The 60,948-nt window shown below is 46.9% G+C and overlaps 3 protein-coding genes and 1 pseudogene across 5 annotated transcripts in view; 1 reads left to right on the forward strand and 3 right to left on the reverse strand.

Annotated features, from left to right (window-relative positions):
• Window positions 1–3,813, forward strand: part of LOC117038883 (olfactory receptor 6N1-like) — a 4,511-nt gene extending 698 nt beyond the window's left edge. The window contains exons 1-2 of the mRNA XM_033135848.1: window positions 1–213; window positions 3,795–3,813. The exon at window positions 1–213 is cut by the window's left edge and continues 698 nt beyond it. Coding sequence (XP_032991739.1) covers window positions 1–213; window positions 3,795–3,813 — 232 coding nt within the window. The remainder of the gene's footprint in view (window positions 214–3,794) is intronic.
• Window positions 3,814–16,250: 12,437 nt separating this feature from the next.
• Window positions 16,251–33,116, reverse strand: LOC117061649 (annotated as a pseudogene).
• Window positions 33,117–34,013: 897 nt separating this feature from the next.
• LOC117061650 (phospholipase A and acyltransferase 3-like) lies at window positions 34,014–41,306 on the reverse strand. Its single transcript, XM_033174581.1, has 4 exons — window positions 41,193–41,306; window positions 39,126–39,228; window positions 36,678–36,946; window positions 34,014–35,063 (listed from the first exon to the last, which is right to left on the reverse strand). The coding sequence occupies exons 1-4, from the start codon at window positions 41,202–41,204 to the stop codon at window positions 34,950–34,952; spliced, it is 498 nt and encodes a 165-aa protein (XP_033030472.1). The 5' UTR covers window positions 41,205–41,306; the 3' UTR covers window positions 34,014–34,949.
• A 2,781-nt stretch (window positions 41,307–44,087) lies between these two features.
• LOC117061648 (phospholipase A and acyltransferase 3-like) lies at window positions 44,088–59,032 on the reverse strand. Of its 3 annotated transcripts, none has more exons than XM_033174579.1 (5): window positions 58,921–59,032; window positions 52,047–52,132; window positions 46,493–46,595; window positions 45,223–45,491; window positions 44,088–44,222 (listed from the first exon to the last, which is right to left on the reverse strand). In XM_033174579.1, the coding sequence occupies exons 2-5, from the start codon at window positions 52,101–52,103 to the stop codon at window positions 44,118–44,120; spliced, it is 534 nt and encodes a 177-aa protein (XP_033030470.1). In that variant the 5' UTR covers window positions 52,104–52,132; window positions 58,921–59,032; the 3' UTR covers window positions 44,088–44,117. The 3 variants fall into 3 exon arrangements, with proteins under 3 accessions (XP_033030470.1, XP_033030469.1, XP_033030471.1); XM_033174578.1 differs by lacking the exon at window positions 58,921–59,032 and adding an exon at window positions 54,241–54,973; XM_033174580.1 differs by lacking the exons at window positions 52,047–52,132; window positions 58,921–59,032 and adding an exon at window positions 51,228–51,501.
• Between the last annotated feature and the right edge of the window lie 1,916 nt (window positions 59,033–60,948).

Raw genomic sequence — 60,948 nt, forward strand, 5'->3', positions numbered from 1 at the left:
CCGGAAGAAAGCCTTTTCCACATGTGCCGCGCACCTCACTGTGGTCATGATCTTTTTCGGGAGCATCTTGTTCATGTATGTCCGACTGACGAAAAGTTACTCCTTGGATTATGACAGGGCACTGGCTGTTGTATACGCTGTCCTGACCCCTTTCCTTAATCCGATTATCTACAGCCTGCGGAACAAAGAAATCAAGGCGGCCTTAAAGAGAACGTTCCACTGCGAGAAAATGACTAGAGAAATGGAGCAGCCTTGAGGGAGTAAGGCTGAAATAAGTAAGGAGAGCACCAGGGCTTTGCTCACAGACACATCCTAGGGCTGTGTGCCTTTAACAGTTCCATGATTGCCCCACTGAAAATCTAGAATCAACTAGTCGGCGTAGGCTAGTCAGGAGAGCCAAGTGGGACAGAATTCTGCCCATATATCTTTCTGCGCCCCAAAAGCCAAAGCTCTGGCCCAGCAGTCCTGTGCAACATCCGCAGTTTCCTATTATCCAAGGATTCCCTGGATTTTCTGCAGGCCAATCACAGCTGTGCACAGCACAGCCAATCACAAGCCTCACTTATGGCCAGCAGGTCCCACCTTTCACCCGTGTCTGTGGAAGTGGAGGAACAGATGGAATTCTAGGGTGAGTCAAGGCCCTAGGTGGCTCCCCTCTCAGTGGGAGGGATATGGGGGGCTTTGAGGGAGGTGTGGGGTGAAAGAAAGACAAGAAAGAGCAACTGCTGTGAGGAAAGGTCAACAGGGAAAGCTGGTGAGAAGCTTCAACCCAGGGGGGGAGGAATTGAAGTATCGGGGGTGTTTGAGGGGGCAGAAATCTTCCAATGGTGGATTTGAGGGAGCAGGGTTTCCAATAAGGCAAGGAACCTTTGCGAAGGTAAGGTTGTGGGGGCCTTACTGTGGGGTACTTACCTGAGGAAATAAAACATACAAATCATGGGGTCCATGATTATAAGCTAGTCCCTGACTATCCTTGGAAGGGATGGTGGGGTTGGGGCATGTTGTTGTTGTTCAGTCGTTCAGTCGTGTCCGACTCTTCGTGACCCCATGGACCAGAGCACGCCAGGCACGCCTATCCTTCACTACCTCTCGCAGTTTGGCCAAACTCATGTTAGTAGCTTCGAGAACACTGTCCAACCATCTCATCCTCTGTCGTCCCCTTCTCCTTGTGCCCTCCATCTTTCCCAACATCGGGGTCTTTTCTAGGGAGTCTTCTCTTCTCATGAGGTGGCCAAAGTACTGGAGCCTCAACTTCAGGATCTGTCCTTCTAGTGAGCACCCAGGGCTGATTTCTTTGAGAATGGATAGGTTTGATCTTCTTGCAGTCCATGGGACTCTCAAGAGTCTCCTCCAGCACCATAATTCAAAAGCATCAATTCTTCGGCGATCAGCCTTCTTAATGGTCCAGCTCTCACTTCCGTACATTACTACTGGGAAGACCATAGCTTTAACTATACAGACCTTTGTCGGCAAGGTGATGTCTTTGCTTTTTAAGATGCTGTCTAGGTTTTTCATTGCTTTTCTCCTAAGAAGCAGGCGTCTTCTAATTTCGTGACTGCTGTCACCATCTGCAGTGATCATGGAACCCAAGAAAGTGAAATCTCTCACTGCCTCCATTTCTTCCCCTTCTATTTGCCAGGAGGTGATGGGACCAGTGGCCATGATCTTAGTTTTTTTGATGTTGAGCTTCAGACCATATCTTGCGCTTTCCTCTTTCACCCTCATTAAAAGCATTTGACTGTTGGGGCATGACTGGCAAGTAAATAATAATAATAATAATAATAATAATAATAATAATAATAATATGAGCACAAAATCCAAATAATAATATTTACATTCTTATCTATGCATTCACAAGTTAGTTCGGTTCACTTAAAAATGTGGACCAAACCAGATTATCCTCCATCTTTACTAGCTCCCCCTACACACACACACACACACACACACACACACAGAGGCTCCCCAGAGCTCTGTCCATGGTCCTGATGCCACTCCTAACTTGAACTGCCTGCCCATTTCTGCTTCCTCTCTAAAATTACTTAAGTCAACCATTTTCAAAAACTGAAGCTCTTCTCCACCTCTGGTCAATGGCTTTTCTGGTGGTCTCAGCCTGGAGCAGAACACATTCACAAACGAATGAGCAGTTTGGTTTAAAATACTGTATATATATATATATATATATATATATATATATATATATATATATATAATAAAATGTTAGCTTGAAACAGTATTATTGAACATTTTAGAGAAAAGCACATTTACTTGTACTTCAGTTCCCATACTTGGAGCATCCAAATATCACTGGGGAGCAGTTTATATCAACTGGAGCATTTCAAAGATGGCAGAGCAAATGCAAATGGATTTGGGTGTGGCGAACAGAGCCTAGGTTTCCACAGTCTAGCAGTCAGTAACGCAGGGTTGTGTTGGAAGGATCTAAGACACAGCTTCCCAGAAAAAGGATCGGCTGAGTACGACGCCTGGAACCAGGCCTCCACAACCACACAAAAATCCTCACTTCTCTTCAAGAAGCCTTGTGCCACTAAGGAAACAGAATCATCAGGAAATGGCCAGAGGACAGTCCTCTATGTCCACATAACAGGTCAAATTGAATACTGCAAGCAGATGTTGATAATGAAACCACTAAGGGTGAGAGTTGCTCATAGGCCAGCCCTTTACATCCAAATCAACAGCAATGATGATTGCTATGAAGACCCTATAATGACAGCAAAACTTTCTGAGCAGAGCTCTCTGTGATCACAAGAACAGGCAATAAATAAACTCCCTGGAGAAGGAGGACAAGTCAGAGCTCAGCTCCAATGATTGCTAAACAGGCAGCAGTGAAATTGGTGAGGGTTTTTAATAAGACTGACCCACTGCAGATGAGATTCACAGGATGTTGGCCAAGCTATCCCAGTCATTAGGCAGGGTGAGGCCACTTCCTCAGGTGGCGGAACCCCCCCCCCAAGCTGGCATGCCCACAGGTGACCTGGCTGCCCGCTTGACTCCACCAGTGGCAGAGAACCAGAATCACTGCGGGCTTTGCTTTTGAGCAAGGTGGTGTCCATTTGGGGGGTGAGATCTCACCCCAAATCAGCGCCATCTTGCTTGGAATCTGCACCAACGGCGGTAGTGCTTCTCCGCCAGGGGCAGATACAGCGAGGCACACATTGGCAACAGAGCAGGCGGCAGCAGAAGGAGCAAGTAGGGCATGGCGGGAGCAGTGGCAGGGCAGGGGGGGGCATTTCCCATTTTGCCTCAAGTGGGAAAACCAGACACACCAGCCCTGGGTATTGGCCAAAGCTCCCAAGACCACATAAGTGATGTGAAATAAGCTGCAAGGTGGCTTCCTCTGAGTGTCACCATATAAGGCCTCTATAACTACCGCATGGAAGATGGAATGAACTTATTGGCCTTCCACAGTGATGAATAGGTGTTTGTCTGCAGGAAGAAATGAGTGCCACAAACAGGCAGGTAAAAACAAAAGGGCAATAGCTCCGTGGTTGATGTTGTTGTTATCGTCATCATCATTTTATTTATATGCTGCTCATCTGACTGGGTTGCCACCAGCCAACAAAATATTAAAAACACAATAACACATCAACCATTAAAAACTTCCCTAAACAGGTCTACCTTCAGATGTCTTTGAAAAATAAGATAGCTCCTTATTTCCTTGACATCTGATGGGAGGGCGTCCCACAGGGCGGGTGCCACTACTGACATGACCCTCTGCCTGATTCCCTGTAGCTTCACATCTTGCAGTGAGGAAAACGCCAGAAGGCCCTCACCCCCAGCATCTTCAGGCAGGGTTGAGAGAGACTCCTGCCCGAAATCTCAGACAGCTGCTGCCAGTCAGTGTGGACAATACCGAGCTGGATAGACCAACGGTCTGATGCAGCTTCCTATATTCCTAAGGGGCTGGAGATGTTTCCACATCATTGTAATGGGTGGCCGTTCATGCAAGAAAAGCCATTGCAATGGGAATCCCACCGATGGGAGGCAGAAAGGAAATCTCCTTGACAAGGGCCAAGCTGAAAGCACTAAAATCCCACCCACTCCAGTATCTCAGAGCTGCTTGCTGAGTTTGCGCACTTGTCTCTCGCGGGCCTCGAAAGCTATCTTGGCATCCATCAGCTCGGCCAGAGCCTTGCGTATTGCCTCCATCTCCTGCTCAGCCTGCTCGTAGTTCTGGGCCAGCTCCCGGTTCTCCTGCTGCAGCTCCTCGAGGATCAACGTGACATCCTGGTTCTGCCGCCTGCAGCGGTTCTTGAGCTGCTCTGCTTCAGCAAGCAAGGTCTCCACCGTCTTGACCATGGACTCGATCTGCTCCCTGGACATGGCTGCAAAAGGGGGACATGAATATTTCACTTAATTCTTTTAGAATGAGGAGCTCTTGGGTCAGATCAAGGAGCCACCTCGTCGGTTTGGGCTGGTCCATTAGAGTAAATGAGGCACTGCCCTACCAAAGCTCAGCCAGCCAGCCAGCCAAACCCCATATTCCTGCCTTTGTACTAACAACCAGTCACCACAGATGGTGCTGGCTGTTAGCTCCTTCCTCCTTAGAATACATTCACACACCATACATTGAAAGCACAATGATTCCACTTTAAAGAGGCATGGCTTCCCCCAAAGAATTATGGGAGCTGTAGTATGTTAAGAAGGCTGAGAGCTGTTAAGAGGCCTCTATCCCCCCCCCCAAAAAAAACTACGATTCCCAGAGTTCCCTGGGAAGAAGGGTTGGTTGGTAAACAACTCTCAGCAAGAGCCAATGACAGGCAGAACCACTAATTATAGTTTTGTCCGTATCCTGCTCCTCTCTGCCAAGTTCTACAAGGGGCAACACTGAGACTAAGGAGGAGGAAGAATCTGGCAGGCAGGGCCATCGCTTGGTTTGGTTATAAGAAAGAAGGCAAGCAGTTGGGGTTTACTGAGGACAGGCTGGTATTGGTGGGGCAGTGCCCCACTTGTCCTAATAGACCAGACTCCACTGCAGATCAGTGCAAGCAATCCACTAGTCCAGAACTGGCAGCGGATCTCCAAGATCTTAGACAGAGAGAAGCTTCCTGCTGCTTGATCCTTTTAAAAGGAGATGCCAGCAGGGATTGAAGCTGGGACCTTCTGTAATCAAAGCAGATTGAGCTATGGACCCTGTCCTGGAACGGATACCACAACAGTACAGGTTCAGTATTGTCTACTCTAACCAGCAACCACGCCCCAGCATCTCAGGCAGAAAGAGAGTCTCTCCCATCATCCTGCTACCTGACCTTTTAAACTAGAAATTCTGGAGACTTTCTACATACAAAGTATGCTCCCTTCCACTGTGCTTTGGTCTCTTCCCAACTAAGAAGCTCTCCGGGATCTGATGGGGGTCGTTCCCATAATTTGGTCTCAGGTCTTTGTAGCTTGAGATGCCAGGGGTTGAACCCAGAACCTTTTGCAGATGTCCTGCCACTGAGCTAACCAGCCCTTCCTTCAGGCCCGAGGCAGTTTCGGTTTTTATAAGACAGTGTCAGTTCTTTGACTTGAAAGAACCAAAAGACATGGAAGGCTCTTTAAGAGTGGTCCAGTAAACTACTAAGATGCCATATTCTGCAACTGTTGAATTTCCCAATTGATGCTGAAAGGCAGTCCCACATAGAGCAGATTTAATTAGAGTGACATTATTATTATTATTATTATTATTATTATTATTATTATTATTAAGCATATTAGTTCCCTTTTTTTACAAAAATAACTCAAAGAGACTCACACCCATAATTAAAAAATAATGAACCTGTCAATTATGATACTCCCGGTTTCTCAGGAAAACATCTGTTCATGTTTCTGCAGTGATGTGTGATTCTTTCTTTGAATAAAAGCAACGTGGTGGAAATTTGTCAGTATTTTAGTGAGGATTTCTCCTCATGGGCACTTTTATCTATGTGGCTTGGGCTGATACGTTTGCACAATAATTCTCTCTAACTAAATGTGTTTCTGTATGCTATTTCCACTAATGTACCGTTATGTATGTATGTATGACCTGTAGAAAGACAGGCAGACATAGTTGGTTAGAGAAATGCACTGTAAAATTCAGAAAATTTTACAAGGTAGCTTTGTTTGGGTTCACATATTGATCTGAGAAGTGCAAATCAGGTTGTTTCTCATTCAAATGCAAACAAAATTATAATTCTCCTCCATCCCTACATTGACATCTACCAAGGAGAGGGGAAGTTTATGGCTGTAAATCAGAAGGCCTCACATTATGGGCTATTCCTTCCCGTCTGCCCGTCCGCCCCCCAACACACCTCAGGTCTTGCCCCTCAGGAAAAGCTGCTCACTCACCAGCTGGGCTGCAGGAAGGCCTGAAGTAAGAATTGAAAAAGAAAAATCCGTCCAGCTTTCCTGCTGAAGACGCTCAACCTAAGCAACTGGGTCTGTGTAAAGAAGGGGCCTTGACTCTTTCCGTGCTGTCAGGCCACAGGAGGGATGCTTGATCGATCAGCTCATCAACATGAGGGTCCCTGAGTTTTCCCAGACAGCGACACGGAAGCAGATGCAAAGGATTGAGGAAAGGGATTAAGGCAAGCTAAATCCAGCTGAACATTCGGAGGCTTTACTGCCTGCCTGCTCTCCCGACAATCCGCGGCCTGAGCCTCGACTCCAGTTAGGGAGGAATGAAAGCAAAGAACCATCAACTCTTTCCCCTTGGAGAACGCTCAGATCCTCTGGCTCCCCAGAATGCTCTGGGATCTGGGGAGATTTCAAGCAAATCAAGAGCAGACCATCCTTCCGTATGGTAAACCAAGGATTCCTTCTCCCTCTGTGCAAAATTAGAAAAGTGGTCTCCTTAGGGCAGTGGGGCCTGGACAAATTTTTTGAGGACTTGGACATTTGCAGGAAAACCAAAATCCTTGTTTGCTATTGTACTACCAACCTTACTGTGTGCTTGTGAAACATGGACCACTCATCTCCAACTCCTCGAAAGATTCCATCAACGGTGTCTCCAAAATTTTTTACACATCACTTGGGAAGACAGGTGAACTAATGCCAGTGTACTGGAAGAAGCAAAGATCACCGGTGTTGAAGCAATGATTCTTCAACATCAACTTCGTTGGACTGGTCATGTTGTGCGGATGCCTGATGATTGTCTTCCAAAGCAACTACTCTATTCCAAACTTGAAAATGGAAAGCGTAATGCTGGTGGTCAACAGAGGTTCAAAGACTCTCTCAAGGCAAATCTTTAAAAATGTAGCATAAACAATGACAACTGGGAAACACTGGTCTGCAAGCGCGCCAATTGGAGAACAGACTTTACCAAAAGTGTCATGGGTTTTGAAGATGCTCAAACTCAGGACAAAAGAGAGAAACGTTCTAAGAGGAAGACACATTTGGCAAACCCTCACCGTGGTCAACTTCCGCCCGGAAACCTCAGTCCCCACTGTGGAAGGATGTGTGGATCCAGAATTGCCCTCCACAGTCTCTTACGGACTCACTGTTAAAACCGTGTTTATGGAAGACAATCTTGCTCGGCTATGAGTGAACGCAGAAGAAGAAGAAGAAGAAGAAGAAGAAGAAGAAGAAGAAGAAGAAGAAGAAGAAGAAGAAGAAGAAGAAGCCACTTTGCCCCACCCACCCACCCAAGCAGCCCTTTCAATCCAAGGGCCGCATTCCTTAGTCAGCAACCTTCTAAAGGCCACATGCTGGATGGGGCAAAGGATTCAACTCTTATCTTTGTCCAGCCACACTCACAAGTCAGATGGTTTCACGGACAGGTTGGGCACAGAGGAATGGTGGGAGGAACCAGTTGGGGAACCCCCCCCCAAGGGCAGAAGGCTCAGAGCCAGGGGAGTGGTGGTGGGACAACAATGAGTGGTCAAAGGCAGAATAGGGAGAAGACTGGGAAGAGGAGGTGTCAGAAGCTGAAGGAGTAACAGGGCTTAGTGAGCAGGGGGAGTCTGTGGCAGAGAGAAGTCCAGAATCAGAGGTGTTATGTATTGAAGTTCTCACCTTGGCCACCAGGGGTGTGTGTATATAGTTTATTCTGCTGCGGTTTTCACTCAGGTCAGCTTATGCAAATGAAGGATTAGAAACTGACACTCAGGGATTGGTTAGCTGCAGAATGTTGTTACTGTTACATTGTAGCTGAGCTCTATATAAGCTGGTGGCTGAGGCCTCCAGCTCAGTTCTGTTCCAGCCTGCAAATAAATAAGAGCTGTTTTGGAAATCGCTGTGTTGTCTGTTGTGTCCACCCACAACTTAACACTGGCGACGAGGATGGGATCATGGACATCAGAACACAGACAGCACACAGCCAGTCAGCGCAAGGGCAAATCACTGAGCTGAATCACTGAGCTGAATCACTGAGCTGAAACGCTGAGCGAAATCACTGAACAGAACCAACTCAGAGCTGCCCGTTCTGGCTAGAGCACTGTGTTCCATCCATCGCCCACCACGTCGGCATCGGAGTCATGGCTACACTAGTGCCTCTACCGCCGTTTGCCCCGGCCTCTGAATCATGGGACTCATATCTCGCTCGGTTCGAATGCTACCTTCAAGCAAACGAGCTAACAGAGGTATCAGAGGAGCGGAAGCGAGGCCTTTTCCTCAGCCTCTGCGGGCCCGAAGTGTTTGAGACGGCCAGAGTTTTAGTCGCTCCACTCGCAGTTCACAGAGCACCGTGGGACGCGCTACAAGAAAAGCTACGCGGCCACTACGCGCCCAAGCCGTCCAAAATTGCGGCCCGCCACGCCTTTTACCACCGGAACCAGGCAGAGGGGGAGTCGATCAACGACTACGTCGCCGCTCTCCGAAAGGCCGCATTAACCTGCGAGTTCCGAGACTTAGACGATGCCATGATGGATCGGATCGTCTGCGGGGTCTGGGACAACCGTCTGCAACGGCGCCTCCTTGCCAAGCCAGACCTCACGCTGCAGAAGGCCATCGAGGAGGCTGCGGCCTCAGAAGCGGCTGAACTCTCCGCCCAGGAGATCCGCAAGGCCAGCAGCCCACGACCTACAAAAAAGCCAATCGCCGTACACCATGAAGAGGCTAGCAGCGACGAGGCATCAACCAGCGAAGACGATGACGTGCACCAGACGAAGCGGGAACGCGGGAAGTTCAAACAGAAGTCCAAGGGCCAATCAGAATGCGCCGGCTGTGGAGGCGACCACCCCCGCGTCAAATGCCGATTCAGAGACGCCATCTGCCGGCAGTGCTCCAGAAAGGGTCACATCGCCAAGGTCTGCCGATCTACGCCATCAAACACAGCCTCTTCACCATCTCGCAAGTCCAAGTCGTCAACCCGGTCCGCAAACAGTAACTGTTTCGCTCTCACCAACTGTTGCTGCTCATCCGGAACCACGATTGGACAAACCGACTCGCCTACGCGACGCAAACTACACATCACGGTGCTCATCGAAGGAGCTCCGTGTGACATGGAGATCGACACCGGGTCTGCCCTGTCCGTTGTGTCCTGGAGCACTATCAAAAGACTTGTGCCCAAGCTGTCTAAGAGGCAGCTTGACCGACATCGTGTACACCTGAGGGACTACCAGGGGAACGACATTCCCGTGACGGGCGTCGGCCAGTTCCAGGTCAAGTTCAAAAACTTCTCGGGCCCACTCCGACTCGTGGTAGTTGAAGACCCGCGGCCCAGCCTCCTAGGGCTAGAGTGGTTTGGCGCCCTTGGTCTGGAAGTCACCGGCATCAACTGCATCTCCAACGCGGAAGTGGAAAAGTTAACTAAAGAATTTGCCGAGGTTTTCGATGGCACCTTGGGCCAATATACAGGCACACCCATCTCCTTTAGCCTTGATCCACAAGTAGCTCCAATCAAGCTAAAGCCACGCCGGGTTCCGTTCGCCCTCAAGGCTAAGGTGGACGAACAACTGGACAAATTAATCGCGCAAGGGGTTTTGGAGCCGGTCGACCATGCCAAGTGGGAAACGCCTATCGTCACACCTGTCAAGCCGGATGGGTCGGTGAGGATATGCGCAGACTACAAGTGCACGATCAACAAGGCGCTTCAGCAGCACGCGTATCCAGTTCCCGTCGTCCAACACCTGCTGCATTCTTTGGGCGAAGGCAAGGTCTTTGCTAAGCTGGACCTTGCCCAAGCCTATCAACAACTGCCTGTTGACGACGCCACCGCTGAAGCTCAGACGATCGTCACCCACCGAGGAGCGTTCCGATGCCGCCGACTACAGTTCGGGGTGAGCGTGGCTCCCGGCATCTTTCAAAGCCTCATGGAGCGCCTTCTGCAGGGACTGCCAGGCGTGGTACCATATTTCGATGATGTACTGGTATCCGCAGACTCAAATCAGCAGCTGTTCGAGCGCCTCCGCGCTGTGCTGACCAGGTTCCAGGAGGCCGGACTCAAGGTGAAGAAGGAAAAGTGTCTGATTGCCGTTCCACAGGTGGAGTTCCTGGGCTACCTCATCAACGCCTCTGGCCTTCACCCAACGGCATCCAAAATCCGGGCCATTCAGGAGGCCCCGATTCCAAAGAACAAGACTGAATTGCAGGCGTTCCTGGGGCTGCTGAACTTCTACAATATGTTCCTGCCCCACAAGGCAACGCTAGCTGAGCCTCTCCACCGCCTGCTCAGCACAAAGGCGCCATGGTCCTGGGGTCATCGGGAGACAGCGGCCTTCAACGCAGTCAAGTCCCTCCTCTCCTCAGACAGTGTGCTGGTACAGTACAGTGAAGCCAGACCACTGGTCCTCGCCTGTGACGCCTCGCCCTTTGGCATCGGTGCAGTCCTCAGTCACCGGTTCCCGGATGGGAGGGAAGCACCACTTGCTTACTTCTCTCGAACGCTGTCTCCGGCGGAACGGAATTACAGCCAGCTCGACAAGGAGGCACTGGCGCTTGTGGCTGGAGTGAAGAGGTTCCACGAATATCTCTACGGGAGAACCTTTGACCTCATCACTGACCACAAGCCGCTCCTGGGCCTCCTTGCAGGAGACAGACCTACTCCGCCGATCCTCTCGCCACGCATGCTGCGATGGACTGTTTTTCTGGCAGCATACAGCTATCGGCTCATTCATCGCCCGGGAAAGTCGCTGGGCCATGCTGATGCCCTCAGTCGTTGCCCCCTTCCGGCGTTGGTGGAAGATCCAGCTCCTGCTTCATCGGTACTCCTGCTTGAGGACCTCCCAGCTGCACCAGTGTCGGCTACCGATGTGGCCTCCGCATCTTCCCAGGACCGCACCATCAGACGTGTGCTCAACTGGGTGTGGAGGGGGTGGCCAGAAGGGCCATTCACATCTGAGTTCCAGCCATTTGCGACCAGACAGCATGAGCTCTCGGCTCATCGCGGCTGCCTACTGTGGGGAGACCGAGTCGTGGTTCCCCAAAGACTCCGCCAACGCGTCCTTGAGGCTCTGCACATCGGCCACCCAGGGATCGTTAAAATGAAGGCGTTGGCTCGGTGTTACGTCTGGTGGCCTAACATGGACGAGGCCATCACCTCCTGGGTAGCCTCCTGTCAAGCGTGTCAAGAATCGAGACCTGCACCACCGGCAGCTAAGGGCAACACCTGGGAGACGCCAAAGGCACCCTGGTCGAGGGTGCACATTGACCTTGCTGGCCCTTTTCACGGCCGGACCTTTATGGTAGTGGTGGACGCTTATTCGAAATGGCTGGAGGTGGCTCTGATGCCCTCCACCACTACCGAAGCCATAGTCCGGGGGCTGCGGGGCCTATTCGCAACGCATGGATGTCCTGATGTCCTCGTCTCCGACAACGGGCCACAGTTCACATCAGGCGCTTTTGAAAGGTACCTTTTGGGGCTGGGCATCCGCCACGCCCTAACAGCTCCATTCCACCCGGCCAGCAACGGACAGGCAGAACGAATGGTGCGCTCAGCGAAAGAGGCACTGGCACGCCTGGACCAGAAGGACTGGCATGAGCGAGTTACGGAATACTTGCTCGTGCAACACATTACCCCGCATGCAGCCACAGGGCGGAGTCCAGCTGAACTGCTTATGGGCCGTCGCCTCAGATCTCCGCTCGACCGGTTGCATCCAGACTTCGGGGTAGCCGAGCCCCCGGGCGGTGCTAACGCACCAAGGTCTTTTATTCCCGGGGATAAGGTTTTTGCCAGAAACTACGTGGGGGACGTTCCTTGGGTGCCGGCCACGATAGTGGGAGTCACTGGGCCCCGCTCATATCAGGTGGCACTTGAGGACGGGCGTTTGTGGCGCCGGCACATAGACCAACTGAGGCGCCGGGTTGGAACTTTGGACGATACCGCAGTACCCTCAACGGCAGCCTCAACTCTAGAACCGACACCATTGGAAGGCGAGGCTCCATCTACACCCCCTTCACAAACTGCGGACATGGGGCCAAGCCGAGCCACTGCAGGGGTTTTGCCTGACTCCCTTGAGACGCCGACCACCGCCTTGCCTGAGTGTCCACCAAGTCCGATCGTGACAGGCCTTCCAACAGCAGCGGAGCCGGAGACCTCAGGCCCAACGACACCAGTGGTAGCACAGCAGTCGCAACGGGACTCGGGCAGCCAACCGGGCTCTGATACTGGCCCACGGCGGTCAGGTAGGGTTCCCAAACGCCCAGCATATCTAAAAGACTATGTTACACACAATTTGCACACATAATGCGGCATCGTAAATTGAACTGTTATGCTATGTGTTTTAATGAATATTGCTGTATATAATGGAACCACTATGCTTGTAACCTAATGCCTTATCTCGGTGGGGAGGGGTGTTATGTATTGAAGTTCTCACCTTGGCCACCAGGGGTGTGTGTATATAGTTTATTCTGCTGCGGTTTTCACTCAGGTCAGCTTATGCAAATGAAGGATTAGAAACTGACACTCAGGGATTGGTTAGCTGCAGAATGTTGTTACTGTTACATTGTAGCTGAGCTCTATATAAGCTGGTGGCTGAGGCCTCCAGCTCAGTTCTGTTCCAGCCTGCAAATAAATAAGAGCTGTTTTGGAAATCGCTGTGTTGTCTGTTGTGTCCACCCACAACTTAACACGAGGCAAAGGCAGAAACGGAAGCAGGACAGAAGGAGGAGGGAGGCCAAGAGACAGAGATGGGTCTGACTGGTGAAGAGGCACGGGTGTCTCCCCTTCCTGTTGCAACAAGCTTCCCTCCTGCCTGGTTTCCAAGAACCAGGAGAGGCATGAAGAGGGCGGGGGAAAGATAGCTTCACGCAGGCGCAGTCTCTGATTGTTTAGGAGCGAAACCCTGGAGAGGAGGGGACTTAGGCAGCTGTGGGGAGGCAGGAACCTTCATTATCTGCAACTGCTTCATGGTGGCAAGACCTGCCAGAGATGAGTTGCTGTGCTCATTAGGCCTGACACTCCTGTGCAGATCCTGTTCTTGCTAATAAACAGTTAACTCCACTTGCTCAGGTAATTTTCTGCTGGCTCGCTCCTCTCAGATGGGCCTATCTCCATCTAGAACACTAATTGACTAGAAGTGCTCATCTTGCAGTAACATAAATTGTTTTTACACATGGAGGTGTTTTTTTAATTGCTTTTACATGTGAGAGCTTTTTTGTATTTTGTGTGTCTGTGTTTTAATGGTTATAATTGTTTTTCCGTATGAAATGGTGCAATTGTTTTTATGGCTGGTGTTTTTATTGTGAAATCTCTTTGGGATATTTTTACTGAAAGAGATTCGTTGAGTTAAATAGATTTTTTTTTAAGTTGTACCAATGCATGGCAATATGCAAATAGTGTGCGAATCAACAATCCCTTCTGTTTTTACTCCTCTCTCTCTCTCTCTTAACAATGCTTTGTTGGTTGCCTTAGATGACACAACCCCCTTTCCGAGAGGATTTCTGTGCTCTGCAACCACCCACTCTGACTTCTCTCTCTCTCTCTCTCTCCAGCTGGACCATGCTCCCAAACTCTAAAAGCACCCTTCGGTAATCTTCCTAGTCTTTCTGCCTACCACCTTTACAATCCCATTATCCCTGGCCACTAAAAGAAAGAGAGAGAGAGAGAATCTATCTACCTATCTATGGAGAGAGAGAGAGAGAGAGAGAGCTGCCCCAGGAAGGGCTAATCTTTCAGGACTTCCTCTTTTGCCAGCTGCCTAGGAATAGCTCCATCGATTTACGTTTACATCCAGGGAAATGGATCCCTATCAGAGCCGGCCTCAGGAATCCTCCAGTGACTTCACAGCTGTTTCAGAAGAGGAGGGGGGCTGAGCTGTATAATAATAATAATAATAATAATAATAATAATAATAATAATAATAATAATAATAATAATTTATTTATACCCCACCCATCTGGATGGGTTTCCCTAGCCACTCTGGGCGACTCCCAACAAAATATTAAAAACCCAATAAAACATCAAACATTTAAAACTTCCCTAAACATCGCTGTTGGCGATGAGGGGGAATATTGTAGTGTTTTGTAAACTGAGAGTCAAGAAACTCACCTGGCTCAAAGGGCTAAATCTGGCCATCTAGGCCTTTCTGAGTGGCCCTCAAAACTCTCCTCAGACCACAACCCCTCACTGGGCCTGCTTCACACCCAAGTGTTCTTACCAGGTTCAATACTTCCACAGATAAATGGACTTGGTTGCCTGGATGGAGGGCAAAGGATGGTGTGGGGGGGTGTAAACTAGCCTACGCACCAAGGCAAAATTTGCATTTCTAGCTCTGCCTACTTTTGCCTCTTGCTCCATCCACCACCAACCACTTTGTCGCCCTCAGAATGTCATGGCCCTTGAGTTGAAAACTAATTCCCCATCCCTGTTGCAAACTATGGGTGACTTCTTTTTGTTGTTGAAAAAAATAAAATGGGCCTTTCTAAGGGTGTGTGTGTGTTTTTTTCGTGTGGGGCATGTTGCCAACTGAACCAAAAATGAAGAGAGGAAAAGTTGCTATCCTTGAAGGCAGATTCTGTTCTTATGACTTGATCAGAAGCCGGGCAGACAAAAATTTAGCAAGTGTTGCTTTTGCATGTCAGATCCCATGCTTCTGTGTGGCTAGCTGCTATTAAAAAACTCAGGAGCAGGGCCAGAGTAAGAATGTGGCAATGCTAGGAGAAGAGAGCAGGGTTCGGATAGGAGGCCTACTCTCCTTGGGGCGACCCATGGGCTGTTGATGGAAGAGAATAAGAAAGAGAGGAGTGGGAAATGGGGAACATGTTGAGACAAAAAGAAAGGCCGTCCATCCTTCATGTCCCTAGTGGGCATGGCACCACTAGGGCCAACTGCTGATGCCTGCATCACTCAGGAGCATTGTGGGAAATTAAAATGGCACCTTCCTGCTGCCCTGTGCTCATTCAGAGTCGTGCTCCTGCCCATCACCTCCACAACCCACATAGGAAGCTGCCATACCCCACAAGTGTCCCAGGGGAAAACCAAAACATCCCATTTTTTATTGCTAGGAATGGCGGCCATTTTGGTCGCTGTGATCTCACTCGGTTTCCAGACACAATTTCCCAATGCAATTTCCTCCTGAAAAGTGCTTTTTGGGGGGTCACGACCTTGCACAGTGCCCCAAAATGTGCATTTTCTGGTGCCGTGCCTAAAAAAAAACACTTTTGTGGGGGGGGGACTGCAGAGCAAAATCACACATGATCACAGCAACCAAAATGGCTGCCGCGCTCTCACGGTAAAAAATAGCAAGATGGTGTCCTGGAAGTGGCATCCTCGATTTGGGCTTCAAGGTGTTGGAGGGTATGAGCTGCTGCACACTGAGTCAGACCAGTGGTCCAGCCAGCTCAGTACTGCATGCACTGGCTGGCAGTGACTCTCCAGGATTTTAGGCAGTGGACATTCCCATCTCTACATGGAGATGTTGGAGACTGAACCTGGGACCTCCTACATGCAAAGAGGTTGCTCTACCACTAAGCCACAGCCACAGCATGGTAGGAGGTAGCTCCAGGAGAAGGTCTAGCCAACATAATGAATCCAGTAGTCCCAGTGGTCTATGTTGCTTAGGAACAATCGCAAGAGGCCTAGCAAAGCATCCCGACTGTTGCATAGCTAGACCGTGAGAGGCTTCTGTTGCCGCCATCTTTGTGCCGACCAATAACAACCACACAGGGCAGCATCACCCCCCTCTCTGTTGCCTGGCAACCACAGCAAAAGGCCAACCTTGCCCCCGCTTCTTTGTTGCCAAGCAACCATTACAAGAGGCTTAGTACCACCATTTCTGTTGCTTAGCTGTTCACTATTAGAGACTGGCGGTGCCATCACCGCTTTGTCGCCTTAGCAACGTACACCGGACAAAGTAGGGCTTAGCAGAGTCATCAACAAAACAGATACTGCCACAAGCGAATATCCTGAAGAGAGTTTTATTGGCTCCAAGCACGGTGTGGGTGGATGGTTTCTTCTGTCACGAAATCTGATTTAATCTTTGGTCTGGTGGTCTGAAAACAATCTGTCAAATAAAAGACGCTGGGCAGTCAAAAAAACACCCCCAGAGCTGGTAATGATCCCGCCATGGAGGCCCCCGGCCCCTCCCCACGAGCTATTCATAACGTTGCTTGCGCCTCTTCGCCGCAGATCGGATCATGGCGGCTGCCACACCCATCATGCCAATTGTCCCCACAGCAATGGCCTCGGTGACCTGTAAGGACATGGGAGAGAATGGTGGGTGGGCTATGAGTCAGAGAGAGATTTACAGAATTCACACGCTGGTGTCACATGCCCGACACACACTTCCGCTTGTCGGTGTGTCTGAGGGGCATTACCTTCTCCCCCCGCCCCTCACCGTTTTCTTCCGGATAAACCGCTCTTTAGTGCTAAATCACCACAAATGCCAAACCCCTGGTTTCCTTGGCAGGGAGTGGCTGGGCAAACAGAAGTGTGGAGAAGCTCTGTCTTCACATCATATCCATTCTTCTAATAAATGGTTACAAACAGACTTGTAAGGAGGCCTGGCTGAATCTGACCCCATCTTACATTTAAAGAGGTATTATACCCACTTTAAACAGTTGTGGCTCACTCCCCCCCCCAAAAAAAAAAATCCTGAGCGTGCTGGGAGTTGTTAGGAGTCCCCCATTCCCATCACAAAGCTACACTTCCCAGAGTGGTTTAACCATCGATTCCTCTTTGCAGGGATCGCTGGGAACTGTGTTGCAGGTGGGTCCATCTGTCTGTTTCACTTTCCCTCTGCTTCTCATTTTCCCTCCACATTTCCATCTCAGTTTGCAAATTCATCAGCATTTCAATATGAATGTCTCCTATGCATTTACACGTTTAGGTATGCAATTTTGCAAAATATGCACTTTTTAGCCATGCAGTTTTCCCCAATGTAATGCTCCCCCCCAAGTTATTTTTTTTAGTAATTATGCTGTTTTATGCACACTTTGTCCCCAAATGTGCATTCCCCCCCCCCCTACATATTTCTTGCCTGGAGAACAACATTGCAAAATTCAGAGAACTGTGAATTTCGAAAGATAGTTGTGTTTTGGTTTGTGTATTGTTTTGGAAAGCCCAGATTCAGCCCTTTAAATGCAACTTTATCCCCCATCCATACTTGTAAAGTAGGGCGGGATCGTGATCCCTACTTTGCAGAAGGGGAAAACACTGAGGCTGAATGAACACTGCCTCACTTCAAGTGAATTTGAGGCCACACTTGAACCAGAGCATAGCTGACAACCCTCCCTGCTGTTTCCCAATGCTATAATAAGGGAATTCCCCGCAAAAAGAGGAAAGGTTGACAGCTATGAACCAGAGACTTCCTGGTTTACAGTTTGCTCGCTGCAATGGATTAGCTCTAACAGGGTAGCCTTTGGGGTAAGATGGAAGCAGTAGGTGTGTTGGGATTTTTGCTCCAGAAAGTTGAGAGCGCTACAAAAAAGGACATCATTGCTGCCATAGTGAACATGCTCATTCTGCTCTCTTTCCTGGTCAAAGAGGTGTTGCAGGTTTTTGGCCTTGCTTCAGGAACCTGTGAAACCTGTTTCTCTTTAAAAAAAAATGTCTGACTCCAGCCTTATTTCCATGTTGTAGAAAGGGAAAACATTGAGGCTGAACTAACGCTGTCTCACTTCAAGAAAGGAGATTCCAACAAAACATGAGGAATCACTTTCTGAGGGTAAGAGCTGTTCTACAGTGGGACAGAAATCCACTGAAGGTGGTGGACTCTCCGGTGATTCCTTTTGCTGTGATTTCTGAAATGCAGGGGACAGAACTAGACTGGACCCCTCCCAGCTCTACAATTCTGCGGTTCTACCTGGTCACTCATTGCAACTCCATATCGCAGGTCCATCACAAAGTGTTCACAGTTGTGGCTCGTCAGATTGTAGGGCATCTCCCTCCCAACCAGCTCCTCTGCCCGCTGGAGGATCTTGGCGAGTGGCAGCACAGGAATGGTGAGGTCGTGCTTGTTGTTCACTCGGAACTGGTCTTTCCGCACCACGACATCAAGCCAGTCCTTCTTCACGTAAGCTCTGTCGGACAAGACCGCCAGTACGCTGGCAGCACCGTTTGCAAGACGGTCGCCTTGTTGGAGGGAAGGAAGAAAGAAAGAGGTGGGGACTCAGAATCTACAAACAGGGCAGGAAGAACTGAAAGGGCATATTAAAGTAGGGAGATCTGGGAAAGCAAAAATTTGGAGCACACTGATCACCCTTCTGCCATTAAGATGGTTGTTGTTGCTGGTGCTGCTGTTGTTTCCACTGTTATTTATTACTAGACCATCTGTGGAACACTCTATTTAAGGGAAACTTGTTTTCATCTTCTGGCTCCCACAATGCCTTTCTACAGAGAAACGTGAAGTCTCACCAGATGTTGCTGGACTCCAGCTCCCATCAGACCCTTAAGTCAGCATAGCCAAGGATGACGTGAACTGTAGTCCAGCAACATCTGGAGGACCACAGGTTCCTCATTGCTGCAACAGGTACAGGGAACCTTTGGCCTTCCAGGTGTTGCTGAACGACAACTCCCAGAGGCCCCCTCAAGCATGGCCAAGGGAGTTGACGGGAGTTTAGCAACATCTGGTGGCATGAAAGTTTCCTGCAGCAGCCCTTCAAGAACCTCGGAAGAGTTTTGCTGGATCAGACCAAAGGCCTTTCAAATTGAATAGAGTATTTGAAAGAGCCTGGCTGTCTGGAACCCTGAACAGAAGCACTTCCATGCTGCAACGCTCTGTTGCAGGCTGCACTTGTGCCTTCTACAAGCCATGTGCAAGGTTCAGCTCAACAATCCTTGGAGTTCTGCAGAGTATCACGAAACGCTCTAAAGTGTGTGTGTGTGTGTGTGTGTGTGTGTGTGTGCGCGCGTTATAGATGGTTCCTGCTGTCCTTCTGTTACAAAGCCTGAACAGCTCAGAACTCTCCCACAAGCAGAGCCGTGGCTGGGGGGGGGGGGGTAGCCAGGTTTTTTGTCCCAGGTGAAGCCCCCAGAGAGGTGCCATTGAGGGTCCCAGCCTGTGTGTGTGTGTGTGTGTGTGTGTGTGTGTGTACGCAAATGTGCATGGGGGTGTGTGCCAAACTTGGTCTTTGACCTGAGTGAAAGGAAGCCTAGTTTCGCCCCTGCCCATAAGCCACCCTAGGAGCTCTTGCCATGAAATAATTCTTAAGGAGGAGTGCTAGGATGCAAGCCACGGAGCTGCCCCTTTAAGGCCTTCTGCAACCTAAGGAAGGGGAGGGGCCTGAGGGGGTGTGGTCTGTCCCTGAAGGTATAACAGGCTTCATTCCTCTTCCGAGACTTTGCAGGAGCAAGGTATTTCATGGGCTTTGCTCTGGGCTGATGGGTTTCCATGGAAACTTACATTCAGGAGCTAAGTGAACAACTTTGCCTTCCCCAACATAGATGGCCCAGTGCTGATAACAAGAGCGGAAGATCTCAATAAGGTCGCCAGGTTTAATTTCATCCTACAGGTAAAAAGAAAAAGAAAATTAAAGAAAGATTGAAGTGGGTTTTTTTGGCGGTGCTAAGAGTCGGCTGCTTGCCCATCTCCCAGAGATGAGACAGAAAGGTATCATTTTCCTTTTGTGGCCAAGATTTCTGGTTCTGGTTACATGCCCAGTGCTTCACCCCAGGGGTAAAGGTAAAGGTAAAGGGACCCCTGACTGTTAGGTCCAGCCGTGGACGACTCTGGGGTTGCAGCGCTCATCTTGCTTTACTGGCCGAGGGAGCCGGCATACAGCTTCCGGGTCATGTGGCCAGCATGACTAAGCCGCTTCCAGCGAACCAGAGCAGCGCATGGAAACGCCGTTTACCTTCCCGCCGGAGCAGTACCTACCGTATTTATCTACTTGCACTTTGACGTGCTTTCGAACTGCTAGGTGGGCAGGAGCTGGGACCGAACAACAGGAGCTCACCCTGTTGCAGGGATTCGAACCGCCGACCTTCTGATCGGCAAGCCCTAGGCTCAGTGGTTTAGACCACAGCGCCACCCGTGTCCCCAGGGGTAGCCAATGCCAATAGTCAATGGTTGTGGCTGGACTACAACTCCCATGTATGCTGACAGGCCTTCTTCCCTTGAACGCTAAGCACACGGCAGCCCTGCCCACTGCACCTGTTCGTTCATTTCTGCTCCGTATCGTAGCTCCATAACAAAATGCTCGCAGTTGGGGCTGTTGAAGGTGTAGGGCATCTCCTTGCCCACCAGCTCCTCGGCCTGCCAGAGTATCTTGGCCAGGGGGAGCGGCGGCTGTGTCTCGTCATGCTTATTGTTCACCCGGTACCGGTCCTTCCGCACGACGTCTTCCAGCCAGTCCTTCTTTACGTAAGCTCTGTCGGGCAAGACCGCCAAGGCATTCGGAGTTCCATCTGGAAGATAGTCACCTGGGGTGGAGAAGGAAAAGCAGGGAGAGACAGAGTGAGAACGGGACGAAAACAGCACATCTCTCTATCTCTCAGAAAGCTTGCCGATCTCCCCATCTGTTCTCTCGGCATTCAGACACCTCTTAAGATCCCGTAACCAAGTTGGCCATTACGGTTCCTGAGATCAAGGAGCAGGTTTCTTATCTACGCTCGTTGGCAATTGGATGCCATTTTTAATCAAGATGGCAAACTGTGCCTTTCAAAACTGCAGTAGCTTTAACCAAGAACTCAGCTATACAACTGCAAATGAAACGTTTTAAGTGTGTTTTTAAGTGCATTGTACAAATGCGACACTAGATGGCGATGGTGAGCTTATGCCAAATTCAATATTTTTCGAAAAGCTTTTTGAAGAAGCATTTTATCAGTGTTTTTTTTAAAATATGGGTCTAGATTCCACCCAAATATGGCATGGTGGTTGTTGAGATTGAGGATTCGTTTATCATCTGTGTTTGGATACAATTTGGGTGCCGTTTTGAATGCACGTGGAGGACTGAACGTTTCGAAGCTGCATTTATTTTGGGGTTTCTTAGAATTCCTGAGCAACACCAGTTACTAGGCTGCAAGTATTTGTTAAAACTGGATTGATGCAGAGAGGCTTAGCAAGGCCCAGGCAGCCTTTGGAGGCAGCCATGGAGATGCAAAGTTGACAGGTTCCTCAGAAGTCTTATAGCCCTGACTGAAAAAGAGAGGAGCTAATATAAGAGCTATTGTAAGGTTATTTTGAAGTGGATTCAATATTCCATTAAGTCCCTTTGTGATGATTGCATATTTGTCCCCACCTGTGCTCTGTCTTGCTCCCCAGCTCCATCTTTTCCTTGACTCCAGTTAGCATACCTCATGGGTAGTATCCCCCCACCACAAGAGTCTGAATTTGCCCACACCGGCCCTGTGGGGCTCTATGAATTTGCAGTATTTACTTCACCTCTTTCTTCCTCCCTCCCTCTCTCCCTCCCTCTCCCATTCCTTCTTTCCTCCTCTCGCTCCCCAGCCCCTCTTTGGCCAAATGGGCCCATGGCCCAACTTCGACTGGCAGCCAGGGCAGGGGGAAGGGGGTGGGTGGTGGGAGAAGTTCGCCTCGGGTGTCTCCACTGAGGGGGGTGACAAAATGCCGGGCGGCACTCACCACGGGGCCTGCAGCACTGCCGAGCCACGCATCTCTCCTGGGAGTGACGTGGTGGCTTGGGCACCCGCAGGTTCCGCACTGCCCCAAATTGTTCACCCGCCGCCTCCCCCTCAGCTGTAGGATGGCTGAGTGGGAGGAGGCAGGCAGACTCCTTAAAGGCCCCACGGAGTGTCCTGCCCCGGCTTGCCCCCCCCCCAGGTGCCCGATCGGCTTGCTCCACCACTGAGCCAGGGCACGCGCTTGTCAACCACATGTTGACACCAGTAAACTTTGCATCTCTTATTGAACCGTAAACAACTCATCCCCATCTTCCTAGCTTGGTGTTAAATCCCTTGGAGCTAAGTGAAGAGTGCCGTAGTGTGCTGAAGTGCATTGTTTGGGTACTTCTGCGCCTGCCAGTAGGTGGTGCTGTTGCTCTGCTTATCCTCTGCTTGAAAGGCAAAAGCATCAATGCAATTGTAAGAGGGGGAGTCGTTGCAATGGTTTGAGAAGAGAAACTCCCCCAGGCTTCAGTCAAGGGAATCCTTGGACTCTCCTACTCCCCCCCACCCCTAACAGTTGCCCACGGTAACCAGGGGGTGGCTGGGAACTGGAGTACAACCACATCTTGAGTGCCAAAGTCTCCACACCACGACTCTAGGGATAGGTCAGCAGAACCAAAATAAGCAGCCACAAGTATTGCTGAGCTCACCACATTCAGTTGCCAAGTGGACAACCTTCCGATCCCCAACATAGAGGGCCCAGTGCTGACAAGAAGAACGGAAGATCTCAATGAGGTCTCCAGGTTTTAATTCATCCTAGAAGGAAAACAGGAGACAAAGTTTAGTTGTCGCTCTAAACCATCACAATACCACAATGAAGGTGGCCTGCAGGGCACGGGTAGCCTGGGGAGAGTCCATAGGGTCAGACAAAGAGGTGGGGGGCAGATTTGCATATCCTCCAAGCCAAAATCTGGGATATCATCTTCCCATTTTTTATCATAAGAGCATGGCGGCCATTTTGGTTGCTGTGATCTCACAGCACCGTGTCAGATCCACAACACCATGGTTCCCCCTCCCCCAAAAGTGCTTTTTAAAGGCACAGCACCCCAAAAATAGGCATTTGGGGGCACCGCACAAGATTGCAACCCTGGAAAAGTGCTTTTTCGGGGGGTATTTTGTGCCATGAAATTGCCTGAGATCGTGGCAACCCAAATGGCTGCTGTTCTCTTGCAATAAAAAACAGGATGTTCCGCTTTTTCTGCGACACTTGCGGGGTATGTTGTTTTCCGTGCTATTTGTAGCAACCTGGAGTGTAAATTCTTCAATTTGATAAGAATGATACTACTATTTTTCGGTGCAAGCAGGGAGGTAGGTTGATGTGTCTACAAAATGCTGGTATGGAAAGAAGCCTTTGTGAGCTAAGTGAGCCTTCTTTTCCATGATTATGGCTGGAATTCTGTGGGTGTTGAAGATGAGAAGAGTTATCATACAGTGTCCATCTTTGGAGAGATGTTGTTTGGTTGTTTTTAAATCAGTGTTGTCAACAGCGACACCTAGAGGGCCGAGCAGGAATGGATTGGCCATTCACATCAGCTGACCGAACGCACAGGCAGGCCGGGACTGCAACCTAGATGGCGCCCTTCAGGCAGTCTGCCCAGCTAGCTGCAGAAACAGGATACGTCCACAAGCACAACTTCTGGGAACCCTCTATGGCAGCTGGCCATTGATTGCCATGTTCTGATCTGGCTCTGCGCCCCCATCCTACCCCTCAGCCTGCCAAATTCTGCTCGTGAGCTGCCGGGTGTTCAGTTTCCTGCACAGAGGGCCATTCATTTTGGAATCGAAATCCTTTGCAAATCCTTTTTTCTGGGATGCTGGATCCAGACCTCCTGTGCTTTTTAAACAGCTGTGCTGTGGGAGGGAGGGTGTTCACCCCTTCCTTCTTATCGCAGCTAACTGCACTGCTTCAGCAGAGAAGCTGCCGCTGGCAAAACTACTCCCTGCTGTGCTGCTCTTAAAGAGACAGGAGATTTCCTTAGTTTGTTTTGGAGGAATGGGCACGCTAGTGTGGCGGGTATTTCGGATTGTATCTGCCGCCATGTCCTATTATTAGAAAAGTTAACCAGCAAATTTAAACTAGCCCAGGGACAAGCAGAGGGGGATGCCTTCACCCCAGTATGGCTCCCCTTTATCACATATACAGCACAACAATAGAACGACTTATTCCATCATCACCACAGCATGTGAATTAATATGCCCAGTGCTTTTTTTTTCCTTTAAAAAAAAATGTTTAGGGGTACTCTCATTTTCCTACTCATATTGGAATACTGCCCCTCAATGAGGCCAAACTTAGATTCACAAAATGTTTAGGGGTATGCATACCCCCAGAAAAAAGCACCGAATATGCCTAATCTGACCCATACAAACCAGCCAACCACCCTGCGATGGTTCCTTGAAAATCCAGGTGTATGGCAACCCTTGTCGGCAGTGCCGTTTACGGCAATTTTACTGTACTTTACTTTTACTTTAAAGAAGCTCCAAAACATCAGGAAAAAGCTGCGCTTTTGTAAAAAAAAAAAAAAACTAAACCACTTCCCCCCCCTCCAAAAAAACCTTTTTTGTCTGGATTTTCACTGTTTGAAATATAACACACACACACACACAACCTACAAAAACCCTGCACTAGAACAAAAGAACATTATCTCTCCCCAACTCTGTCTCCTCTCTTTTCCCTCATAATGTCTGTGACAACAGTGTCTCTTACCGCATGTAAACGAACTGTGAGAAAGACTCTATGAAATGAAAGTGGAGACGCTGTATGTACTATTTTGTTACACAAGGAAACCTTCAATGAAAACTAAGAGGGGGTGGGCCCTCTCAAATACCATAGCGCTAATATTTCGGAGGTGATGGTTCTCCCCCCGCCCCCCGTTGTGACGAAGCTCCCTCTGCTGGAAGTTTTGTGCTCAGCAGGAAAAGAAGGGAAATAGGAAGAAGGATTTGTGTTGCACATTTCTTCTTCCTCATCTCCCCTTCCTTTTAACAGTCTGCCCTTTCATCAAATAACTCAAGGTAGCCTACAAGGCTATATCTCTCCCCCCGCTTCCCAACCTGCCTCGACTTCACAACAAATCTGTGAACGAGGCTACACTGAGGAATGAGCTCCTGGTTCAGTGTCGCCCAATGCACTTCCTGGTTTAGTGGGGATGTGGACCCCTGTGTCCTTTAACTCCAGCCTTCTAGGTTTATTACAGGGGTAGGCAACCTAAGGCCCAGATGTGGCCCAATCGCCTTCTCAGTCTGGCCCATGGACAGTCTGGGTATCAGCATGTTTTTACATGAGTAGATTGTGTGCTTTTATTTTAAATGCATCTCTCGGTTATTTGTGGGGCATAGGAATTCGTTCTCTTTTTTTTCAAAATATAGTCCGGCCCACCACATGGTGTGAGGGACAGTGGACCGGCCCACGGCTGAAAAAGGTTGCTGACCCCTGGTTTATTAGGTTGCTCTGCTATGTTCAGCCTGCCTTCAGCCAGTCTCCACCTGCATGCCTCTTTCCTTACAACCAGCCCAGTGAGTGACCCCAGATGTCGGCCTCCTTCTCCTAAGTCTCAGTGTTGCCTTTCTAGAATTCAGCGGGCAGGAAGAGGAATCAGCTCATGGGGAGCGTCCCAGGGGGGCGGGGGGCAATGTCACCCCCCCCTCAGGGATGACACCCGGGGCGGACCATACCCACTGCACCCCCCTTCCTCCGCCAGTGCAGCTCCATCTATCATTGGCTCTGGCTCCACCTACTGTTGGCCTCCTTGCCAATGGGCACTAGCCTCCACTGCATCGGATCATCCCAACATCTGGAGCGACAGAGAAGAACCCTGCTCTATCACCACAAATTCCCTTGCCCGCAAGCAACTCTCCTGCATTGCAGGGGGGTTGAGCTAGATGACCCTGGGTGTCCCTTCCAGCTCTGTGATTCAAGTGGTGCCCGGGTGGCGACTTACCCGCTCAGCTGGGTTCTTCACCCTGATAAAGAAGGCTGAGTGGTTTTGCTCCTCGTCGTTCATCTTCACTAGGCTTGGTGTGTTGTTCTCAGTGTCGGCTTCCAATGGGCATAGCTAGGAGGGAAAAGCATTTGGGTAAAGCACAGATAGCTGGTATTCCTCCTCCTCTCATATCTACTAAATCAAGGGCTAGCCAATGAAGGTGTAGTGTCATATCAATGCATACAGAGTTTGAACCCAGGTTTGAACCCTGGCATAAAGCTATATTAGTGGTTAATAGCCACAGTGGTTATGTTTTACCTCCTCTGGTAGAAGGCAGTATGCCAGTTTCTGGGATTCACAGGCAGCGGGGAGTGCTGTTGGGCTCAGATTCTGGTTTCCCAGAAGCCTCTGGGTGGTCACCATGGGGACAGGATGCTGGACTAAATGGGCATAATCCAGCACGTTCTTGGATCTCCAGCTGGACTACAACTCCCATCATCCTTAGCTAGCAGGGTCAGTGGTCTGGGATGGTGGGAATTGTATTCTAAAATCAGGGACCCCTACTTCTGATGCCCTGCTCCTCAGAGACTGCACCCCTCAAGACCTGTGCTGGAAAAGGCGCTCTCACTTCCCTTCTGCGAGGGCCTTGCATTGCATCAACGCTTGCTGACTCACAGAGGCAGCCTGCCCAGCGTGGGGCAGCAGAGAGCATAACAGAATGCCAGGTTCCAGGATAGAGAGCTGCCCCTTTAAAGGCTCTACTCACCTCAACAAGGAGGAGGGGAGGCCCCGCCCAGCATGCAGAGAAGGGCTTGAGAACAAGAACTCTAGTTCCCTGGATGGGAAAGCTTGGGCCTTGCAGAGGCTGCTGGACACCAACTCATATAGCTCAGTTGGTAGAGCACGAGACTCTTAGTCTCAGGGTCGTGGGTTTGAGACCCATGTTGGGCAGTAGATTCCTGCATTGCTGGGGGTTGGACTAGATGACCCTAGTGGTCCCTTCAACTCTACAGTTCTATGATTCAATGATCCCTGGTCATCCTGACTGGGACTGATGAATATCTGTGGAGTTAAAACAAAATAAAATAAAAAATTCCTTCCAGTAACACCTTAGAGACCAACTAAGTTTGTTCTTGGTATGAGCTTTCGTGTGCATGCAAACTTCTTCAGATACACTGAAACGGAAGTCACCAGGCCCTTAAATATAGTGAGGGAGTGGGGAGGGGTATTACTCAGAAGGGTGGTGGGAATGGGTGATCAGCTGATAGGTGTGGAAAACCTGTTGACGATTGTTAACAACTGCAATTTTTACAGGGTCATACAGGGAAAGGCAAGGGTGAGATGGCTAAAGATAGCTTTGTCATGTATAATGAGATAAGAATCCAATGTCTTTGTTCAGACCAGGTTTCTCCATGGTTTTAAGTTTGGTGATTAGTTGCAACTCAGCCACTTCTCTTTCCAGTCTATTTCTGAAATTCCTTTGTATTAAGACAGCTACTTTGAGATCTTTTATAGAATGTCCTGGGAGATTGAAGCGTTGTGTCTCCTACTGGTTTCTCTGTCTTGTGATTCCTGATATCACATTTATGTCCATTTATCCTTTGGATTAGGGTTTGGCCTGTTTGTCCAATATAGAGAGCTGAAGTTCTCCCACACATCACACTCACGTTGGGTCAAATAATTTGCTCCCTGGGCTCTGCTGTCCAGGGTCCTGAAAGACCTGGCTCAGGTTCCTGAAATAATCTGATCCTGGCTGAACTCTGCCTATTCCCTCCACCCCAGCCCACTTGGCATACAAGTAGTTATAAAAACAAGAAGCAGCTATGGATTTTCTTAAATAAGGTGGGGGGAGAAGGGGGAAGTTGAGAGGGAGGCTCAGAGCACAAGCATAGCATCCTCTAAAGCAGAGTTGCCTAAACTTGGATCTTCAGACTACAATTCCCATCATCCTTGACCACTAGTCCTGCTAGCTGGGGATGATGAGAGTTGTAGTCCAACAACAGCTGGAGACCCAAGTTTGGGGAACCCTACTCTAAAGGGATGTGGGGAATCATTGGTCCTCCAGATGTTGCTGAACTACAGCTCCTATCAGCCCCAAGCAGCATGGCCAAGGATGATGGGAGTTGCAGTTCAGCAATTTCTGGAGGGTCAAAATTCCTGTTCTAAACATTGATCCAAGAGCCTGGGAGTGTGCCTAGATCAATTCTGGGTAACCCACTAAGCCATACACCAAGCCCATCAGGCATGTGTAACGGCCTCTATTTTTCAGAGGGGTGGCTGCCTGTCTGGTACTGCAAATAAAAGGAGCATCAAGACACAACATCCAGTTGTTGGGCTGGGTGTGAGCCGGCCACAGATTGCATGAGGCTGCTCTGGATATTTACACATCAGTCAGGCAAAATTTATTCCAAGAAGGCCTTGGCAGCTGGGAACAGACCTAGGACATGGGTAGGCAAACTAAGGACCGGGGGCTGGATCCAGCCCAATCACCCTCTAAATCCAGCCCACAGATGGTCCAGGAATCAGCATGTTTATCACACAAGTAGAACGTGTACTTTTATTTAAAATGCATCTCTGGGTTATTAGTGGGGCATAGGAATTCGTTCATTGTTTTTCCAAAATATAGTCCAGCCCCCCACAAGGTCTGAGGGACAGTGGACCAGCCCCCTGCTGAAAAAGTTTGCTGACCCCTTGACCTAGGACAGGGGTGGCCAACTCCCAAGAGACTGCGATCTACTCACAGAGTTAAATACTGGCAGTGATCTGAATTGAAATCAGAAATAGAGATCTGAATTGAAATCAGCTGATATAATAGGCAATAGCAATAAAATGTTAGTTTAAAATAGGATATAAGAAGGTAGAATTGTATTTAAGGATATTTTTGGGTTTAGAATGAATTAATAAATATAAGATAATAGATGAGAAGTAAGATTAGTTGTTAAAGAAGAATTTAAAGTTGTTACAAAGTTACTACAGTATATTCGAAATGAACGCAGAAGAGGGGATGTGAGGAAGTCCACTAAATAAGAGTTGAATAAGTTAAGAATAATTCTTGTTTTAGTTTTTGTTTAGGTAAGTTGTAGTTTTGTATTTTTGTATTTTTCTTTTTCTTTTTTCTTTTGCTTTGTTGCTTTGTTTTTGTATTTTTGTATGGTGTATGTTTGTAGTGTTTGTATTTCTTATGTTTTTATTCTAAAATTTAATATATTCCTTTAAAAAAAACTGGCAGTGATCTACCCCCCTTTCAGGTTGAGGTTGTTGAGCTTTTTTTAGGAAGGAAAGCCATCCATGTTTTGGGGGGTTCAGGGCAAAGATGTAGAGCTTTTTTAGGGGAGCCAAAGTTGCTGAGATTCTTTGTGGGAAGCCAGTGATCTACCAGTGATCTACCACAGACGTCCAGTGATCTACCAGTAGATAGCAATCTACCTGTTGGACATGTCTGACCTAGGAGCTCCATTGCCTAGAGTGGGGAAGGGAGAATTACCCAAGTGCTCTCACTTGTTAGAGGATGTGTGGGGAACTTGTGGTCCTCCAGAAAGAACTGTACTCCAACTCCCATAATCCCATGAGAATAGCATGATGACACATGCCAGAGGCCCATCCAGCCCAGCTTCCTGTTTTCACAATGCCCACCCAGATGCCTCTGGGAAGTTCACAAGCAAGACCCGAGCACAAAAGCGCTCTGTCCCCTCCGGTGGTTTCCTCAAAATACTTTCCCTTTGTAAATAAAGGGGGGGGGGGAGAGATTTCTGGTAGGCAAACACAGAGGAGGGCCCCAGTCCTGCCACTCACCACCTGGCCTAGGGTGGGGCCTGACAGGCCATATAAAAGCTGCTGCTGCTGCTGGGCAGAGAGGGTTCCATTTTTTTGTTTTTGTTTTTAAATTGCTGTTATTTTTTACCTGAGACATTTAAACTACGATATTAATGCTGCATTCTTAGTTTTAGATCTTGATTTATGTGGAAATTGTTTTCCATTTGGTTGTGTATTTTATTTTATTTTGATGCGGTTTATTTATTGTTTATGACTTTTCCTCATAGGGGAATTGCTCCGGCCCCTTAAATCATTTTACTTACCCTTTTGGCACCAGGTGGAAACCTCTTTATTCTCTCAAGCTTTTAAACAGCTCAGGACTGTGATACCTCAAGACCACCTCTGCCCATATGAACTGACCCAGACTCTGTGATCATCCTCTGAAGCCCTTCTTTGTGTGCCCCCTTTGCAAGAGGTCTGGAGGGTGGCAACACGAGAACGGGCCTTTTCTGCTGCAGCTCCCTGTTTCTAGAATGTTCTCCCCAAGGAGGTTTGGCTGGCACCGCCATTACATATCTTTAGGTGCCGGGCGAACATGTGCCTCTTGATTTATTTTTTTAAATATATTTTTTATTAAGTTTTACATAAATTTACCAAACATCATTTAACATTCCTTCATAACTTATACAATTTTTTTGGACTTCCATCAACCATGTCTAAAGATTTCCAATCTTGTATTTTCATAATTTCACTATTACTTTTTAATAATTCCATATCCAATTATCATTTTTCTATTTTTTCTATAATATTTCATATAGTTCTCCTTACAAAACCTCCTGAAAACCTACTAGCGTAATTTGTTGTTTACAATTGTTTTTCAAATAATTCTCAAATTTCTTCCAATCTTCCAAGAATCTCCAGTCCTGTTGGTTTTGAATTCTCCCTGCCATCTTATCCATGTTCCTCTTTAACCAGGCCTTTGGCTGATTAATACTCTGCAACCTTTTAAATGTGTTTGTGGGAGGGGGGGAGTTATTGTTTTGTTGTTTCTGTTTAAACTATTATTTGTGCTTTTATTTTGCGTTTTTATCTAGTGAACCACTCTAAGATCTTTCAATGAAGGGTGGTATATAAATAATATTAATATTAATAATTATAATAATAAATATCTATGATTATTGTGGTTTCTCGAATCGGGGGCATCCTCCAGCATAAAGCCTTCCCTTACCACTGAGGTCCAGCTCCGAGGGCCTTCTGGCAGTTCCCTCACTGCAAAAAGTGAGGTTACAGGGAACCATGCAGAGGGCCTTCTCAGTAGTGGCGCCCTCCCATCAGATGTCAAGGAGATAAATAACTATCTGAATTTTAGAAGACATATGAAGGCAGCCCTGTTTAGGGAAGTTTTTAATGTTTGATGTTTTATTGTGTTTTTAATATTCTGTTGGAAGCTGCCCAGAGTGGCTGGGGAGGGACAGCCAGATGGGTGGGGTATAAGTAATAATAATAATTAATTATTATTATTTAACTCAAAAACTCTAGGTGGGAATCTACAATACTACAAGCAAATAGATGTCAGTTCCTTTTTACAAACACACAGCTCTCTGCCTTCCCCACAGGACTCATGGTCACACCAAATAGGACAGAAGGCTGCAAATACCAATATATTTTGGTTTCCATGTATACACACACACCAGCTGGGGCATGCAGTGACTAAGGACATCCTCTTACCTCATCCATGAAATCACTAAGAGGCCTTGGTTGAGCCATTATTCCCTCAGCCTCAGCTGCAACATGAGGGAGCAATGGGTAACAATCATGGCCTACTTTGCAAGACCATCGTCAGGGTGACTTGTAATGTTCAAACGGTGCTGTCTAAATGCCATTCCAACTACGACTAATACCAATTTTAATCAGTGCAGCTGAAAGTCAAGGGCAACCGTGTCTGTTTCAGAAAAGCTATTTTGGGCCCAGCCTGTTGCTATAATAGGACATACAAAGAATAAATACTGGTGGCCTTTCCTTCTGACAATGAGTGATACAGCTTGTTTATTCAACAAGATTTCTCCAGCACCCCGAGGTGCGTTTTCTCATTTGCAAATTCATTTCCATTTAATCACTTTAAAAGACAGATGATTAATCAACCAAAATTAATATGCATTAATCGACCCCCCCCCTTTGCCTGTCTTTGCCTCCCTCCCCATCTCTGCCACTTCTGTTATTTAACTTCAGCTGAAATTTAGATTGTAAACCCCTTGGGAGCAGAGGACTGTCTAAATCAACAAATGTCCTGTATATTGATGACTGTATCAGCCCTCGCCAACCCGGTGCCCTCCAGACTTTTTTTGACTGGAACTCCCATTTCCCCTCTGCTGGTGAGGCTAATGGGAGTTGTACTCCAAAATAGAAACATAGAATCTGAGAATTGTAGAGTTGGAAGGGATCATCTAGTCTAGCCCCCCACCCACCCCCCATTCCGCTCGCAATGCAGAAATACGCAGCTGTCCCATACGGGGATCGAACCTGCAACCTTGTTGTCTTCAGCACCATGCTCTAACCAACTGAGCTATCCACCTGGAGGGCACCAGGCTGGCAAAGGCTGGCACCTTGGCTTCGGATAGGTAGATCGTCAGATCCCAAAGCAAGGAAACCAATATTCTGACAGCTAAATGAATACGAGAAAGAGAGTGAGAGAGACACTCTGCTCTCCCGATAGCATCACAAGCCTTCGTGTTGGCAGTGCGCAGAGCAGGAGGAAACCAGGGGAAGAAGCTAATTGATGGGTGGGTGGGGGGTCTCCCTGGTGGGCCTCAACCAGCCACTTCCAAAGTTGGATCAGGGGCCCTGGCTCCTCCCCACCACCTCAAAGCGGAACAGAAAGTCTCTGCAGAGGCGGGAAGAGGCTGAGATGGGGAGACAACTCTAGAGGAGGAGAGCACTCATTTGTGACCTCAACAGTACCGCAAAGCAGGTGAGTCCATCGCGCCTCGCCTTAGAAATGAGGCCGGGGGCACAGAAACCATTGGGACTTCTTCACTCAGCTCTGAGCATCTTGCCTCCTTCCTGAACTCCGGAATTCTGAGCTCGGTGTCTGCGGACCAAACCTTATACCCTTAACTTCCCTGGCGGAAGATCTCTTTTCTTACTTACGCTTCAGGGCCTCCTGCGAGTGTTGGGCTTGAGATAGGTACAAATTCAATACACCCCAGCAACCACCGCAGATAAAGTAGAGAAAACTAGAGGCAGAAACCCCCCTTCCAACCACGTACAAACCCTTGTGTACCTGCAGTGGGCTGTCAATTTTTCCCTGTGGCAAATGAATTTAACCACCCACTTTCTACCTGATGCTTGGAGTGACATCACAGGGAAAGTGCCACCTCACCTGTTACCAAGTAACCATTAAATACTGTTGGGAGGGAGGGGGAGATATGTGAAGTGGGGGGGAGTATGATACCATTTGCCCCACCAACTCGGGAAAGTTTTTACTCACTTTTTCCTCAGTTCTTTCATCCATAGGGACAAAGTCACTCGAGAGGCTGCTTTAGCCCTTACATTGGGGCTAGGGAACCTTTGGCCCTCCTGGTGCCGCTGAACTACAGTTCCCATCCCAGCCATGGGGCTGCTGGGAGTGGAGGTTCAGCAGCTTCTGGAGGGCCAGAGGTTCCTGTAGAATTTCCCCTGCGAGTTCCAAAGATATCATAAGCCCACTTCACAGAACAGGTGCCCCCTGTTCTGTGGAACAGCGTTCCTGTTGAGATACAACAGCCACAGGAGCCAATTCCTAGGGACTGAGGTCCCTTACCTGCCCCCCCAAAAATATTTTATTCAAGTTAGCACCCCTGCACTTTCTGGAAACAATATGTTGCATCAATAAGCTACCCTAGCTGGATAAACAGTTCTCTGCCACAGGTGTCTACATTAAATAGTTTTCAAATTGATCTGTTATGTATCTGCTCCCAGCCACCAGTCTAGCTGCCGCATTCTGGATTAGTTGTACTTTCCGAGTCATCTTCAAAGGTAGCCCCACGTAGAGCACATTGCAGTAGTCCAAGCAGGAGATAGCCAGAGCATGTACCACTTTGGCAAGACAGTGCGCAGGCAGGCAGGGTCTCAGACAGCATACCAGATGGAGATGATAGGTAGATGCCCTGGACACAGAACTGACCAGGACAGCCCATCACTGTGTCCAGGAACTGCATTGTCTCTCCTAATTAAGGTGTTTCAGAGAAATAGGTTAGCCCCCCATTCCTCTGGAGACATTAAGGAAGCAAAGGAGAAATTCTATCCCACATTTACAATTGCTTAAAGACCAGAGAGGGAGACATGTTTTTTTTTAATAATTATTTACATATTTATTAAGACTTTTTTTAAAAAAAAATATATCCGCTTTTCTATTCTAAAAACAGAAGCCACCGGGAATTCTTTTTTTTTTTTTTTTTTACAAAAGTCAACAGACCAAAGGTACCTAAGACAAAATTCTAGAAGGAGAGAAACAGCAAGCAGCGGTCATAAAACAGGCTGTCGTGAGCTTGTCTCTCAATGTGGCTATCTAGAAAAGGGGCATCCTTTAAAAGAAAAAAGAAGAAGTTTTATCTGGTGTCCAAAAAGACATAGAAAGGAGAGCTAGCTAAATCTCCTGCAGCAGGGGATTCCCACAGCTCAGGTGCCACCACTGAGAAGGCTGTGTCAGTCGTGCCTGCCAAGCACACTTCAGGTGGTGAGGAAACAAGGAGTGCAAATGTGACATGCCAGCCCCCTTTGAGGAACAGAATGAGCAGGCTGGTTTCTGTGTCTTGTACGCAGCTATGTTCTGCTCAGAATAAACCCATTGAAATTAATTAACCTTGCTTAGGCATGCCTGTTAACTTAAATGGGCCAGCACATTGGCTACACCCTATGGTTCAGGTCCTTGTCAGTGTTCATACTTGATTTCTGGGATAATATTACATACAGAGTTAAGCATCTCTACTCCTTCAGGGAACACTTCCCACACTCCCCACATGACATGCGCTCTTCCTCTGGGCATCCGTGCGGATTGGGCCCACGGCAAGAGTGGGTGACAGCAGTGAGGAAGACGCTGGCATGTGACCCCAGGACACCCCCAACCTCTCACCCCACCCCAAAAAACCCTTGGCACTGAAACTGTGAGGTTTCTATAAGATGCCCTTGAAAACATTCCCGGTATAACAGCACAAAGTCAACATGTTTAACCTTCGCTGAGCAGCACCTTGCTTTTAAAAGCGAAAGCGTCGTCTCCTGAACTGCACTGGTTTCAGAATTTGAAACAGACTAGGAAAGAGGCTACGTTTCTAGCAGGAGAGGATTCCCCGCCACGGGGATCGGTGGAGGAGTGCACAGCCATTTATTCATTCCTCTCTGTGCCTTCTGGGCAGGAATAAGCTGCTGACCACTGTCGCCGCAATAGCCACGAGGCCTACGCCAAACAGCCCTACTGTGCCAGCAACCAAGGTGTCTCTCACCTGCAAATGACACAGAAGGGGAAACTGTTAAGCTGTGCAGGCCTCTAAGATGTTGCTGGGCTACCTGCCAACATTTCTCCAATGAAAATAGGGACGTCGTCAATAATAATAATAATAATAAATTTTATTTATACTGCACCCATCTGACGGGGTTCCCCCAGCAACTCTGGACAGCTTCCATCATACATAAAAACATAATAAAAATGAAACATTAAAAAACTTCCCTATACAGGGCTGCCTTCAGATGTCTGCTAAAGGTTGGATAGTTACTTATCTCCTTGGCTTGGGGGGTTGCATAACCCCACACCCTCCGATGCAAACAGGGACATCCTAAGGAAAAGTGGGACATTCCAGGATCAAATCGGAAACTGGGACGGCTTCTGTAATTCCAGGACCATCACTGGAAAATAGGGACACTTGGAGAGTCTACTAGGGTTGATGGGCATGTTAAGATACAGTTCAGCAAGATCTAGATGGCTCAGAGTTTCCCCACACCTCCTCTAGATTTTGCTGGGGGTTGGTTTGGATTATGCCTGCCGGGTCCCCTCCAAGCTTGTGCTTTGGGTTTTCCAAGCTGGGAGTTTGTACAGTAGAAGGGGCTCCTGGAGCAGCCAGACCAGTTCCTTTGCTAAGTTAATGGCCCTAGCCAGGCCTGTTAAGCCAGGCCTGCCATATTATGCTCAGGTTGTGTGAATGGCTTTATTTTCAGACGGAACCGCCGGAACTCAGTTCCAGCACCTCTCAGCTGGGCGCCATTGCCATTGTAAGAGAACAAGGGAGGTGTTCACGGTGAGTTCCCGCACCTCTTTTTCTAGAAAAATAGCACTGTTACATACAGTGGTAACTGTGGTTACATACTTAATTCGTTCCGGAGGTCCGTTCTTAACCTGAAACTGTTTTTAACCTGAAGCGCCACTTTAGCTAATGGGACCTCCCACTGCCACTGCGCTGCCAGAGCGCGATTTCTGTTCTTATCCTGAAGCAAAGTTCATAACCTGAAGCGTTATTTATGGGTTAGCGGAGTACGTAACCTGAAGCGTATGTAACCCAAGGTACCACTGTACTGTATATATGTATGTAAATAAAACCCAAACAGTATCCTAGATGCACCACAGTCTGCAGTGACCTTCATTCCAAGAGAACTGAACACGTGCACAGGAAGCTCTGGAGTCCCTAAGCTGCTCAGCAATTGGGCCACATGCAGCATCATTCTCATTACAGCTACTCCAGGAAGAGTTTTTACAGCAATGCGTTGGGAGAAAGGGGTTGATAAGATTAGCTTCCCCCCCCCCCCGAAGGCCACAAAATTGCTCTGCCCTTTCGAAGCAGTGAGACGTGTGCTTCTCTCTCTTTTTTTTATTACACACATTAAAAACAAACATATTCCATACTACATATTTAAATTACATATTGCCTATTACATATATTAATATACTGAAAGAAAGAAAAAGAGAAAAGAAACAAAAAAAGCAAAAGGAAAAGGAAAAGGGAAAAGAGAGAGAAGGAGAAAAAGAAAGAGGAAAAAGAGATTTTGCTAGGATCTACCACGATCTAAGAGACGTGTGCTTCTCTGGCACACTGCAGACACGGCTGTGGCCCACCACTGATACGCACCTGGTCGCTCCTAGCCGTTCCGTAGCGCAGCCTGGTGACAAAATGTTCGCAGTTCTCGCTGGCCAAGCTGTAGCGGATTTCTTTGCCCAGGAGTGCCTCCGCCTCCTGAATGATTTTGTTCGCCGGGAGCGGTTCGTATTTCTGATCGTATTTGTTGTTGATGCGGCAGGCGTCGTCCCCGACGATGCTCCACAGGAGTTCCTTCTTCACCACGGCTTTTTCGGACAGGGCAGACATCAGGCTGGAGGTGCTGGCCTGGTATAAGTCATCTTGGAAGACACAAAGGGAACATCAGTAAAGCAGTAGGCCTGTTTTGGTACTCCTCTCTAGCCTCCATTCAGACAAGCACGAGGTTCAAGGGCAGGAGGGTGTGGAGCAAGGCTAGTGAGGGGTGATAAGGGCCAGGTAAAGAGGACTGGAGGGCCACATTTGCCCTGGTCTCCCCCGGATCTGAGTTTCACCACCCTGTGATAACATAATCCATTGTTCTAGTTACAGGTAGGTAACACAGTAAAATAAAAAATAAAAAATTCCTTCCAGTAGCACCTTAGAGACCAACTAAGTTTGTTCTTGGTATGAGCTTTCATGTGCATGGTATCTGAAGAAGTGTGCATGCACACGAAAGCTCATACCAAGAACAAACTTAGTTGGTCTCTCAGGTGCTACTGGAAGGAACTTTTTTATAATCCATTGTGATATCCAATATCTTTTACAATAGGATTCATTTAAAGAAAGGATCCTGCCCATTGATAATTCAAGTCCACTCTTCTTCAGAATGGACAGCCCTTGTGCTACCTGACTTTGCTCACCCACCTTCATTATTCAAAATAACCCACGTAGTTATACAGGGCGTGCTTTTTAATACACAAAACCAGAACTAGAAGACTAGCTGTGCCAAATGCGATCCTGTAGGTCTGGTTTCTCAGCAAAAAAATAAAATAAAAAGACCAATACCAGTCCCCCTTCACCGTCATCATCCCAAACAAGAAAGTCTGGAGGATGCAGTCCTTTTAAGGTAGAAGTGGAGATACTTTTCCACCCCAAGGGCCACATTCCCTTCTAGGCAGCTTTCCAGGGGCCACATGGCAGAGGTGGGTGGAGCCAGAAGCAAAAACAGGGTGCAACAAAAAAAAAAAAAAGGTGGAGCAACAAATGTAAATTTTACCCTCTCTGGGCCACATCCTCCACTGGCTCTTGCTTCACCCGCTCCTTGAGTGTTTTCTCTGGGCTTAAATGCTGTATTGAACACTGTTTATGCCCAGGGTCATAGCTAGGGGGTGGCGAGGTGGGCCCCTGCCAGGGGCGCAGGCGATGGGGTGTGCGGCGCAAAATCAGCTAAAAAAATATGTCTATAAATATAAATGTTGATTATTGCATCGTAAGAAATGGTTTTAAATAGAGGGTGAAAGAAGAGCTAATTTGCCGGTGGTGGCTAGGGGGCACAATCTTGGCGGTTCTGCCAGGGGTGCAAGATCACCTAGCTACGGCTCTGTTCATGCCCCCTGTTTGCCTGGATGGAGGAGAGAGAGGGATGTGTGTGCGAGTCTGGGCCCGATTGCGTGGCAAGGTGTGATCCAGGGAAAACTGCCAACATGCACACCTCTCTAGAAACAGCAGCCTCCAGACCCAGGGCCCTAATCCAGCACTCGTGAAAAGCCCCACTGTGGGGGTAGCCAGCAGATGGGACAGCCAGTAATGCTGGAGTTCCCGCTCCCACTGCGCCGTGAAAAGGGTCCGCTGGCTACGATCTGAAGGTTTAGCTTGTGAGTTCGGAAAGTTGGTTGCCTCTGAAGTTTTCTGCGAGCGTCTGTGAGTTCCAAAGGTTCCGGAGAAGAAGAATAACTAAACTAAGCGATGGCCAAAAATTAGACGGCCAAATAAAAGGTTTTAAAATGAAATGAAATAAACACGAAGGAGACTGCTGTCTGGTGAAGAAGCTTTCAGCTACCCTGCGTGGTTGGTTTCGGTTTCTCTTTCTCTCTATGCTTGCCACGCAACGATGATCTTACTCGGCTTGCCTCGCGCTTTCTCCACACCACAACAGGGAGTGTCGGCTATTTATTGAAGGGCCAAACAACGTCATAACAAGCATATCAACCAATTACAAGCCTGTTACTGTGCTAAGTTTAAGCGGGAAACAGACTAGTGACTGTTACCTTACTTAAAACTAGAGCGCCTTTTTTAACTGCGGAAGGATCCATGCAGCGAATTGCCTGTCGGATCTTTTTACCCTTCCTTCCAAGGGCGGAAGGATTTCACAAAGTGAACATAAATAAACATAAACAGGTGCAAAGGCACCTATAAAACATATTCCCACACCCCACAGCTTTCTGCATTGTGAAAAGGTGGCCAATAATATCCATCTTGGCAATGCCCAGCATAGAGGCACAGGTCCGGTTGGCAATGCCTGACTTGGCCGTGCACCCGATACAAGCCTGAGGACCTTACCTGAGGGAGCCAGGTGGATCACATAACCGGAACCCACGTAGATGGCCCAGTGCTGGTAGCCCACACGGGAAATCTCTATCAGGTCTCCGGGCTTTGGCTCTATCTGTCGAGAGAGAATCAGAGAAGCAAGTGCCAGGAGGGAGCTGATGTGATGAAGGAGTGTAAATCTGCAAGGTGGCAATGCAGGCAGGACTGTGGCAGGAAACCGGGGATGCCACTAATTATGTCCACATGTGGTGGGGGTGCAAATATGTACAGTTTTTTTTGACAAAGGGTGTTTAAGGAGATATCAGAAATCACCTGACCGAAAGTCCAGAGTTAGCATTATTATCAATTTACGATAGGGTGGAAGGTTCGCAGGCTATGAAGGGCTTGCTCACAAATTTATTGACAGCTGCACGAATTATTATAGCCAGGAAGTGGAAGGGGCAAGCAGAATATAAAATGGAAGAATGGTATAAAGAGGTGTGGGGTGTAGCTATTAACGATCAGTTAACCTGTGAGGCAGGGAATATGCAGGAGAAATGATTTTGAGGAGATATGGAAGGTGTTTGTAGAATTTGTACTGTTAAAACGGAAAGGGGTCAAACCATCGCAAGAGATGTTGAAATTTTGGGAGGTTGGATAGTTACAATGGAATGGTCTCAGTGGTGGGGTGCACATTTTTATTCTTATTTATTTATGATTATTACTTCTTAAATATAAAAAAGGACTGTGGCAGGAGGGCAAACGCTGAAGAAAGCTTTGTGCTGGGATCTGAATAGATGCTAGGAGAGGATATATTTATTAGATATTATCCTTCCTTCCTCACATTAGTGAGTTCAACAGAGTGCCATCCCTTTTCAGCCCTGTTCAGGGGAGTTTTTAATGTCTGGTGTTTTATTCGGTTTTTAATCTGTTGGGAGCTGCCCAGAGTGGCTGTGGAAACCCAGCCGGATGTGTGGGGTATAAGTAATATATTATTATTATTATTATTATTATTATAGAATAGAAATAGGAATCAATAATAATAATAATAATAATAATAATAATAATAATAATAATAATAATAATAATAATAATATTAATTTTATTTATATGCCAATATGCCACCCATCTGACTTTTTTGCCCCAGCCACTCTGGGCAGCTTCCAGAAAAATATAAAAAAGCCATAAAACATTGAAAACTTCCCCATACAGATAGGCTACTTTTAGCCTTTTAGTTTTAGTAATCCAGGTTGCTTTAAGTCTTGTAAAATGTAAAAACAACTTTTTTCTCACTCAATAGGGCCTATACGTCTTGAAGAATACCAGAGATAGCAGCTAGGTGCAGGCAGGCTTAAAATGCTGATTGAGTTCCTAAAACATACTAAGTCTAGCTTAAATATGGAGTCTGAGCTGGGGCTCAGAATTACAGGTGTCGTCATGGGTGTCGAGTGCCACTCACCACAACCTGATGTCATGATTAACATTTTTATGCTGCTTTTCCATATAAATACATGCTCAAACCAGCTCACGACGGAACCACTAAAATTCAGGACAAGGCATCGTTTCAATAACACTCACATACTAAACCATTTCACAACGTAACACAATAATAATAATAATAATAATAATAATAATAATAATAATAATAATAATAATAATAATAATAATAATAAAAATAACCCACCTTGATTCTGTGCGTCAAATCGAAAAGCCCTGTCATTTAAGACACAGCGGCGCCTTTGTGTGTGTGTGTGTGTTTTGCTACAGTCCTATGAACTAGAAACTTAGCATTTTACAACAAAAACAGCAATCAATTTGAATGTCCAGAGGCCTGTCTGGACGCTTTGCTAGAAGTCGAAATCCAACCTTGAGCAGCATAATCCCTGAGGGCACCCACAGATGGCTATATTTAACTCGGCCGAGAGATGACAGAGAGACGCTTCGGAAGCGGCCATCACGCTCTGTGACACACACCACAATGCACACCAACAGAAATGGCTGGAGCAACAGCAGAGGCAATTCCACAGCACAGCACAGAGGGGCAGGGCTTGCAGCCGAGGCTCGGCTCCCCTGTCAACTGCAGCCGCAGTTGGTACTTACATAGCCAGACATCTTGAGGAGCTGCAGGCAGGCCGGCCCGGACGGGATCCTCCACCCTCGCCAGCAGACAGTGGCTTAGTTCAGCGATTATGGACAGCTGCAGGCAGGGCGGAGTAAAGGCTCTGAATCGCCTTTGCGCTGGAAGGGGCCTGGGCTGAGGGTGTCGAAAGGGGCAGAGGAAAGGCATCCCAGAGGGAGCGGCTGTCTTGCCAAAAGCCAAAGCCTAGGAAACTGGAGGAAGCCTCTCATTTCATTTCTTTTTTTCCAAAGGTGCAATATTTGTGTTCTGCCAAAACGTGGGCCCCGCCACCGAAAGGGCAAAACTTTCCCCCGGATTTCTCATGCAGAGAAAAAAAGGTACAAAAACACACGCAGAGAGGCTTGTAAATAGGGCATTGTTTGCAACCATCTCTGGCTGCCTACATGCCATGCATTGAATGTATTATACTAATGTATTATCATAAGACATAATGATAATACTAATGTATTATCATAAGACATAATGATAATGTATTGTCATTAGCTACACAATAAAACTGACTGATAGCAGCTCCTGGAAGATTCCCTAAAAAGATGTTAGGCCTGCCACTTTCAATGGGCATCAGAAACTGCATGTCATAAAGAGAGGTAAAGAGACACAGCATGGGGTAAGGATTTCAGCCAAAGTAGTGGCTTGGGGAGGGGGAAATAATCAAGCTGGCCACCACATCCATCTCACAGCTATAAGGTCTTCATTTCTGAAGCAATGTTGCCAGGACAGTTTCCACGTCTGAGATGCTAGAGAAGTGCGCGCACACAAAATGGTGTTGGGCTCAGACCCTGAGCATCTCACCTTTGAGTTATTTTTTAAAGCCAAGTTTCTAGTCCTTATGACTGTTAATATATCCTTTGAAAGTGTGTGTGCTGGTATCTTGGAAGCTGGAGTGAGTGCTGAATAAGATGCCCAGAGCCTTAAAGTAGACATTTGGTGTCCTGAATTAGGCTCCTTATCCTTTCCCACTGCTAGCAAATACAGCACGGATTACACAAATCACTAAAAAAAAGTACGGAATAAATTAGTCAGGCACCCTCATTAAATTGTTTTATATAATGACAACAAAATTTATTTCAGCAAGCCTACCCAGACATATATCTCACCTATATTTGTTTGAACAGCCTTACTGATTTCATCAGAATTTTAATCATAATTATTTTATGTACAGTATATTAGTTTTTTTAAAAGATAGCTTTGTGGATTTTAGCTGTGTTTTATCCAGAATTTTAGTACATATACCACTTAGAGAGCTCTTGCCTTATCCAACTTACGAATCTTTCAAAATAAATAAATTAAAATTCAGAATAAGAACAAAATATACAAATACATGCTATGCTCTGTATATGTAGGGTTGTGTCCAATATTAGTCAGAACAAAATCAAGACTAATGGACATGACTAACTTAGGTCCATTCATTTCCATGAGTCTAAGTAAAATTTGGATACAATCCACATGTGCTGTTTAGAACCTACACCTTACCACATCCCCATTTAAATCGAGAGCGCTTTATCCTGCAGTGGTATACAGAAATTCAGCCCAAAAGGTGAGTGTTAAACCAAAAAAAAAAAAAAAATGAGTGCTGAAAAAATCACCTCTACCACTGCCAGTTTAAGTTATGCTCTCCTTGTGGTTTATGTTTAGCTACACTTCTGCTACAAGCCTAAGCTACCAACTAAAAACTCCTCTGTTTGGATCTTGGCTCTGCCTCAAATTTCTCTCAGCTCTCTTCATCTACAAACACCTCTGCCCTTCCCAAACTGGCACCAATCCCTGGCACTGTCCATTGAACAGCAGGAGCAGGACACAGCCTGTGGAGGCTCATGCCCCAAAGGAAGAAGAGCCCCCGCCCATCTTTTGGGGAAGGGCCGTCGAAGCTCAGTGGTAGAGCAACTGCTTGGCATGTAGAAAGTCTCAGGTTCAATCCCAGGCATCTCCAGGTAGGCCTGGAAATGTATCCAGTGGGGATGTCAGGGAATTCCAACAAAAACGGAAGGCGGGAGCAGAAAGTGCGGGTGTTTGCTTATTCGTCCCGTGTCTGGAACGGAAATCAGTATGACTGGCATTTGCTGCTGCATTCAGTCTGCAATCAATACACAATGGATCACACTGTTCCCCTCCGTTTGGATTGTGCTTCCTTTGCACTGAAATGAATGGAATGGAATAACGTAATGACAACGTATCTTACACAATTAATTACAACAAAATAAAAAATAAAGAAATCCTTCCAGTAGCACCTTAGAGACCAACTAAGTTTGTTCCTGGTATGAGCTTTCGTATGCTAAGCTCATACCAAGAACAAACTTACGTAGTTGATCTCTAAGGTGCTACTGGAAGGATTTCTTCATTTTTTATTTTGTTTTGACTACGGCAGACCAACACGGCTACCTACCTGCAATTGGAACAATTAATTATGTAAATGATGCAGATAGATTATGTAATTTTGCCATGGCAGACACCACAAATGATGTTGTTTGGGGCAGAGGGCGAACTGCGGCAGAACAGAGACAGCACTGCAGTTGACGGATACAGGAAGGGATGCCCTCCTACACCCCTAGTCTCCAGTCCAAAACCCTGGGGAGGTGCAGCCCATCTGCATGCAAGCTGAGCTAGATGGACCAATGGTCTAAAGGCAGCATCCGGAATTCCAATTTTCCACTCCAGGGAGGCTGTGAAGAATTGCTTTAGACTTGGGACTCAGAGAGAAGCAACTCACTCTCAACAAGGAGTTAAGGAACGGGAGAGGGCATCCAAGGCTGTGGCCCAAAATGGGAGCAACTATTTTGCTTGTTTGTTTGTTTCCCCAAAGAGGTAATTGTTCAAAGAACACAAAACCCGAAAAAGAAAAAAACCAAGGGAGCACGGAAATCTCAGAGTCTCTGTTATTGGTTCTGTTATTGGTTCTGTTGTTTCTTCCTCTTGACCACGGCGGCACCAAAGAGTCCCAGGGCAGCCAAACCCAGCCCTGCAATGCTAACCCCCACCAGGGCATCTCGGACCTGCAGGATCAAAGAGGGAGCCAAGTCAGCAAAGACCACCTGAAGAATGTTAAGCATAAATGTTTCATTGTACACTGAAATGGAAATGGAGAAAGCCTGTACGTATGTGGCGGAAAGGGTTTAACATTGGATATTTCCACTGAAGCATACTGAAGCTCTGACTGAGTTTGTAAGAACTGTTGTTGTTCTCTGCTAGCTTAAACACAAGTGTTTAGTCTTAGAGCATGTGATTAATTAATTCAATTGCAAATCTCCATCTTGAAGGGAGTTGCCCCTTAGTCCTTCTCTGGACGCCACAGAGAACAAAACAGTGTGTAAATGGGCCTCTCAAGGAGCTGCATAGATTTAGGCTGGATGCAGGCTAAAGCAGGCTATGGAAGAGACACAGCATAGATTTTTGCTCTGGTCGTAACTGTGCTAGAACCTATGCTTGGATAAGCATGTGCTTTATGGAATTATCTGCATGTATCACTGGTGTTTTTGTACCTGTTTTGAATAAGTTCTGGTTAGTAAAGCTTTGAATAATACTTAGGGGTCTGGACAATTTTCATTCCAAAACGATCTAGTTTTTATGCGTCCAATGGCTTCGTGCTGCGCAGTATAATAGCACTGCTACTACAGAATCAGGCCAAAGGCCCAGCATCCTGTTTCACGCAGGATGCTATCCTTTGGAAGCTATCCAAGTTGATGAGCATCACTCCATCTCGTGGGAGCCAATTCCATAGTTTAATTATGTGCTATGTGAAGAATAACTTCCTTTGGTCTGCCCCAAATATTCAAAAATTCTATTGGGTGACCCCCGAGTTCTAGCATTATGAACTTGTGTTCTCCTCCTCCCTCCCCTTCCTATTTCCTTGTGTGCCGTGTCTTTTTTTTTTTTTTTTTAAAGACCGCGAGCAGGGAGGGGCCCTCTTAGATCTGCTTTTTCTTTTTTTTGGAAGCCACTCTGAAAGCAGGGCGCAAACGCCATTGAGTAAATAAGCAATAAGAATAGTAGCACCTGATCACTCCTGGGCACACCATAGCGCAGCTCGGTGACGAAGTGTTCGCAGTTTTCGCTGGTGACTTTGTACTGCAGCATTTGGCCCACCATCTCCTCGGCCCGCTGGACGATCTTGGTCCTGGGCAGTGGCGGGAACTTTGTGTCGTGCTTGTTATTCACCCGGTAGCGGTGCTTCCCTGCCACCTCCTGTAGCAGCTCCTTCTTCACCAGCGCCTTGTCAGTTAGGGTGGACATGATGCTAGCGCAGCCTGCACCTGCATATTCAGCTGGGGGGGAGAGAGAGAGAGGCCGTGATGGCGGAAGGCTGGCTACGAGAACCTTTTTACCCCCGTCCCTTCAATGCTCATACATTTAAAGCACACAGATTCCTTCCCCCCAAAGAATCCTGGGAACTGTAGTTAAGGCTTTACAGACCCCTTTACAAATGATTTCCGAGGGGCAAGCCATGTGCTTCCAATAGGGCATCCAGTGTGCTTTAAAACATACAGTGTGGGTGTACCCCTTGGGCCACCTCAACATTGAGATGCCTGCAACAGGAGCCCCGTACCACACCCCTTAGGGTTTCACTGGCATTTTCTCTCCCCTTCGATCATTTTCAAATGGAATATGTCATTCGTTGATGGAGAATGTTCAGGTGGTAGGGGGGGACACAGAATACGTTTTTGGTGCAGCACCAATTTCAACCAGGCACAGGGCCTTCTCGGTAGAGGCACCCGCCCTGTGGAACGCCCTCCCATTATATGTCAAGGAAATAAACAACTACAGTACCTGACTTTTAGAAGACATCCGAAGGCAGCCCTGTTTAGGGAAGTTTTTTATGTTTGATGCTTTATCACATTTTTTATATTCTGTTGGGAGCTGCCCAGAGTGGCTGGGAAAACCCAGCCAGATGGGCAGGGCATAAATAAATTATCATCATCATCATCATCATCATACCCTGTGATAAAGTAAAATACTGAAAACCTTCCCCTAGGCCTATGGAGGCTAGGGTTGCCATCGTTCTTGCTGGCCCCCGATTTTATGCCTTTAACTGCAGCTTGACTAGCAAAGATGAGCAAGGAGCTCTCCATGCAGTGAAAAGCTTTGTACCTGTAGCATTTTCACAGAACTGTAGAGTTGGAAGGGACCCCCAAGGGTCATCTATTCCAAAATCCCCTGCAACACAGGAATCAAGCTGCATTTAAGATGCACAGGGGAAGACCACCTCCTCCACCCACCCTACCGCACCGCCCGGTCCCTTGGCCATCTTAACCTTACGATTCCTTACATGGTGGAGCCAGGTGAATCACAAAGCCGTTCCCCACGTAGATGGCCCAGTGCTGGTATCCAAAGCGGAATATTTCAATCAAGTCCCCAAGCTCCAGGACATCCTATAACAAGAGGAGACAAGGGGAAAGTGTTAGTCAGCCACACTCAGCAGCAACATGTATGGAAACGGGAAGAAAGAACTAGGGAACAGGGGCACTGCTGGCTGGAGGCAGCCTTAATTGAAGTCTGGACGATCTGGGCTGGAGTGAAAATGAAAGAGAAGGGTGTATCAGGAGTGATTTGGGTTGGAAATTAGTTGGCTTGCTTTCTGTGACATGTAAATGCTAAATTTGTACCTATACCATGTGGGGTGGGTCCATTAGAGTGAATTTCACAGAGTTCCACCAACCTTAGTCTGCCCTTGGCCAGGACCACCACCACCACTGCCTCCCAGTTTCCCCCATCATTTCAGTGCTGCTCTTGCAGAACTCACTTGGGAGGATGAGGACGGGGGCAACATTAGAATTAGGTGGGTCTGCCTGTTATTGGTTCTGGCTAGGGCTGGGCAATCTATCAAGATATCACCCAAAACCAGTTCAAAGTCCATATTGTGATACTGGTTTTGTAATTTTTGACATGGCAATATATCACAAATCATTATGTGTGTGTGCTATGCAAAAACTGTGACGCGGGAAAAACCATGAAACCATCCAATGCCTCCACACGGCTCCATCCTTATTTCAGACATTGTGATACATCAGTGTATGGTGATGTTTAGCGGGTGATATATCACGATGCTGAAAACCAGACATCGCCCAGCCCTGGTTCTGGCTCCACCTGTCCCCAGCCACGTCTCCTGCTGGCCTCTTCGCCTACTGCCTTACTACTCTCCACGGACACCAGCCATTGCTGCTCTAGGTATTACCTGCAAATGGATACCTTAGGCAAACTTGTTCCTATGGGCTCCTGTGCTCCAAATAGTTCAGATGCCTAGCAACGCCCCTGCTAGGGAAGTTTGAAAGAAAAAGCACACAGAGCCCACAAACAAAGCAAAAGTCAGAGCCAGCGAGTCATGGGAAAGCTCAGAGCATCGCAGGGGCATTCCAGAGCAGTCACAAATGCAGCCCTATGAAAGAGGGCACAGACTGTTTCTGGGTCTGATGGAGGCCAGCTGGAATCCCATTGTTTCTGCTGCCGTTCTAATTCTATCATCCCATTGTAAGCAATTCTTTGGTGTGTGTATTTTCTTTTTAAAAAACTGCTTTTATCTGTATTGTGTTTATGCCTGCATCATTCTAACATCTTCGCATTGTGCGCACCTCTGAGCATTCTTGTTGGGGCTTTTGGCAGGGTATGTACTGTTCTATATATATATATATATATATATATATATATATATATATATGCAAGCATTGATGGCCGAGCGCAGAAATATAGAATATTTATTTCAGTTCCCAATTCTGCTTGGGAGCGTGCAGTGGAAAGTATGTTCCATTTATTTTGGAGGAAGCTCAATAAATGTAGCACAGTTAAGTTGCTCCATCAGTTTCTGGAGGCTATTTTTCAACCTTTCAAATCATTGATTATTTCCTAGCCAATCCATAGGAGGGCATTATTGGAATGCACTAGATTTGTCTTAGATACACGCGACATTTTTTACATGCTTCTGCAATCAATTGTAGATTGGATACAAGGGAGGATGGTCATTCATTTCCTGCTTATGGTTTTTAAAATGTTTTTTGGTGTTGTTTTTTTGTTTTTACTTTCTGCACAGCTGCCTTCTTTGATTTGAAAATTTGTACAGCTTTGTTTGCGACAGTCAATGGTTCATATGGAACAAATTATATATCTATCTATATATGTATATTTTTGCCAGTTATACCTTGGTACAAGTTATGTGCACACACACACATATTATGTTCTTAATTCTGGCTTTCACTTTTCTTTTAAGAGCAACTTTCTAGCCCTTATGATTCCAATAAATACTTGAAAGCGCGTGAGTCCTGAAATATCAGAAGCCACAAGGTTGGCTTAATAAGACTTTAATTAATTCATAGAATTGTAGAGCTGGGAGGGACCCCAACAGTCATCTAGTCCAACCCCCTGCAATGCAGGAATCTCAACTAAAGCATTCATGACAGATGGCCATCCAACCTCTGCTTGAAAACCTCCAATGAAGGAGAGTCCACAACCTTCTGAGGGAGTCCGTTCTGTTGTCAATCAGCTCTTATCATCAGAAATTCAGTGGGGGCCTCTGCATAGCTGCTTGTTCCATAACTAAGAACAGTATAACTGTGGTAAATAAGCAAAGGTAAATGCATATTTTTTTTAAAAAAGAAAGCATGGGCTCTTTCCAACTATTCAGAACAGACCCATTGAAAAAAATAGAGAAAAGTAAATTGTGCCCATTAATTCCAATTCTGAGTAGAACTAATAATGGATACAGACCCTCCAAGTGTCCCTATTTTCTAGAGACGTCCCTCATTTAGAGAAGCTGTCCCAGTTTCTGATTTGACCGTAGAATGTCCCGCTTTTCCTTAGAATGTCCCTATTTTCATTGGAGAAATGTTGGAGGGTATGGAGTTATCCAACCCCTGAGCTGTCTGAAGGTAATCTTGTATAGGGAAGTTTGTTTAATGTTTTATTATGTTTTTATATCTGTTGGAAACTGCCCAGAGTGCTGGGGCAACCCAATAAGATGTATGGGGTATAAATAGTAAAATTATCATTATGGAATGGGACGTCCCTATTTTAGTCGGATAAATGTTGGAGGGTATGTTGGATACAACCCCATTCTGCGCTGCATGAGATTCAGAATTTGGGTTCCTTCGGTACAACACTTTGAAACCACACACAGAGTCCCAGCTATTGTCCTAATTCCACAAATATTCAGTAAACAAAGGGCTGAGAACTTTATTAGAACCCAGGTAGGGCTTCTCCCGAATCCTGCAGGGATGCAAGTCACATTTACTAACAGCCAGAGTAAAAAAGTAAAACTGAAAGTGCTTTTCCCCTAAGAGGCTCCTTTCTAGATTCCTATACAACTCAGTAAGGGAACATCAACAAATTTCTTGTTGCCCGCAAAGGATATTACCTGCACTATTAAAAGATCCAATCTACAAAGCTAATCTCCTGCGTAGTGACCATAGTCCACTCTGCTAACCTGATGCCTTCCAGATGTTTTTGACTACAACTCCCACCATCATTTGTGTCCAATTCTAGCCTTACTCAGGAATCCTACTCTAGTCCTACTGAGAGCCAAAGTGGAGCAGTGGTTAGAGTGTCCGACTAGGACCTAGGAGACCAGGGTTCAAATCCCCACGTGGCCATGATGCTCACTGGGTGACCCTGGGCCAGCCAATGCCTCTCTTAGGCTAACCTACCTCACAGGGTTGCTGTGGGGATTAAATGAGGGTGTCACCTTGAGCTCCTCAGAAAAAAGTGGGCTATAAATGCATAAATAAATAAATAAGAGCAGACCCACTGAAATTAATGTACATGACTAATTTAGGTCTACTCTGCTAGGACTATCGTTGGCTACTAAGTCCTGAAGAGCTACACTGCAAAGCTTTGGCTGCAAGGTCCCAAAAAAGGAAAGAGAAACTAACCTTTTACAGGTTAGTCAGAGGCCACAGAGACAAGCACACACCGACGCAAACATAACGACAGGGCCAAAGTCTTTTACTCCCAAGCATTGGTGCAGCATGGGAGAGGACCACAGGGGCGACTGCCCTGGGCACAATATTCTGAAGGGGTGAAACCAGGCGCCCCCACGACAAGCTCTCTCATCGATGCCGCGTGGCTGAGCTCCTGTCGCCTTCCAGAGCTGGGGGGAGGCAAGCCAGGCCTTTGGGGCTGGGTCAGAGCCTCCTCCTCCTCCTGGCCAGCGAAGGAACACCTGCATGCACCATGTCCCTGGGCTGGCTCCCCCTTGCGCACTGCACGATGTATTGCAGGGGGTTGGACTAGATGACCCTTGGGTTCCCCTTCAAACTCCATGATCCTATGATGTGCTGGGCCCACAGGGAAAGAAGGAGGGCAGGTGTTCAGTGGACACACCAGAATCCGCAACCAGAGCCAGAAAACAGGCAGAACCGTTCTGGCAAGTGTCTATTAAAAGCAGAGCAGACCTGTCAAAAAAGGGCATCTTCTGTGTATAAATCAGGGAAGATCCGTGACAATGGATTCAGGGCCAGGAGAGGCAGCTAACAGGTATTGCCAAGTACCTTGACTCACAGGAGACAAGTCATGCTCTCAAATTTATGTTTGTGACGCTTGGGTGGTCTTTGCCTAAGGGGATGGGCAATTTCTAAAGTCTGTAAAAGTTGTCACACACCTTTGTTCTGGGTCCCCTCACCCCCTTGCAAGGTGGGTGGGGGGTCTCTCATTACAACAGAAAATAAAGATTTTCCTTGCTTTCCTCAACCGCTTCCTCCCTCCACTCATTTTTCTCGGACTTAAGGGATACTGGATCTCTCGATGCGGAGTTGGGCTGTAAAATTCAAGCCTGCACTTTTTGTATAACACAGGGATGGCTTCGCACATTTCAAAGGTCATACATACACTTTATCATTGGGAAAAGATGGGAGAAAGGGGTTGCTCTAAGCACCATTAAGTCCAGAACCCAAAATCGCCTAAGTACACCACTGTTCTCCCCACAATCAGCCAAAGCAACGGATCGCTTCGGCGCCACACTCTGTTACCTTAAAAGAACAATCCAGCCGCCGCCACCCCTGCTAACACAGCTCACTTACCGCATCAAATTCTGGCACCCTGCTGCGCATTGCCATGACCACCAAGACTGCCGCTTCCTCCTTGTCACCAGGGTAGGAGCTTTGCAAAAACCCCAGGAGCAAAGGGCTGGAAAGTTGACTAGGGCTAAAGCAGGAAGGATCCTGACTGCTGCCAGGGATTTAACAAACAGCTGGGAACAAGCAGGGACAGGAAACTCTGCAACTAGCGGAAAAACAGCAGACTCTGCCACGTCAAAATAACTGTACAGTCAAGTAAGGGACTATCTCCAAATTCCTAATTGCTCACGGCAGATATTAGCCATGATGACAACATGATCCTTTTTTTAAAAGAAAAAGAAAAAGTCAGCTGTGCCAGGCAGGGCAGGGCTGAGAAGCAAACAACGAGGAGCTCGGAGATTAAGCAGGCGTCTTTCCTGTTAACCTTTACACATCTGCTGAAAACTTTCATCCGCTGAAACTTAAGACGGTATTGCCAGTCTCACACTCAGCCAGTCCTACCTGAAAGAGTTGCTACAAGAACAAAAGTGAAGGAAGATCAATATATATGCCCTCCTGAGCTCCTTGGAGGAAAACCGGAAATCAAATATATGTTTAAAATAAACCAATGCAGTGCCAGCTCCTTGTTTGAGGGGGCTCTGGGCAAAGTGCCATCTTCTGGGAGGTCCTATTACATTGACAGGCCTCTTCAGGTTCGCCTGGCAATAACGGCGGCAGCGCTAATCCATCTTTATTTCCCACAATATTCAGCGTAATGTCACTCTTGGGTACAAAGAGGGGAGCTCAGGGTGCTGTGAAATAAATAAACTCAGTGTGCCTTACCAGACTGGGAGATGGCGGCCTGGCAAATTTATGGTTGCTCTTCCTTTTGACATCCATGTTTCCATGTGCAACAGCTAAGGCAGTCCCTGTGAAATCAAATCCGACAAGTTAATTTTTAATGCTGCTTTTTGGAGCCCCAGGGGAGGTTAGATAGATTCAGAAGATAGATTCAGTTTGATTTCTTGGGTAGGCCCTCAAACCTACCTAAGGTTTGGTAGGTTTCTTAAAGGGCAGGGTATATAGTGTTTCCATTGCTACAGTTGCATGACTGGATTCCCTGGGGTTTAATGAGGAGGATTTTTAGATCCAACCATGGGAGGGATTCTCTTTCTTTCATTTACTTCTCGGTCAACGTGTGCCCTGGTAGGATTGTGGCAATTCTGCAGCCTGATCTTTTGTATTCTTTTTTTGGGAGCAAGTTTCCCAAGGCTGAACTATGGGCGGTGCTTTACTCTCAATTCAGTATGCATAGAATTTCAGCTTTAACATTTCAGTGTTGATTTAGAATGAAAATAACTTTTATTTAGTTTAAAATAATAAAAAAGAATTGTAAAATGGCAAACTAAAAGAAGGTGACTTTTTAATTTAAAAAAACCTGCAGCTATATGTTACTTCAGTGTGGGAGAATCTGAGTAGTTCCTTCAAACTTCAAAGGTGTGACAAGGAACAATGTTAGGTTCTGAGAGCGAATCTTTCCCAGAAATCCTGTTCGGGTTCTTTTTTTAAATTTATTTCAGACAAGTTGACATCAGGAGGGAGCGGGAGCACAGAGGTGTGAATTAAAGTGTGAGGGAAGGCAGCACAAGGTGGAAGAAAACAAGCAGAGTCAAAAAGGGAAAATGAAAGCGAGACGGAAAGGCAATAGCAGCAGGTGAAAGGAAGCAGGAGGTTAGAAAAAGAGTAGAAATGCTTGAGAAGGTAAAGAGAATGTGCCAGAAGAAGGGGCAGAAGGGAAGAGGCAACAGGTAGACAGACAGCTGGTGACAGAAAGGATTGTGAAAGAAGGCGACACACATGGAAGTGACAGCAGATGAAGGGCTGAGGAGGGAAAGAGAAGGCGGAAGATGAGAGAGGGACACAAAAGCAAAATAGAGGGTAGGAGACAAAAAGTGCAGGAAGGCAGGGAAAGAAAAAGGCGGCGGCAGCAGGTGACAGAGAAAGAAATGAAATGATAGTGTTGCATTGGGCAAAAAGGCCCTTCTTCTGAGCTACGCCAATAAAACTCAGAGACTAGAGGAGCTAGGAGTCCATTTTGTTTTCTTTATTGCAAAGCTATAAGGGTTACAGTCAAATCATTTCGCAAGCCTGCAACCCCGCCCAAAGGTCTGGTCAGGGGTATTTATAACATTTCAGACGAAGCATTTCAATTTAACCAATCATATTTCATTACCTCATTTTAGTTTAGTACGCATGTACATTACCTAATCTAATACGCATGCGCAATAAGCGTTGTTAACTAAACCTTGATTCTCAGAGATTGTTACATTTTCGTTAGTTTGCGTGCATGGGAATCTGTGTTAGGCCTTTGTTCTATGTATCAACTTATGTTCTAACTTATGAATGTGATTGACGTATTTGCTGTCCTTTGTTCCCTGTAGGGAAGGTCTCATGCCAAATCATCTGTTTCCTTAAAGCAACAGGTTACCATAACATTTCTATTATAAGCATATTCAATGATTTATTGGGGTTCACATTATCATATTCATTGTGGCCCCTTTGGGCCACTGCTACAATAGGACTTTGGGGGGGGGGTAACAAAATGCATTCATAAATAGGAATGAAGACTTGCTGTCTTGCACAACCACAAGCTTCACTGAGGAGAAAACCACTGGAACTCAAAGCGAGGATATAACTACGAAAAGGGTTCAAATGTTTAACCAACAATACATGAAATATTGGTTCACTTGTATGGGGGGACAGGACGGACAGCATGCCAACACCTCAGCGTGTGATATGCAGTGAACAGTGAAAATGTAAAAGTCCCAGGTTCATGGGTTGGGAGTCCAACGTGGGTCTGGACGGACTGAAGATGACTGCTCTAGAAAGGTTTCGTTTACCTTCGTTCTGACTTTTAGCATTTTTAAAGCCTGCTTCGCAGCTGGGCTTGATTGCTAGAGCTACCTGTTTCATAAGCGCTTTCTCCCTGTGTCATTGCTAACTATGATCCAGACAGGTTGGGGTTGGGCCGCCCTACCTTTGAAGAAGGAGGTCTGGCGAGGCGGCTTTTTGCTTCTTCTCAACCCTACAACTCCTGTCCTGAACGTGCCAGGGGGGGCCCTGGTGGGCACCCCCGCTTGGTCTCCTTTGGCTTGCATATGGGGTGCGTGGATTAGGCCCCCTGGCTTCGCCACCAGGCTTTTAGACATTCTTGCCAGTTGCTTATCGTAAGAACAAGGAGGTTGGGGGACACAACCCCCAAAGCCTTTGGGGATGGTCCCCCAGGGACGGTTGGCTTTCCCCATCGCATTATTTTCCGGACGTATCACTCGGCCCCTCTCTGATTCATCCCCACAGCACACTCTCTTCCATACTAGGTTCAGACCCTTCCGGGTGTGGACAGCAGTTTCCTTATTCAGTGGGTTTTCTTTCCGACTCAGCGCTGAAGGTCCCTTCTGGCCTTTTGTCATTCTCTCAGGTTCCGCTTTTGCTGGATTTTGGGTTGGAGGTGTTGATAGAAGCACGCTGTTCTGACGGAGCAGGGGCTGGAGTGGGGCCGAGGTCATGTCTTCTGCGGTGCCCCCTTCTCGGGCCATCAGGTTCTTTGGCTTCTGGGTGGCCTTATGGCAAGGGCCCCTGTCACAGATCCTCAAAAAAATTTCAGACATGTCACTGGCCTGATTGGTTTTTTCCCAGCCCAGCTGGAGGTGCCCATTGAGGGCCTGAAGAATTATGACAGCCTGGTAACCACCGGCAACGGGCCTAGTAGTAGCAATAGTGACTCCATTTTGCCGGGGTCTCCTGATTGGACTGTTGTTGGCACCCGGCTGTCTCTAGACACAATGGAGTGCGCCTCCGGGGATGAAGCCAAACCACTGTGTTAGCAGCGCTGAAGTGACTTCCCTGGGGAGCAAACCTGGGCAGTGTGTAGGGGAGTCCTGGGCTGCGCAGATGATGACACACACACTCCCCTTGGCTTCACTGATGTGGTCCAAAGGAAAGCAGAGCAATACATCTGGCACCAGCTGGGCTGCAGGAGTTGTCGGAAGGAGGCATCCAAGGTGCTATCCAGCCATCTTAGAGACTCCACTCCGGATCTGTGTAGGGTTTACTCCTTAGCCCTTTCTCTTCCCAAACATATCCCGCAAGGCAGAGGAGGTTTGGGATCAGGATTTTAGAGATGCTTAGGTTGGGAATCACTGCTCTCAAGAATGCGCAGAAACCACCTTCCTGACCGTTGAACCCACTATATATGTATGTATGTATATATACACACACACACACACACACACACACACACACACTAGCTGGCCCGGCCACGCGTTGCTGTGGGGTTTTTTGCTTTTTAAAATTCTGACCCCGAAAGTATTCTGGAAGCTCCTGTTTTCGTTCTTCCCTGTCCCTCTAGAGCAGGGGTCAGCAACCTTTTTCAGCCGTGGGCCAGTCCACTGTCCCTCAGACCAACGAATTCCTATGCCCCACAAATAACCCAGAGATGCATTTTACATAAAAGAACACATTGGTCGGTGGTATTGATCACTTGGGACTGTGTGTTGAACAAGCGAAGCTGAGGCGGCCATTTTAGGTGAGGGCACTGGGCACCTTATGGAGGCCTACTGCGGGCTCTGATGACGTCAGCAGGCAATCTGCCTTTCTATTTGATGCTATTAGAGACTTCATTCCTTTTGCTGGTGAGGTATAATAGGCGCACCACTTTTTTCCCTCTTTATCCTTTATTTTAGTTATTACAGGTGTGGGTTTTTTTAATTTTTATTATGCCAGATCCTTCCTTGATGGTCAAGTTACACTTTATACAGATTGGAAGATCTGTATAATTTGTGGAATAGTATAAAATGACAGATATAATAAGGTATGCAATTAGAAATTTGAAGCGTTGTTAAAGCAGTGGAAGTATTTTTGGAAGTTTAATTATGTATGTTAGTTGGAGATTCTTGTGCCTTTGAGGGTCTTTTCTCCTCATTTTTCTTTTTCTTTCTTTCTTTTTTCTTTCTTTCTTTCTTCTTTTCTTATTTTTCTTTCTTTCCTTTTCTGTTCTTTTTTCTTTGGACGAAGATGTATGTAAATTTTAAAATTGTTTTTGTATATATTCATGCATATATGTGATATATGTAAGAATATTTTTAAAGAGCAATAAATAAATTTAATAATAATAAAAAAAGTTACACTTTGTCCTAATTTGATGCTGTTTGGTGCAGCAGTTACGGAGAACATAGGTTTCCGGCGTACACGCAATGGGAACATTTATATATTGCACATCCCCATCGTTCAGCCCGGACACTGAGATCCAGCGCCGAGGGCCTTCTGGCGGTTCCCTCATTGCGAGAAGTGAGGTTACAGGGAACCAGGCAGAGGGCCTTCTCGGTAGTGGCGCCTGCCATGTGGAACGCCCTCCCATCAGATGTCAAGGAAATAAGCAGCTATCCTGTTTTTAAAAGACATCTAAAGGCAGCCCTGTTTAGGGAAGTTTTTAATATTTAATGCTGTATTGTTTTTAACACTCGATTTGGCTTTCACAGCCTTACACTTCCTTCGTCCCCTTCTAATGGTTTTCTAAATTGCTTTCTGATTTTGCATTTTTTTACTATTCTTATTGCTATAAATCAAATCTTACATCAACTATTCTTAATCCTTCCCGCAATAATTTTTAAAGTCTTCCTTACAAAACTTCTTGTAACCTACAAGCGATGTTAACATTGGACCCCCTATTGGTCCCGTCCACTCAATCCTCTAGAGACTTTCTTCGCATGCAGGGGAAGCCCCTAACTCACGGAAGGTTTGAGTCCCATGAGCTACCCTCATCTGGTTTAGCTGGCCAGTTGAAGCTATTTCCCAAGGGTGTGGCCGCTGTCGCATGGTGGCAGCTTCAAGGAGCCACAGGTGAGAGCCGAGTTAAGGATGAGGACCAAAAGTGGACAAACTATCCTAGAAGGAGTAAGACGTGTCTCCCGCCAGAGGTACTACCCCTTCCATAACACCCCATAACTTCTGGTTCGTTCGTTCTAGTGCATTTCGTATTGTGTTTTGTAATATATGTCTGATGTGAAGAGGACACAGCATTAATTTTGGGAGGGCCACATATTTATATTTGTAGTTCCTGAACCACAAATTTACCTTGAAGATATCTCTGTTGTCTGTGTGAAACCTCATTCCTGCTTGCACAAGATATATTTCTGGCAAAGGATTAGCGCTCCGATCTTTTATGCAGCTATCAGGGTCAGGATGTTAAGTGTTCTTTCCAGGTCAAAGGTGGTTCACAAGGAGTACGTTTCATACAAAACTGATGCCATGAGCCATAGAAATAAAGCATGTACAAAGTTCAGACTAGCACCCATCCTTACAAGACAAAGGCAAAAGTGAGCGGAGCAGTGAATGTAAATACTACCTTTGTGCAGTAACCTAATTTCTACACACCCTCTCTATCTGCCATCCAGGCAAGCAAGAGGCATAATCAGAGTTTGAGGATACATTTCAGCCATGTGGAAACATACAAGGCCTGTCCTATCCAACAGCTTATCAGGTATTTTGTGTGTGTACATACATCAGCTGAGCCAATCACACAACTCTCCTTGTCAAAGATGTGCCCAATGCTCGCATGCATCTCACATAGCTAGCTAGCTCACTCCCCAGTCAATCGCGTTACTTGAAGGGAAAGTGTTTTCACATGAAATCATGAATCAGAGCCATAACCCTTCATTTGCAAGGGAGTTGGACTAGATGACCCCTGTGGTCCCTTTCAACTCTAATATTCTGTGATTCTATAAAGTGAAAATGGAGAATCATAGAGCAGAAATAGGGAAGGGCCCTGGTGCAGGGGAAGAGCCTTGCATGCAGAAGGTCCCACGTTCAACCTCCAAATTATCCAGGCAGGGCTAGAAATGTTCCCTATCTAAAATCCTGGAGAGCTGCTGCAGGTCAGTGTAATGACTGGACAGAGACGGATAGCCCAATGGCCTGACTCTGTAATAAGGCAGCTTTCCTATGTTCCTAAATTATAAGATGGGTGCAATCCACACATTGCAAGCCTTTCTGTAACATATATGGTTATTTCACAGTCTAGGGCACACCAAAAACACTTACGCACTTTCCCATTTCTGTCCCACCACCTCACTTTAAAAAAAAATGGTGCTGAAACTTGGAACAGCAAATAAAGGAGGAAGGAACTTCATGCAGTCCTGCTAGGAGCATGTCAAGAGTGCTGCTGTATTGAGGCAGACTAATGCAACAGTCCAGGTTTTTTTTACAGCACAAAGTATCCAAATTGACAGCCCTTCCTTATACTGTATATAAAATTCATAATCCAGAAGACAGTGGAGATCTTAATTGTGTGACTTCCCCGATAAGCAGAAAGGCAGGTCCTCAAAAAAATGAGCACGTGCTTTGCACGCAGCATCGATCTCCAACATCTCCAGAGATGGGAAAGACTAGTCTAGGTAGAGGAAGTCCCTGCGTAGCTACTACTACCGGTCTAAATTAGCTAAACTGAGCTAAATCAGAGATAGAGGAGATACGGCCCACCAGGCGGTGCTGGACTACAATCCCCATCCTCTCTGACCATTGGTCATGCTGGCTGGGGCTGATGGGAGTTGGAGTCCAACAGCCCCTCGAAGGCTACAGAGTTCTCCAATCCTGAGCTAGGGAGGATCGGTGGTTTGATTCAGCACAAGTCAGATTCTAGAAGGAGAGACGCAAAACAAACCTTTAGCCGGGCGGCAGTCCTGCAACAGCTGAGAATGTCCTGGGCGGAGAGAAGAGCAGAACCAGGAAGGCTGCAAATAGCAAACAGTGACGTCGTCCTAGCTCTGCCTCCTCCTTCTGTCATCTGGGGAAGAGCAAAAGGGGAGGGGGAAGGGGGGAATAAGGCCTAGGGTTACTGCCCCCTGCTGGAGGAAAGTTTGTCTGCATCATGTTGATTTCGTGGCTTAATTCAAGTTTAAAGGAGCCTCTCTCAAATTGGGTTCCCAGGTGTGTGGGACTACCACTCCCATCATCCCTGATTGCTGCCTCTGCTGACTATGGGTGATGGGAGTTGTAGTCCAATGGCACATGGGAACCCAAGTAGGGTTCCCATATTTCAAGGAGTGAAAATCCGGACGCGAAAGTTGGTTGGTTGTTGAGCTAGTCTTAAAGAAAATCAACAGTGCTGGCATGGCTTGCCATACGTCCGGACTCCCCCGGTCACTGCTTCTGGCTGCAGTGTTCTAGGTATGTCCGGGAAATTCCAGATGTATGACAACCCTAAGGTTGAGGAATCATAGAATCATAAAGTTGGAAGGGACCCTGAGGATCATCTAGTCCAACCCCTGCAATGCAGGAATATGCAGCTGTCCTGTACAGGGAACAAACCTGAAACCTTGACATTATCAGCACTACACTCTGACCAGCTGAGAAGAAGGCTGATCTAGGTTGTCAGCATTTTGCGGGAGGGATTTGCGTGTGCCTACAGGAAATATAGGTTTGCACATTTATTTACTATTTATTAGTTATTTATAACAATATTTGTATACTGCTGTTATCATTCACAGCAATAAAACCATAAAAAGTGTTGTTGTTTTTTAATGGCATCAATTAACTGTTGCAGAAGGATGTGTTCTTAATTGCCTGCTTAGGTCTGGTGGAATAAGAAAAGTTGTGTTGCCCTACCACAACAAATCCATTAAAAAAAAAAGACTTTTGTGGTTTGGAAAGTGACCAGGAAATGAACTGAGAAGTATTTATGAACGAGATAACGGGAGACATGTAAACAACCTCAAGCAAATCAGGATGAATGCACATTGTAATATAACAGCCCCATAAACAAATCAGAATGATTGCCCAATGAAGATCATCCACAGCACCCTGAAGACCTCCTTGTTAATAGTGCATTCACCATGGTTTATGTTCATGGTGGTATCAGGGCACTTCCAGATGGCAGTAATGCAGTAACACTGCGGAAACATCACAAACAACTAATAAAGCAGAATGATGCATGGACAATCTGGCATAAACCCTGCCAGTGACGCACTATTATTGCACCAATGAAATGTTGCAGGACACACCTGCAGAATAAACCACCAGCCTGGAAAGGTCCTTTGTCTAACTACCACGAGACGTTTGCACGAGCAAATCAGGACAAAGGCTGGCAAAGATCCTAAGGCTCATTGCTACCCCAGAAAGTAGGTGCTCCCCTCTGGGTGTGAAGAGTGGTGTACTGGAGCAGCGATGAAGCATTGGAAGACCTTGGGGTCTAAAATTTGTGGCACCCTGTGCAACACCCAAATTTGGCACCCCTCCACTACTTGCGTCTCATTCTAAATTAGTTGCAGCATCCCCAGCAATGCACCCGAGGCTCTGCACCCAGTGCAACCAAACCTGTCACTCTCCCCTAAATCCAGCTCTTGATGAAGCAATGCCTCGTTTTTTTTTTTTTTTTTTAAATAATCTTTATTTCAAAATATTTTAAAAGAATACATTCACACACAAATATACAACAAAGAAAATGCAAATCATACAATACAAACACAATCACAAAAAAGATAACCAATAACCCCCCCAAAAAAACAATGAAAAAAAAATTAAAAAAAATTAAAAACAATGACTCCCCGTCATTTGTATATCGTTTCCCTCTACGTTGTAACATTTCTTACTTTTCCTCACCATACAATACAATACCACCATCCAGCAAATGCATCAATCTGTCATATAATATACTATCCATCTATATATTCCCTTATGTGTCTCATTCTAG

Source organism: Lacerta agilis, chromosome 17, assembly GCF_009819535.1.
Source record: "Lacerta agilis isolate rLacAgi1 chromosome 17, rLacAgi1.pri, whole genome shotgun sequence".
NCBI lineage: Eukaryota > Metazoa > Chordata > Lepidosauria > Squamata > Lacertidae > Lacerta > Lacerta agilis.

Excerpts from the sequence above, each read along its gene's own strand:
- LOC117061650 (XM_033174581.1), bottom strand. Across the intron at positions 36,947-39,125 it reads GATCCACCTGGCTCCCTCAG|ATGACTTATACCAGGCCAGC; the intron begins GTAAGGTCCTCA and ends GTGTCTTCCAAG. Across the intron at positions 35,064-36,677 it reads GAACGGCTAGGAGCGACCAG|GTGAGAGACACCTTGGTTGC; the intron begins GTGCGTATCAGT and ends TGTCATTTGCAG.
- LOC117061648 (XM_033174578.1), bottom strand. The coding sequence starts at position 54,871 with ATGTCTGAAATTTTTTTGAGGATCTGTGACAGGGGCCCTTGCCATAAG. Across the intron at positions 52,133-54,240 it reads CCAGACCTCCTTCTTCAAAG|GGACTGCCTTAGCTGTTGCA; the intron begins GTAGGGCGGCCC and ends TTGATTTCACAG. Across the intron at positions 45,492-46,492 it reads GATTCACCTGGCTCCACCAT|CTGAATATGCAGGTGCAGGC; the intron begins GTAAGGAATCGT and ends TCTCCCCCCCAG.